At 29.6% G+C, this 72,089-nt stretch overlaps 2 protein-coding genes and 1 long non-coding RNA gene across 4 annotated transcripts; 2 read left to right on the forward strand and 1 right to left on the reverse strand.

Moving 5' to 3' along the window:
- The first annotated feature begins 24,775 nt into the window (after positions 1 to 24,775).
- Positions 24,776 to 25,665, forward strand: LOC119662072. 2 transcript variants are annotated; one of them, XR_005250691.1, is made up of 3 exons: positions 24,776 to 24,954; positions 25,031 to 25,465; positions 25,534 to 25,665. It is a non-coding gene; the product is annotated as an uncharacterized LOC119662072 (long non-coding RNA). The 2 variants fall into 2 exon arrangements; XR_005250692.1 differs by having other exon boundaries at positions 24,776 to 24,950.
- Positions 25,666 to 37,009: 11,344 nt separating this feature from the next.
- LOC119689691 (putative uncharacterized protein DDB_G0292292) lies at positions 37,010 to 37,881 on the forward strand. Its single transcript, XM_038104577.1, has 3 exons — positions 37,010 to 37,110; positions 37,164 to 37,546; positions 37,616 to 37,881. Exons 2-3 carry the CDS (start codon positions 37,271 to 37,273, stop codon positions 37,772 to 37,774), a joined length of 435 nt encoding a protein of 144 aa, XP_037960505.1. The 5' UTR covers positions 37,010 to 37,110; positions 37,164 to 37,270; the 3' UTR covers positions 37,775 to 37,881.
- Positions 37,882 to 40,391: 2,510 nt separating this feature from the next.
- LOC119662683 (dentin sialophosphoprotein-like) lies at positions 40,392 to 42,540 on the reverse strand. The gene is made up of 2 exons (XM_038072372.1): positions 42,439 to 42,540; positions 40,392 to 42,382 (listed from the first exon to the last, which is right to left on the reverse strand). The coding sequence occupies exon 2, from the start codon at positions 42,272 to 42,274 to the stop codon at positions 40,676 to 40,678; it is 1,599 nt and encodes a 532-aa protein (XP_037928300.1). The 5' UTR covers positions 42,275 to 42,382; positions 42,439 to 42,540; the 3' UTR covers positions 40,392 to 40,675.
- Between the last annotated feature and the right edge of the window lie 29,549 nt (positions 42,541 to 72,089).

The raw sequence follows: 72,089 nt of genomic DNA on the forward strand, positions 1-72,089 counted from the left end.
TACGGATTTCTTAATGCAGCCATTATAAACTGTGACAACACCATAGTTTCACTTTGAGGGTCTACCTAAGTGAGCCGATTTTTTTACAAGCTAGTCTGTCATTTCCTGTTATCTACTTAAACTCAGTAAAAGTATGAGTTTAGAAATTGTATTGGTTTCGATAGTAAAGTATTACCATCTGTTGGGAACCTCATGACTCTTACATACATCTGTGCTTTTTGAATTTAAATAAAAATTAAAATCCAGAAAATATCGTACAAACTAAGAAAATGACAACTTCCGGAAAAGATAAAGAAAAACTATATTTTCTCATCTTATTGTGGTTCCCATAAGAATCCGAAACATAGATAAATTATGGTTTCGAATTCTATATCTTTAATCGATTTAAATATCCACTCCAAGCTAGCAGTTGTGAGACATCACTTCATTTTCAATATATCCATAATATATATATATTAATCTATCTCATTTTAAAAGACTTTGTATTTTTGTCAATATATATTAAAATATTTTTCACAAATCGTTTACTAAATCCTACAATACACTTAACTATTATCGTAAATTAACACCGGAATTTTTACTTTTAATACGATACATTTTGGAGTGAAAATCCCGTCGGAACGTGCTATCAAGTAACCACCTACAAATAAACTAACTGATAAAAATTGTACAAATTCGAATCATTATATAAATGGTGTGATGACCTTTAGTGATATATATTAGTAACGGAATAACATAAAGTTTTATTACAGAGGTTTTCTCAAGGATCTCCAATATTCAAACTTTACGTACAAAATAATGTATATAATAACTTAATATGTTATAGTACCACGAATGTTTAAATATATAATTTCATTGAATTTAATATCTTCAATAATAATCTACTTCAATAATAATTTCACTTACATATACACTTTGTGTAAAAAGTATACGGAAATTATAATTAAAAAAATACTGCCATATTCAAATACTACCATTTATTCTGCATATCCATCAATTTACTATAAAGAAGTTTCGGGACCTACGAAAAATCTCGTACCATGCATGGGTAATGTCGCAGTGGCACATACATTTAATATCGAATATTTTAGGATGTATTCAACCTTTATTTAATAATATGTGACGCATACATCCGTTCATGAAGTGCATACCATACTCACTAATATTAAATATTTAAATTGAATTATTCTAAAAGCTTTTAGTATCACGACAAAAAAAATATCAGAGTAAGGTTTTTTATCCAAATATTGTACAAATTATTAAATAAACTAAAAATACTAAAAAAATAAAAATATATGTTCACAAAATTCATACCAAAGACTCAAAATATAAAAAAAGTTCCATTAGAAAGATTATTTCTATTATTAAAGCTTTTATTATTAATTATTAATAATGATTAAATTTTCTAATTTAAAATAATTACAATTTTTTATTGTTGTTTTATATTCTTATTCACAAAAATGTACTTATTAATTTTTTCATGAACTTAAATGCATACCAAATGTCTAAATTTAGTGTAAATTTAGTCGCTTTGAAATATACTAAATTAGGATTTTTATTGCAAACGAAATTTTTATGTATTTAAACTGTTTAGTTTTAGATGTTATATTATTATTAACATAACTTAAAATTATATTACGAAAAGGATAACTATTTTATAAATAATATATATAAATATATTTTATAAATAATATATATAAATATATTTTATAAATAATATATTAAAATATATTTTATAAATAATATATATAAATATATATTTATAAATAATATATATAAATATTTTTATAAATAATATATATAAATATATTTTATAATAATATATATAAATAATATTTTAATAATATATAATATATTTTATAAATATATTATAATATATTTATAAATATATATTAAATATATTTTATAAATAATATATATAAATATATTTTATAAATAATATATATAAATATATTTTATAAATAATATATATAAATATATTTTATAAAAAATATTCAAAAATATATTTAATAAATATTAATAGTTTTCTTATGATTGAAATATATTTACATATATTTGCTTTATAAATGTTACTGCGTATTAGATTATAATCATTAGCTCGATATTACTATATATATATATAGCTAAGCGCGACTCTCATTCTCTATCTAGAGAATGATTATACGCAACAAATTGCTTTAGTTGAAAATTGTATAAAAATTTTATAGTCTACAGTTTTAATAACAACTCCAAAGGTCAATTCAAACAAAAGGAAATGAAGTCTCGCCCAAATAGCGTTCGCCAACTTCAGATCCAAATTACAAGATATTATTACAAAACCACGAATATTGAACAGACACTCAACAAAACTCTTTTTACTTCATCATATTAAACTATTTCGATCTGGTGTCATATCAATTACTTTCATATATAAAAGAATACTTTCAAAGTTTGTGAGAATTATAGTTCAATTAAATACTATATATATGTATTTATGTATAACTATAAATAGTTTGAAAAAAAAGAAATATTATGAACATATATGAATAGAAATAATAATTATAATCTATATAAAAACATATAATATTATAATATTTTACTTTATACGTATATAACTTTATAAAAGAAAAGTAAGAAAGTAGGACTTTATGAACTGGCATTTCCATTAACAATATATTTACTAACACCCATGAAAAAACATATCTAGAAAAGTTTCATTAAGCGATTTTAATAGATGATGTGGAAACTAATTGTTTCTGTACAGTAAATACTGATTAAATTACTTATTACCAGTATTTCAAATAAGTGAATAGACATTTATTATTGAAACCACATCTGATTAATATTTTACAAGAATATTTTACCTTGGAGAGATTTAAATACCGTTCCAAAAATACATAGAATAGCATGAAAAAAAAAATAATAACCGTTGGTCTCAATAAAAAAAATTTCTAAGATATTACTATTTTTTAATTGTTTAATTGTGAACAAATGGAAATATGGTATATAATGGTATATAATATGGTATATTCGAACAATTAAAATATTTATTAGATATATCAAAATTTTAACTAACTTATTCCCGTAAGCCAAGTTAAAACTATATGGACATATAGCAATGTGAAAAAAATTGTTAAGAATATTTGATTCTACTTGAATCTGGTACCCGAGAAATTGAGTTGGTGTCTGAAATTCAAACTGAAATAATGAATTTATGAATGAAATATATTTTTAAATGCATAACATTTATTTCCGCCTAACATACAAAACATGTTTTTTAACTATCCATATATATTTAGTTATTGCCATAATTTGTTCTTAACTCAACGCTCTTTTAACAACTTCCTTAACCCATCCAAATCGTCACTTATATTAACTACTATGCACATTCTTTGTGACTTTACAGTTTTAACAACGCACAGAAGAAATTTCTATCACCAGAACAGATTAAGAGCTCTTCTTTAGATTTAGTTCTGGACTTTGTGCACAAAGCTTTACAGAGCTTTGTATAATCAGTATTGAAATTGGTACAATAGGACTCTTCTGAACGCAGTGGCGGCTGTTGGGCGATTTCACTTCAATAATTTTAATAATAATAATAATACATCAAGATCTTCAAAGTATCCAATTACAATGAACTGTATATGTTATTATTTAACCATGTTATTTATTAAATGATTATTATTTTATTAATATATTGTTTATTAACTATATATTATTTGACTAGGATTCTGCATTCCTACCCTTACTTCCAACTTACAAAGATCTACAAAAAACTCAATTAAAGGTTATACCAACTCTTTATTGGACCATATGTAGTATAGGTTGAACTGACATAGATTTAATCTATATATAAACAAAACCCGGAATTTTAATATAAAGCAAATATAGTTAATTCTTCAATAACCATTTGATTGTCATAATCCCCATTAGAATAATCACTAACAGAAGCGTTACACATATGAAAACGTTTTTTTCTGTCTCTAAGTCTGTCCCTTAGATGGATAAGTCTGTTGCTACTTAGTTTAATGCATGCACAGAATATGTATTCTGACTTTTTAAATTATATTTCACAAAAGCAGCAGAAACCAGTTTCTGAAAACTCTATTTAGTTTCAATCAGTTTAAGATGATATCATTATACCTCAATCTGAAGTAACCATTAGACATACGTAAAGAATTTATATATTCTCTGTACATAGAAAAAAAATTATTTTAAAGACTTTCATAAACGGGTTATGGAATCTCTTGACCCATCTCTATCTTTAACATTTTATTCAGTAGCTTTTGAGTTGGGTGTCTTCCAAGTATCTGAATTTATCCATTAACATATGTGTCATCTCGTCAGAGTATCAAACAGCTTAGGTTCACTTAATATATTCCTCGTTTGGTGAGGCAAATCAATTCTTTTATTACCTTTTTGTTTTTTATGGCTCATGACCCACGCTAAGGTAACGTGATCACTTTAGTCAAGCTCATAAAGAAGAGTTAAGCAGTTTTCTAGCATACCAAACCGTTTGTCTATAATCCAATATTTTTGATATGGTTTTGCTGTATAGAACATATTCATTAACTAAGAACTTAGTAGACAATATTTATATTCATTCATATAGTTATAGCATATGATGGTGCAGAAATCTAAAAACTTTCTTAATATTTACACTTATTATGTTTAAAATACTTATTTTGTTTAAAATTTATCCGCAAATAAAAATTTGCATGTTTATGTTGAAAATATTTGAGCCAGTGCACTTCAGCACTTTTACTCTTTCTTAACCCGAGGTATCTTCAAAACCCCGCTTTACGCCTTGACTGGATTATTGTTTATCACTTCATCAGACTAAGCAATAATTGACCTCAGATCTGCATACCTCCCCGAGGAGCCTGTAACCATTCTGAAACTCGATAACGCGGTGTTAGTAAGTCTGTCAGTTTTTGCAAATAATTTCAGAGCTCTATCCTTTATGTATTTTTTGATGGGATCAATCTTGAGGTCTCTGAAGATGTCATTCGTCCTAATGGACCATGGTACCTTGGAAAGTCCTCTCAGAGCCTGGCTTTGTGCATTTTCTAGGTAGCGAATAGTAGTGTTTGAAGCTTTGCTAAACGTAACACATCCATATAGAAGTGAAGGACGAATTATTTGGTTATATATCAGCTTCACGTTCTTAGCATTGAGATTTTCATTTCTGAATAACAATTGGAGGTGATGACGAATTTTGACACAGCTAATTCTCTTATACTATACTAACAAATATTTATTCACAGAGATATATTTGCCTGATATCATTTATGCACCAGACACTTAAGATCGGCCTATGAAATAAATATTAAGTGTTAATTTTTGTCGTAGAAAAGAGCTGATCTCTTTAGAATTGTGCATTAAAGCATTGTTCGAACTTTCTAAGAAGAAATTAAGCAATTACCGGACTAATAATTTTATAAAAATATATCAAATATTTTATATATGTATAATACGTATATTTTTTCTTAATACCGGTGGCGTATACGTATTTTTTTATTTTTTTTTTTTCAAAGTAATAATTACATTTTTTTTTTAAATATTGTTATATTGTTATAAGTTTTAAACTTTTACCACTTTCACTCTGTTCACACTACAGTAACTGCAACTTAAAAAATTTTCCTATTTTAATATTATTTTCTTTGTACCTACCACGCTACTAATTTTTTATACTTACTAAAAACTTTGTAAACTTTGCTTCTTTTAACACTAACAACACTAACAACACTTAAGTAGCCTAATATAAAAAAAGTAAATCTGGTAACTACTTTTTAACACTAAACAATTTGCAAAAACAAAAAACTTAAGAAGCAAAAAAAAAATCAAAAAAAAAGAAGCAACATAAAAACTTAATATTATTTAGAAGCAAAAACTATTAAAAACCTTTTGGAACTGTTGAACAAATTTTCTTTGCCACATTTTTGAATAAACATTTCAGCAGTGACACTGAAAGCGCCGACGTCAGAGCCGTTTCAATAGCGACCACTGCCACTACAGCTGCTGCCTCGGATGCACCTGCGAGTGATGCCACAGCAAAAAAACCAAAACGTCAACTACCAACTTTCGCTTCCATGTTTAAACGCACGAATGAAAAGGATTCAACTAAGAGGAAAGAACCAGAGGCCAATGCTGATGGCGATGTTGACGTTGCCACAATAGCTCCCACGTCAACTGCACAACAAGCACCTGAGGGTACCGATGGAAATGACAATGAACCGAAGGTATAAGAAATTTCCAAACAGAAAAATTAATAAAAAAAATGAAAGCAATAACATAAAAAACCAACTTTCAGTAACTTTTTTTTTTTTGGTATTTAAAGTTTATACAATTTAAGTCTAAAAGTATAAACATTCAAGGTTTACAATCCTCTATAGCTCAGAAGTGTACAATTTTTAATATACGAAATTTGAGCAAATGAAAACTAAAATTGATCAAAAATTTCAGGTTTTTCAGAAAAAAATCTTACCTTACTTCGTCTTACTTTAGCGATCATAAAACTAGTTTCTTGCCACCATAATTTAGAATATCTCTTGAGGTCTTGAGATACTAAACAATATCAAAGAAACTAGAAAATACTAAATATAGTAGATTTAAGTAGTGCTAGTTGTTTTTTCTACCCTAGTACCACATTAACGCTATTCTCCTCCTACACCTCGGAAGATAAGGTTCTATTAGAAATTGGTTTCTTATTTAAAATTATCTTAGGTACTAAATAACTGAGATTATTATTAAAAGACTTATGTATCAAATGTCCATTGTTAGGTCTTTCTCTTTATATTCTTCTTCCCTGCAGTTTCTTTCCACAGAACTAAATGATTGATAATAAAGTGCGAGGGTCTACACTGGATAGACTTAAGCAAGATTTTTATGTTTGAATGCATATACATATTATATTCAAAAATTTTGCCAGCGAACAGTTTGAGAGTGTAAAGCGAAAACTTGTCAATGTCTGGTCAGTGTAGACGCAGTGCAATTCTTTATTCTTCTCATATTATCATTTTTGCACTTATCGCACTTATTAAACATTCAAAAAGCATAAAAGATATATAGGAGGTAAATGTTTCATAATAAATCACTATAACTAATACTATCAAATTTCTGTAATACTCGTACTTCAAATCTATTTAAATAAACTGAATTAATTAAAGCAATATTAAATCGAATATATGATAAGTAAATACGGTGATTTCAAGAATCCATTTAAACCCATTTAAATATTTAACACTATTTAAGAATCCTAAGATATTCTTCATGAATAGTCTAACAACTGAGTTAACTTAAGTAAGTATATAAATGTTGAATCTCGTTTACATACGGGTTCTTCTTTTACAAACAAAGTGGATTTTGACTTTATCACATCTCATTTGGCAGTATTATTTTTGATGAGCTCTTTTTTCCAATTAATAATACCTAGGAGATACGGACTTATGAGGTTTTAAGAAATTGCATTTTAGATCAATTTTTAAATGGCCATATCTCAGACTCTGTAAACAATGGCTATAGAGCGTGTATACGTTCTACAATAAGAAAGCTTAAACACTTCCCTTCCTCTTTCTAAAGTATAGCCATAACTCAATCAACGAAATATTTAGTTCTCTAATATGATTTTCTAGTCAACAGTGAACTGCCAACAAGTCCACTATAAGATATACCAAATCCACTAACTCTACAATATATTTTATATATCTTATGATGATATATTATAATATAATCTTATATATATAATACATCACTACATTAAGACTGAAAAGTTTTCGGAAATTCTCATTTAAAATTCGCGCGCTGTATATTTTTCGATATTTTAAGTTTATGTAGTTTGGCAGCACTGTCCTTAATTACTATGCCAAAAATGAGCTCGATCTGTCAGACAGTTCGTTTACGGCAGCTGTTGAAACCAGTTCACCTCAGTAGTGCGTTGCGAAATGTCTTCGACGGTCGTACGACCGTCCTGGAAGGCTTTGTACCACTCATAAACTTGAGTTTTCGATAAAACTGATTCCCCATAAGCCTTTTGTAGCATTCGCAACGATTCTGCACACGAAATTTCGTTCGAAACACAAAATTTGATGCAAACTCTTTGTTCAATATTTTTTTCCATTGTTTTTTTCGCAACGCCCTACTGAGGTGAACTGGTTTCAACAGCTGCCGTAAACGAACTGTCTGACAGATCGCGCTCATTTTTGGCATAGTAATTAAGGACAGTGCTGCCAAACTACATAAACTTAAAATATCGGAAAATATACAGCGCGCGAATTTTAAATGAGAATTTCCGAAAACTTTTCGGTCTTAATGTAAGTTGTTTTTTTTTTTATTTTAGAATGAACCATTTACATACTGTCATTAACTTAAAGCTTCTCTATCCTGTATTTAACTGTTATATACAGAAACATTTAAAGAACTATTCGGATAATATTAAAGATATTCAGTTAGTATTCATATATTCTGTATGTGTTCCCAAGGCATTCTGTTTGTCTGGCTCATACATTTTACATCTATTCTGTATATAATTTTATCTACATTCAAGGACTGTAAAACGGTTTTGATATATATATTTCTATATAATATATTACTTACCTCAATTATTTCGATATAGTATTAAATTTGAAAAATTTTAACATTATATCAAACTATATAAAGTTATAACTCTTTGTAATAAGATATATCCCAAAATCCAGCTATATCCTGAAATTAAGCTTTCTCCGTTAACTGTGCATTAGAGTCACATAAGGAAGAACTGTATTCAGTTCTTCAGAACATTATATCAAACTATATAAAGTTATAACTCTTTGTAAGAAGATATATCCCAAAATCCAGCTATATCCTGAAATTAAGCTTTCTCCATTAACTGTGCATTAGAGTCACATAAGGAAGAACTGTATTCTTTTCTATGTTTTTTAGTGAAGATTATGAGTTCGGTTGGTTTTTTTATTATCTAATCTCAAGATCTAATTTTACTCTTTAAACATATTTTTCAAAAATTTTTAGCCCATTTTTCAAAACGTCCCTCAGAGTAGTGAGATATTTTCCGATAGCCATTGTCATACTTCTACAAAACACCAATTTAACCCGTTTTCTTTTCTTAAAACTTGAATACTTTAAAATTTTACTGAAGTCAAAATCTGTTGTCCAATCTTGGAGTTTAGAAAATTAGTATCTTACCATGAAATAGTATCTTACCCAATTTTTTAAACATTTAACAGTTTTAATAGTGTGGTTTTTGAATTGAAATGAATTATAACAAAAATGAATTTTTAATAATTATAATAATTTTTAATTATAATTACAATTAGTAATTATTAACGAATTATTATTTTTAATTATAATTAATAATTATTCAAATTTTTTGAATGAACCATACTAATTTACTACTGTGCAAAAAACCTGTCCATCAAAAAAATAATTCCTATTAGGAAAATCGTTTCTTTCTACTTAATTAAATTTAAAATTAAATTCGATTAATTTAATAATTTTGATCAATTGAAAATTGTTTCAAAATTTTTTCATTTCTACTCCATTGAAATGCGATTGTCAAATTGTGAGGTTCTGAAAATCGGAATCAGCCCCATAAATATTTAATCACATTTAGTTTCATAGTTAGTCACAATTAATTTCACAATTAGCCGAATATTTAATTGGTTTGCTCCATTGAAAATTGTTCTAAAGTTGTACTATTTTGGAAACCGCGGACTTCCTCCTAAACTTTTCATAGCTTAATAACTAATTAAAGATTAGATATTTCTACTCTATAGAAAATCGGTTGTCAAATTGTGGGTTTCAGAAAATCGGAATCTACTCTATAAACAATTACTTACAATCAATTTCACAATTAGCCGAATATTTAATTGGTTTGCTCCATTGAAACCGCTGACTTCCTCCTAAACTTTTCATAACTTAATAACTAATCAAGGATTAGATATTTCTACTCTATAGAAAATCGGCTGTCAAATTGTGGGTTTAAGAAAATCGCACCCTATAAACAATTCGTTACAATTAGTTTCACAATTAGACGAAATTTAATTGGTTTACTGCTTATCAGATTTTCTTATCAGTTTGGGGTGTTTGGAAAGCTTCTCTCCAAACCTTATAAAATTGATGGATGAATTAGATGAATTTGTTTAAAACTTCTAGATCTATTCAATTGTGAGGATGTGTAATTTTATATATAGTTTTGCATAAATAATTATTTTGTAGACTATTTAGATGTAAGTGAATACTTTAGTTTTTTCTTTTAAATATTATTACTATAAGCTAATTTGTAATTGTACTGTCTTTTGATTTTTTTTTATAAAATAGTTTTGATATAAGACTTTTACGCTTTTAAACAGTTGAGAAATGTTGTTTAATTTTGCAAAACACTTTCCTTTTCTTTTTCCTTTTTTCTCGTTGTGTTTTCTTTGAAATGCTTTTAAACTGCATGTTTTATGTACAATTTAAAGGCAATAATTTGGCACAGCACATCACCTGTGTGGACTTTTAAGTAAAGATACTTACATATAAGGTATATAAAATATCAGCAGTTACTATATCATTTAATTTTGATTTCTTTCACATAGCTAAATTTCATATTAATATACCATATCACAATACTATATATAATATTTCTTATATATTTCATCAATTTAGGAAGACAAACAACTCGTCTATGCTGAACTTGTATTAAAACCCGCTGAACACAACGATCCTCTGCCCCCAAAAAGTACTACCGAATATGCAGAAATCGTCTATGTGCAGAAACCAAATAAAGAACAGAAGAAGAAATAAAATTTTAACCCAAAAGATGCTTGAGCATTAAACTTAATATATATTTTAAGCAGCACTATATATATACATACATATATGTTATATATATACATGTGTGTGTGTATATATATAAATGAGAATCCTTTAATAAAACATTAAATTAAATATATTTCTAAACGTAAATGTGTTTTTTAAAAACTAAATGTAAACTATTTGAGTAAATTAAATAATAACAAAAACTTGCAAGCAAATCTTCATATACGAATATAAAAAATAATTCTTAATAATAAATTTAAATTGCATAAAATAATGAAAAATGGAAAAGATGAAAAATTGAGAAATATTAAATATAATAAACAGAGAAAATACATTTTTCATTAAAGAATCATATTTCAAAATTTTCAAAATGCAACGCACAAATATTAAAACTAAAACTTAATTAAATCAAAAATCAAAAAATATATATATATATATTTTTTTTTTTTTTTTGAAATAAATATCTTAAAATCTAAAATCAATTAAAATAACAGCAACAAGAAATGCATATGAAAATGGAGTACTAATGAAATTACAAAAATAAAATAAAAAAAAAAAAATCTACAAATTAAACTGAATACAATTTTCTACTAAATTAAATTTATTTTTCATCAAAAAAGAGAAAAGACAGAAAATTAAATAATAATCAAACAAAATATTGCCATATTTTTACAAAATTTACTAAATTAAACGCAAGACTGAAAGCATTGCGTTTGAAATAGATACTGAATATTTGTTATATATGATATATGCATAATAAATATGTATGTATAATTGTGTGTGTACATACACAATTATACACAGAATTGAATCAATATATATGTAAAAAAAATCGGTCAAAAATAGAGCCTAAAATGCATCAGTCTAAATATTATATTCACACAAAAAAAATTCAGACCCAAAACTCAAATGCCGATTATAATGTATTTTATTTTTAATACAGTGTTATTTTTATATATAACATAAGTCGTTTTTATATATTTGTTATGTAAAGTGCATTTATACTTATATACGATTAAGCTTTTATACTTACAAGAATCGGCCAAAATTGAATTCCAAGTTTCTTTTAGAATTCTTTTATATTCCTTGTGTTAATGAAAAATAAAATAAAAAAATAAAAAAAAATAAACAAAAGGTCTGAATTAATAAAATAATAAAATTTTTCAAATTTAACTAGTTTACTAAAAAAAAAACACCCTTTTCCCCTAATACTCCAAATGCTAAAATAGCTGGAACTTTAGTTGCTCCATTTCGAATATCTGTAAAAAAAAACCGCATAAAAGCATAAATAATTGAACATTAATATTAAATTCATAAAAGATAATGTCATAACTTAAGTCTTAAAACTGACTTAAGTCATGATTAAATCATTAACTGTGCTTAGTTAATTCGTACTTAAGTAACTTGAGTTGTAAAACTGACTTAGGTTTGAATAAAATCAACAAAGTTGTTGACTTAAAGAAGATTTAAATCAGTATTTAGATTCCGAAATCGGCCCTTAATAATTATAAAACATATACGATATTTCTACACGATTCCGACATTTCTACACGATTAAAAATGAATTTTAATTAATTCCAAAATGCTCAGCGATTTTTTTCACTAACTTTTTATATATCTACATAGTTTAGTTTATAAGATAATGAACTAGAACAAGTATACCCGCCATCTAGTTGAGGTATACGTTATTGTCTTACTGTGTTTTCTTGCTAAAGTCAGAGACATGATCCACATTTACTCTCTTAAGATAATGATTATTGTTTTAAGATGTCTCTTTGGGTAACTCACTAATAAGTATAGGTATTATTTTAAATATATTCACTGAAGTGATTCGTTTTTTTATGATAACATATCTTAAAGGTCACATAAATCTGCCACTGGTAACAAAACAATTGTTAACCTTAAATGAGTATAAATTTTCATTCTGTAAAGTATTTTCAATACCATAGAGCTTTAGGGCTGCATTTCTAATATAATAACTAATACTTTCAATTTTCATATGCCTGTGTATTTTCAAATTTCTTACTTACCATGAAAATAAATCGTGGTATGGAAGATAATAAAAATTTATCTTCTTCTTCTTAGCACTATATTTACCTCGCGAAAAAATTAGGATATGGAAGATGAAAGAAATTTGTCAATCTTCTTACAACTATATTTACCAAGAGAAAAAATAGTGTTGTGGTAGATGCAAAAGATTTATCTGTCTTCTTAGAACTATATTTATCACGAAAAGAAATCGTGGTGTGATAGATGCAAGAAATTTATCAGTCTTATTAGAACTATATTTACCACGAAAGGAAATTGTGGTATGGCAGGTTAAAAAATTTATTACTTTTCTTAGAACTATATTTACCACGAGAAGAAATCGTGGTATGGCAGGTTAAAAAATTTATTACTTTTCTTAGAACTATATTTACCACGAGAAGAAATCGTGGTATGACAGGTTGAAGAAATTTATCAGTCTTATTAGAACTATATTTACCACGAAAAGAAAATTGTCTTTAATATAGTCGGTTTCGCTTTGCCCAATGCTACCCAGCCATAAAGTAAGATTGACCTAATTAGCTAGTTATATATTAAAATTTTGTTTTTAAAATCTTTTTTGCGACCCATAGAATCGTAAGCTTCAAAGTTTTTAATTGTATGCCATTCTCTTTTTCCTTATATGCAAAAACTTTAATTTTTAGCAAGATTAGATTAATGACAGAATTTTAATTAACAACTATTAAAATTTAGCAAATAAAAAAAGTGAAATAATTGATTTCATATTTTTTTTACGATTATCTCAAGAATTATAATTCCTGGTGAAATTATATTATTGCCAGCATATACTTACAAGATATATATTATTTATTTAAATGATATGCTTTAAATTGTTCCATTTGTAATTTACATAAACTTTCTTAAAAAAAATTTTTCTTCAAGCAACTTTTGAAAAAATAATACCTTATATTCCAAAAAATAGTTATATTCCCACCTAAATCTTGCTGATCCAAAAGCCATAAACACAAAGAAATTTTTTAAATAAAAACACGAAATCCAAATTTTAATATTCAATCAAAAAAAAAATAAATTAAATCTTATACAAAGGATGAACTTAAATAATTAATTAAATTAGTTGAAGATTAACGAAAAAAATATTAAAATACCATTTACATTAAAATATTTAAATAAAATAAATGTCTTGTTGTATGTGAAGAAAAAAATTAAATTTATATGAAATAAAATAAAAAAAAAATGTTTTAATAAAAACAAAATCTGAAAATTAAAACTATAATTAAAAATTATAAAAAATTATTAAGAATAAATTCAATTGCTATAAAGTAAGGAATATGCATAGGAAACCGATTTGCCATTATCCTTTAAAAATAGAACTCCACAATCATATGCCGCACTTTTAATTGTTGTTGTATCTTGTCTATAAAAATAAATAATTAAAAAAAAAAATAAAATAAATATTAAATTAATATTAATTAAAAAAATTTATGTGTCACACTTTTATAATAAATATAAGCTAAAACAGATTTCCTTCACGTATATTTACATAAATACAATTATACAATTATACAATTTTTGTTAAAATTAAATTTTGAGTTTTTTATAAAATTTTTTAGGTACAAAAATCGAAAACGATTCTCCATAAAATTACTAGTAATATATGCATTTTATCAATTTTATTAAAATCAATTGTACTTTTTAATTGATCAATTATTTATATACAATATAATATGACAATTATTTTCTACATACGTATACATATATTTATATACATTTAATGATATTTATACACGTATTTAGTGAACTCGAATATTTCCATCCATTGGTTAATTTTTTTTTTTATATATTGTATTGACTAATTAATTCTTGGTTTTAAGCCAATCTTTTTATATTTATTATAATAATTTTGTATAAAAAAAAAAAACTAAAGAAAACTTAAGAATAAAAAAAAATCATTTTTTAGGTTAACTTAAATGAGAAAAAAAATTGTATTGTATTAAATTTTTAAAAGTATATACAAATAAAATTTAAATATATGTGTAATTGGTGTTTTTTTTAATAAATCGATTATAAGCGAAGTATTCTTAAAATATGGTATATGCAAAGACTGGCCCCTGTCTTTTACAAACCGAACGGATTTTTAGCAAAAAAATGACTACATGATCTTCGATTTGGCTGAATATTTTTTTATGAGCTCCTTTTATAAAATAAGAAGACGGTTAAAAATTTTGTAAGTTTTTCCCTAGAAGATATGGATCCATGGAATTTTGAGAATTGGCATTTCGACACATTTTCAAATGACTATATCTCAAGTTCTATAAATGCTAGGAACTTGAAATTTTTTGCGTTTTAAAGTTAATTGATTGAACTTTCATGAAGTTGTTTAAATAATTAAATTTGTTTATATTTAAGTACTAATATTAACTGTTAAGTGTCAAAAAAAATTTTTTTTCAAAACACGTCCTCCAAATTTTCATGTTTTATATTTTATTTAGATTCAGTTTCAAATTTTACAGCGAAATAATAATTTTTAAGTTGACATTATTTTTTAAAATTTTTTTAAATTATTTTTCTGCCCCAAAACACATCAAGCATATGCATACTATATTTCGATTGTATGCATTTTTAAAGAATATACTGCAAATATTCTTATATAACATTTTTAATTTCGATTTGTAATAAAATTCTACATAAAACCCAAAACTTTCTGGATGATATTGTCCTGAGAAGTAATTCTAAAAAATTAATTTTCCCTTCACATCACACTGAACACATACACACAATTTTTCAGTTCAAAAAAAAAAAAAATAAAACATGTCACAAAAATTTTAAGTTTTTAATTTTAATTCTGATTAAGCAATAAATTCTACACAAAAAAATAAATATTTTCATTTAATTTATCAGGCGTACTTTACGCTACTCATACGCACCATAGCACCATTAAATCAATTTTCCAAGAAAAACGACACAAAAATGTCTACTTTTCAGCCAAATCTGAGATTATGAAATCAAAAAGATGTCTGATTTGTAAAAGAATGAACTATATACAGTATAAGCACGCAATTTTTTTTTTTTAACCCATTTATATTATTACAATCTGTCAAGTATGAATGATAATAAATAATATTTAAATTAAAAATGTGTGACCTACATATATATATATATATATATATATACATATATCTAAGATATCTCTCCAAGATTTTCTTCTCATCTTTGCAAAAGTGTTGTAAGGGAACATCAGGTGCGTTACCAGTGGCTTTGGTGCATATATATGAGATAAGCCTAGTCCTTTGTAGTTCGAGATATTTCTTCATACTGTCAAGTATGAATGACAATAAATAATATTTACTACAACTATAGACTTTGCTCAGTGATATATCCATATATACTTAAAATAAAAATGTGGGACCTATATATACATATCTAAGACGTCACTCTAAGTTTTGCTACTCAGCTTTGTTAAAGTGTTGCAAGGGAATATCAGGCGTGTAACCAGTGGCTTTGGTGCATATATATGCGATAAGCCTAGCTCTTTATAATGCGAGATATTTCTTTTCTTTTCTTATCGTCGGAACACGAAAAAAAAGTTGAATTATTGTTATTTATCTAGCATTATCAGATAAAAGGAGATAAAAGATAAGTAATTACTGTAGCCCCTAAAAATGATTTCTCTAGTTATTTATGCAACTGTTCGTTCCTTATATACCAAGAGTTGTGTTTTAGATTGAAACCGCTGGATAATTGCCAGGTTTAAATTTACAAATTATGAATTACGTATTTGATATCCTATGAACGCAAACCTATTTCGTATAGTGAAGAATAATTATAGTGAAGAAGTTTTCAAATCCAAAAGCAATCAAATGAATTAAGTGAAAGTATATAATACAGACAATGAACCAACAGATTTTTGATAATCGGATATTTAACGATATCCGAAGCAGCTGTACGGTCAGGTGAGAAAAGTTTTTCACCGCTAAGCCACGGAAGCTTTACGCTGATGGAATTATAAAGCCACCCTAAAAACTTACAAAAGGTCATAATAAATAATAGCCAAAATAGACTTTATTAAAATTAATTTAAAAAAAATTTTTCTTCAAATATGTACTAAAAAATGACGAATACTTTTTATATCATTTAATATTTTGAAATGGTGATTATCTATTCTTTATCAAGTTTCATCTCTAATGGGGCTTAAATATATATTACATATATGTAATACTAGATAATTTAGGTTGGTGTGTTCTGATACTAAAAGCAACTTTTAATTCCCATACTTAATCATTTAAAATAATTTAAGTCTGCAGTATTAACACCTTTTAAACAAATATTAATGCAAATGCTCTTATCTACAAAAAAACATTACTAAAAATTCTTTTTTAATTATTAATCAAGTTTTTCCAATAACTGTCATCTGATATTGCCTGCATCTGGAAGTACTACCTGGCGAACTCAACTCGATGAATACCAGATGTTTTTATTAATTTTTATTTGGCTATGTTTAGTTAGAAAAATTTTAAACAAGTGTGTCATGATATTTGTTATATACGGGAAATATATGAAATCTCTATCTGGTATTAAACTTCATGAGCGGGTTATGAAAATATACTTTCCCCGTACCCATCTATCTGTAGGCTAATGGATATTTCAAAAGAAGTAATATTTTGTACTTTTCCAGCAGACAGATTCAACAATTATCTGATAGATCAGAAAGAGTTAACTATCAATTTGTAAACATATTTAATGGAAAATAATGAAGGAACTGTATTGACAGGTCACTGTCGGGTCGCATCACATACGCACAAACTAAAGCTAAATCACAGCGTTGCTTGTAGGAAATGCAACGAGCCGGATGCAAAAGAAAATCTGGAGCATCTGCTCGGCTCTCTCGAGAACTCGACAAAAGTACTTGGGGGCTGTCAGTTTTACCGGACTAGAGCACATACCTGAGATTTCTGTTGTAAACCTAATAAAATTCACTAATAACATGCGCATTCTAAGTGAAGCACACTATTACTATAAAAATCAAGACTCTGATCTAGTATCGCAATGGATACTAGATCAGAGTCTAGTATCTGATCTTAATCTAACCTAATGAAAAATAAAACTGCGCATTATTGTTAATATACATATATATTACATTTATAATCGACAAGTTAACATTGATATATAGTCATAAATTTTTAATAATAAGTTTCATTTTAGAATATTATTACAATTGAGTTTCCAAAATGCAATCATCTACATTTTTATCATTCTCTCCATTCATCACAATATCAAGTATTTCAATATCGTTCTTGCTAAAAGATGTTTCATGATCAAAAAAGCCAGTTGAGACATTTTCAATCCAATCTTGTGTACCATTATATGAACTGAATACGTTCTCTTCTGAGTCAGCGATAAAAACATCTCCCACTTCTCCTTCACCTCTATCAGTTACTTCAATGGAATTGCTATTCAATTGAACATCATTATCAGGAAAAATGAAAGATTTCATTAATTGATCTTCATATTCATCGGCAGATGTATCTATCTGTGACAAAGATGTTATACTTTCCATATCATCATTCGAATCGAAATCAAAAGAAATCGAATTTTGACTTAATGCATCATTATCGGAATTTAAGAATGATTTTATAAATTCATCTTTATTTTCATCAACAGATGAATCTGTCTCTGACAGAATCATTACATTATCCTTCTCATCACACGAATCAATGTCAATACAATCATCTTCTTTTTTAATCTTTTCGTTATTTTTGTCGGGTATCAATGTACTTTCGACATGCTTTAAATAATCTGAAAGCACATCTCTATAAACTGAAAAAAGTGGGATTTGCTCTTCACTTAAAACCAAATTCGGCAGCAAATTTATCATCGATATCACGGACACATCAAGAGTAGCGACCATAAGAGCATTTTCGGAACTCAATTTAATCATTTTTGGATTTTTTAATTGCATCACATTACCGTTGTTGAGGAAGATATTAACCTCTTCGGCATCAATAATATCATTCGAAGTTAAATCAGTTGCAGAATCTATACCCATGATTTAAGAGTCAACAGTTAAACTAATATAAAAAGATATATCAATAGTTATAGTGCGTTCACCACGAAATCGAAACTACGAATACTGAAGCTGAACAACCGATATTAAATATAACTTAACTGGAGTATATTTAACACTTTATTGAGGAGAAGATTTTCTGATGTTTTATTTATTTATTAATATTTATTTCAACACACGTAAAAATCTATTTACTACACTCATACTCTATTATACTAACGTACAAAAGTAGAGAATGAGAGAAGTAGAGCCTTAGATATTCGCATTTCCGAGCTTTATTGCTCGGTAGATATCTTCGTTATATTCAAGTAGTTCATTGTATAGAGAAATAGAACAAAATAAAATTTATATATATATATATATACTCCAATACATAAAACACTACACCGTTTGTGTCATTAAGTGTATGTGTAATTACATCAGTATACGTGTACTTACTTCTCGGAATCCTATAGATATGAAACTTGAACTTGGTGCTAGGTTGGTGCTAGGAGCTGTAAGTGAATTTAAAAAACATTTGTTTAATAACATGTTTTAACCACATATTAAATAATGTAATGATATCACTAAATGGCTCTCTGGATCTCTTTTTATTTTTTCAACATTAATTGCAAATAAATATATTATATTGGAGGTGGAGTTACTGAATAATAAGTAAGCATACCAGTACAATAGCAAAATATTTTCCTTCTCTGTTCGACTGTTGCGAATACACAAACAGGAGTCAATATTCGTATTGTCTTTACTTAACAACGAATCAAAAATAACACTGCTCTCAATTCACTACAATTAAATAATCGAAGTCACGACCCATTTTACTATTATGTATATTAATTCTAGGCAAAAATTTAAGACCTTAAGTTCAATACATTTTTTTATTTCCTAACTGGATAATATAAACCCAAAGTACTCACTACTTGACCATTACTGAAACATAAAAAAGAAAAATGAAATACCTAAATACCTAAAAAAAATTTCTTTATATATCAGGCAGAGAGAGAGAGAGAGAGAGAGAGAGAGAATATGAACATCTTGCAAATGCTGAGCAATAACATAAGAAGTGCTCTGTGTTGTCTACATCCTCGAGGCACAATTGTCATCACAACTGTGATGATAACTGAAGTGGTCATGTAGTGATCATCTCTGTTATTTCTAATAATAGATCGGTTTAATGTTTTGAAATCTTTTTTCTTTAAAATGTGTTTAGTAGAGTTCTTTTGAGATCCTCCCTCTTTAAAATACATTCAGTAGTGTCTTTAGGTTAGTTCAACTTTAAAGATCCACTAAATGTAGATCATCTTATAGATCATCGTGAAGTGTTATAAATTATAAAACGACTTTTGAAACCTGTATGTATACTGTTTCTACTATATTGTTTAAAAATTAATGGAGACAAAAAAAATATATAGTAGGATTTCCGAGAACATATACGAGTCTAGGCCACAGCATTTAAATCTTTGCTGTACCGAAAATAAAGCAGCCCCCTATTTGGACGTACTCATAAATCAATTAGTTAACGATTGAACAATACAATGAGGAGTGAACAATACAATGAGGTATGGATTTTAGCTATGTGCTAGTAATAGATTGATGTATGAGCTATAAGGCACCGATTTAAGTTTGACCCAAACAGCTTGTGCTATTTAATTCATTGCCTTTTCATATGATACTCAAAGGTCTTTTAAAAACATCTTACCTATGAGACATGGTTTCACAGTCTGTTATAAGGTACTGATTGAAGTTTGGTCCAAACAGCTTGTGCTGTTTAATCCACTACCTTTTCGGATCGGGCATACACTTCGAAAGGCTTCTACCGAAATTTGTCAACAGGCGTTGGTATACAACCTGTAGGGTAGCAGGGGAAGAGGTCGTCCAAAAACAAATGAAGAAGGTCAACGTTAAATAAAAGAAATATTTTTTAGCAGCCCCTAGGAAGTAGAATAAGCAATATTACTGATATAAAAGACTTAGCGTTGCGGCGCGAAAGATGGAAGCGACTTATAGACAGCCTGTGCCCAGTGTAAAGGGCTGCTCGAAATCATTGACGTCGAGCAAAGCTTATTATTATTATTGTTATCGTTAAAAGTAAGAAAAGAAAAAGAACTAGCGACTAAAGAAATCGACTCGTCGCCTTATTCTCCAGATGGCGTACAGTGTGAACCAGTGCTCGACTACTATATGTAAAAGCACTTTAACTCATTGGTTTATACAGACAAACAAGCATCAATTTAAGCCTTAATTAAACATCAAAACAAACATCAATTGTACTATACGTAAAATATGGATTTATATAATTGAATAGTAAGATCATAGAGATCTACTAAGATCCAATTTCTGATACTCTCGCATTACTTAACGAAATTTTTATATCTCTTAAATGTAGCTATTAAACCATTGCTGAAATAACAAAATTTGTGTCCTTAAAAGTACAGAATCTGACAAAAATAATTAAATTAAACATAGTTAAAAAATAGTTTCTAAATCTAGAAAATTAATCAAAAAATCAACATTTCACACCGTCAATTAAGTTGTCGTGCTAAAAGGTAGCATATTTTCAGGCGCCTTTCAACCGAGTTTTCATTTAAATTTTAATGACACATGTCAAATGTAATTATTCTGTTAGTCCTGTGATTGTTTTAGCAAACAAATCACATAATCACGCACTTTCTGAGCACAAATTATAATTTAAAAAGTTTCACAACTGCAGTTCAGTGCAGTAAATACGGTAGTTAAAAACATTTTCACCAAAATCCAATGAAACTTTTAACTTTTCACTAAACGGAATGTCACCGAGAATTTGCAAAAAATATATTATAATTTATGAAGTGAAACGGAGTAATGAAAAAGCAACGAAAGTGTACCAATGAATATATTTAATTAAAAGTTCGGCCACGATAAATAGAATCGGACACGGACTCGGACTCGGATTTAGATTTAGATTTGGACTCCGGCTCAAATCAAGTTTGGAGTTGGATCCACACTTGTACAAATCTGAAATAATCTCTCGTCAGAGGAACTTTCAGAGGACATTTCAACAAATAAATCTGTTAAAACAAATGACCCCGCCAGGCACAGATCAATTCATGTTAAAAAACAAATTGAAATGCGACATTTACACTGGCGTGCAACATGCAACATGCACCACACATCGCTCACACTCTGACTCAGACTCAGACTCAATCCACAGTACACAACCCAAAGTACCCATAGTAAGTACCGTTGAATATTTGCTCTTCTGCAAGCTTTAAGTGCAGAGAGATGTGCGACAGATGGAGAATGGGGAAAATTTTAGGAAAAATTCATACATTGTTTTTGAAAAGGAAACTAAAACACAATATAAATTTTTAGCATTTTGTATTTTGCATAATAAATTTAGCCAAAAGGGATCCAAGGCAAAGGATAAGTTTATGAGTTTTAAGTTTTATGAAAAATGCAAGAGAAATATTTTAAAAATTTAAATCTGCATTAGAAAAAATTGGTAGAAGAGAATACTGTTGTGTGTGCGACGAGTAAAGAAATTAAAAGTTTTCATAAAAACTTAAAAAATTTTATTAAAACATTTTTTTTTTTGCTTTGTAAACGCAATTAAGCAATAAAACTTATCCAGAGTTTTATAATTTAATGAATAAATGAATAGTATTTTTCAAAAAATTTAACAATTGCCTTGATATCCTGTCAGAAGGTCATTGGGCAAATTAGCTTCAGCTTGTTTGATCACATTTGTTTAAGTATTAAATTCGATTAAATTAAATTTTCAGTATAATCAATTATACAATTAAACTTCAGCACATATTCAGTAAGATTATAGTTAGGTTGCCACATAATGGAAAAATGTACTTTTTTAAGTGAACCAAGCCAACTGACGTTACAGAGTCCAGTTTTTTTTTTTACTGTGATTACCTCTCATTACGGCTTAACACCACCGTGCTCTTAACACACATATCCGATAAACGACCTACTGAAATTCCAAGGAATTCCGCCAGTGTACATTGTAACTACAAGTTTGGATAAAGTTTTCTCCTTGGGAGGGAGAGAGATTTAGCCAATACCTCTGCTGTTCTTTTTGGTACAACATCCACTTAAAAAATGCAACTCCACATGAAATTCAAGTAATGATTATAAACAGGTTTTTTTCGAAAAGTAATGAATTACAATAACACATATTCTTTTTTTTATATTATTTTAATTAATTGAATTTTTGTTTCGAGTATTACCAAATACCCATCATCAATGGTCTTGGAAATAATTCTTGTATTTAATTATTTGTAAATAATTTATTGAGATTGCAAGTACCAGAAATCGAACTCGTGCCACTATAATACACCTGAGTGTATTATAGCAGCCACTATAATACACCTGAGTGTATTATAGCAGCCACTATAATACACCTGAGTGTATTATAGCGGCTGATTCATTTCACTTATACGAAAAATTGTGTTAAAATTTTCTGGATTATTTAAATAATATTCAAAATTTTGTATAATGAGGTGAAAATATCACGCAGTACAAAAACAAAAAGCTTAATGCTAAACAATGGTGGATGATGAGTTTTGCTATTTTGCCCACCCAGTCCCTATTCACCACGATATTTGCTAACATAAGCAAATATCGGGTTTGTTGAGATTAAAAATCCGTTTCGAGAAAATGCACCAAAGTTGCAATTAGGTGCATAGATATTATATTACTAAAAAAAAGGCGGAATTGAATTTAAATTATATTGCTTAAATAGAATTTACATTTATTTATAAAAATAGTGGCTGGCACAATTGCTGTATGTAGACTTTTATAGTACATCTTTTTAATAGCGCATGCGCCATCTACTCGCAGCTAGAAATTAATTTAAATGTAATCGAATTTTTAAAAACAAATAAATGACATAATACAACTTAATATAATTAATTATTAATTACCTTATAGTTTTCCAAAATATATTTTATTAGTTTTTTAATTTTTTTTTTTTTTAAAAAACGCCACACATAATAATATTGCACGTAAAGACATTCACAACTTCTTAATTGAGCGCATGCGCCATCTGTTAAATATTAGCTATTAAATAAAACGAGATGCACATTGCCATATTACACAAAATACTTATACGATATTATTTAGAAAAAGTAAAACAAATTAATACAAATGATTATAATAACAAATTAGTATTTCATGATGGATTATAGACTATTTACATATAGCAAACAATTGCTATTTTGGTTGTAATTTTTTTCATTGGATTTGCTTGACTAAAACTTTGTTCAAGCAATAAATTTAAATTTTTCCATAATATTTTTTTCATATATATTTATGTAATAGCATTCGTTTAAAGTGATTTTCATTTAAAGTGATTATTTCCACTTTTACTACACAATTATTCTATTTTAAATTTCGAATGTAATTTTAAATTGATTTTTTACGAAATACAATTCTATCGACGATTTGGTTGTTGAATTATTGTACGTAATTGGATTGTATTTTTGACTTGATTTTGTAAAGATGTCGTTTGGGATTACAACTTAATTTTGTAATGAAATGCATTAATGTGTCGAAATAGTCCAATGAATAATATTACAATCAAAATTCAATTATATGTTATGGACCACATATAAGCAGATGACCAAACGTTTTTATTTTTTTTTTGTCATAATATTAGTTAAAATCTGAAGTATTAAAAATAATATGAAATGTTGTTGATCGACAATAAGATTCAAATAAATATATTAATTTATTTTTTTAATTGCGTTCTCATTTACAAATTGCTAGTTTTGAGTAGATGGCGCATGCGTCCATCTGGCAGGAACAAAACTTTACATTAGCAAAAGTCTACAATTTTTGCAACTGTCACTTTGACGTATTAAAAGGTAAACAAACCGGCACAATTTCATTCGATTTTTGATTTTCATATCTAACACAAAATTTTTTGCAATATTAAATTTTATTGTTAAAGCAAATTTTAAGTTTTTAATTAAAGCATTTTAATGCAATTGCTTGTAATGATTAGTTAAATGATATTCACTTTTGCTTAATTGAATGCTTATTTACCAAAAGTGGTGGAGGTTCTCTTTAGTCAACAGAGGATAAGGATGATGATGTCAGAAATATTTAGTTTTGTCACGTATGTATGTAATAAATATATGCAAAATTAATTAAAATAAAATGTATTCTTGTGCTCAAAAAATAATTCCATAATTTCAGTTGTAAAATACGACAGCGGGAACAATTTCTGCATTTAACATAAAAAAATGGATTTTGAAAAAGTAGCACACAACCTGAACTATATAATGCATTTCATCAGAGTCCTAAATTTAAGCTGTTGCTAACAACAGCAGAGCCGCCCTAAAAGTTTCCTAGTGCAGCGCATATTATGGACATTTCTTGAAGATCTTAAAGTGGCTTGGTAGTTGCTGAATTTATATTTATAATTTATTTTTATTATATCACAACAAACAATATGAATCCAAACAATATAATGTAAACGATATTGTGCTTTTGTTACATACATAAATGCTAGTAAAAAATAAACAAAAGTCATCAGATTGAATTGATAAACATGTATGAAATGGAAATACTATTATGTAGTCTTGAATGTTATTATTTACCGCATAGGTGAAGTGGCAGTATATAATTTTGGTATGCAATAATAATATTTAAATAAAAAGTATAATTTTATAATATCTTTAGCTTGTCTGTAGTTTCAGATCAATCAGTGGATATATTCACTTGTGGTCACCAGTAAAGATTTAAGGTTAAAATTTGGTATTATGAAGCATACTAACACCTTAACCTCACAGATTCATATCAAATGGAAATCTGCAAAGTATTTAGGATAAAATAAAGTAAGCAAAAAATTTTATATATAGTTTAAGACAATATTATAATATATATATACAAATATAAATCGATATATACTATACGTGTTAACAATTGAGACATAAAACAGTTTATATATTACTCTATGTATATTTTAAGAATCGAAACAATTCTATTAGAGTATATGATATATATATTATATATATATTATATATATATTATATATATATTATATATATATATTATATATATTATATATATATTATATATATATTATATATATATGTTAAAGAAAAAAGCACATTTATGTTAAACTTTTTAACATAAAGCAATGTGATTTCAATTTGTTAAATCAGATTTTCATTAAATTAACATCTATTATAATTGGAAAATCTATTATTATATATATATATATTATTCCTTATATATATATTGTATAGTATAAAATGATTGTCTTCTTCTTTAATATATTTATGTATATAAAGCAAAACCATGTAAGTTATTGTAAATTACTATTTTTTTGAGATACATACTCCTTCCTAAACCTGAAATTAATATCTCTATTTTGATTTACTTCTATTTTTTAGTAGAAACGAACGTTTTTACGTTTAATTTGAAATAAGAAACTCAAAATACAAATTTTTCAGTAATGTAAACTGTGACTAAAAAGCTACTAATTAATTTTAATTAATGACTTGTCTGTTTGTCTTTTCTTGCTTTTCTTTTATTTAGGAAGCAGTGTTTCATAAATTTATTATAGAAAGCATATTTCATTTCGTTTAATTTGATAGAGAAAATGATTCTATTTATTTTTTTTTCACAACATTTAAAAATGTGCTTTAATAAATAAATGTGAAAAACCGTAACGTGCAAACTTATATTAAAATAAATATTGGTAACAGTAATAGCATAGTAATAGTAATGTAAGAGTAATAATATTGTAATAGTAATAATATTGTAATAGTAATAATATTGTAATAGTAATAGTAACATTACTTTTATAAATAGTATTAAAGAGATAGTAGAGATAGTATAGTTCGTCTACCTACTGATTAATTTTTTATTTCATCAAAGCATATATATTCTTATTAATAGTACCCATGTATATATTTAAATATATGTATATATCCTCCATCAATTCGTGTCAGTGGCCGTCTTTGGCGAACTATATATAACAGACATGCAATTTTACAAATGTTTTTTCCTATATAATAATAATGAAATACATATTTCAGTTTTTTTTTTTATTGAAATTTATTTTTTTAAAAAATTAAAGCTTGTGTGCGACTTGATGCTGTCTTTTTTTTTAGTAAGTCACCTCCTCTAGGTACTACAAAATGTCGTTGTAAATTACATTCAACCATTTCAGATGTTATTTCAATGAGAGATTTCCCCAAAGTTTATTAAGAAGATTAAGAAAATTAATCGGTTTAAGTAATGCAGTTAGTGCTAATATTTTGGCATCTTATAATAGGGCTTCTCTTCAGGCATATTAACTTGAAGTCTTAAAAATGACTTAAATATGTATCAGTTTAGTAAAGCATGACGTTGACTTAAATTTGAATTCCACCACCCATCCCAAATTCATTCTTACTCCTAAATAATTGCCTTACTTCTCTCACTACCATCAACATTTCCATTACCATTCTCATTACCATTTCGATAGATCAATGTGGGAAGGCATGACTTAACAACAGCAACTTAAGTATGACGTAAAACAGTATTGGGACCCATAAATAATATACAGTCAAACTTCGATAACTCGAACTTCTATAACTCGAATTTTCTATAAATCGAACCGAAAACAGAGCACCAAGGTTTTAGAGAGCAAATTACATATAATTCTGCTTCCGTAACTCGAACTTCTATAACTGAATTTCTCTATATCTCGAACAAAAATTTTGTTCCGTGCCGATAAGAATATAGGGAAAGTGCATTCTATAAGTCGAATTTTTGTTTTAAGTGTGAATACATTTTAGTGTTAGGGAAAGTTGCTTTTTCAAGGCAAAATGTTTAATTTTTTTTCTTATGTTGCTTCTTTGTAGAAATTGCAGTCGCTGGCAGCGTGATTTTCAATGCTACTCTTAACGATTATATTAAACTTGACAATAAAATTTCTACATCAAGCTTTCCTACAAATAACGATAATATTGAGCACTATAGCTCTAAATTACTGGATCCAATTCTTAACGCAACGGAAAGTGATGATGAGGGTTCGGTGGATGTAATTGCTCATCAGCCTTCCAAGAATAAAGTAGAGGACTTATTTAAAATTATGAATTTATTTTTGCAAACGAATGATATTACAACTGATAGTGTTAAGAGTATAAATAAATTGGAATCTCTTTTTACTGAAAATAAGAAAAAAATTCCAAAGTCCCAAACCCTAATTTCTGAATATTTTACTTCACTATAACTTCTGTGCTTTATTTGACTACAAATAAATAAATATCTTAAAATGTATTTCTAGTTTCTTTTAAAAATAAAAAAAATACTCTAAATCGAAGTCTCCATAAGTCGAACCTTTTCTTTGTAAAATTGGACTTTGAGTTATGAAAGTTTGACTGTATATGAAATTTGACACAAATACTCACACTAAAACTTAAGCTATCCTACTTTAGCTAAGCAGATTTCTCTAAGTATTGAGACCCATAAATGATATATATGAAATTTGACTCAAATACTCACACTAAAACTTAAGCTATCCTACTTTAGCTAAGCAGATTTCTCTAAGTATTGAGACCCATAAATGATATATATGAAATTTGACACAAATACTCACACTAAAATTTAAGCTATCCTACTTTAGCTAAGCAGATTTCTCTTTAATCACTCTTCATCCTCTCAATCACGGATATTTGTATTAAATCCTTAGCTTTTTTAGTTAGAAAAACAAATCTTTATGTTTATATATTTTACATATAAGATTTTAATTTAATTTGGGAAAAACTCAATTGTTATCCACAGGAAAAATTTAACTTCTGAAATCACATATGCAAATTTCTATTTATCATCAATTGTGAAGCTCACTAATTAAGTTATAAAAGTTTAAAATTTTATGTTACCAATGTGCAAACTGTTCTACACAACGAGCCTTCTAATCCTTATACATATATATATATATACATACATATATTAGGTAAATAAGCAATAATAGAATCTTATAAAAGTACATGTGCCCATATGCGAGCCTATTTTTTTATCACTGCTCTAGTCACGTATTTTAATCAAACGTAGTTTGAATTTTAATTTAGAAACAAAATTTTGGCTTATTTTAAAAATGTAACCTTTTCCACTTAAATTGTAGATGCCTTAAACAGTTCGCAAGGCTTAGATGCGCCGTTGTGACAATCAATAGAAAGGAAGAGCGGAAGGCAATTGTTTTAGTTTTCCATGTGGAATTATTCTATAAGTAAAAGCACAAGAACACCTATGCAGAGCCATACGAACAGTACAACAGAACAGCAGAACAGCTTAGACATATCTGTTGGTACAGAAAAAGAAGAATGGAAAGTACCAAACGCGACGGAAACTTACTTAATATAGGATGGGCCACTGCAAAAAACTTATCTACATTAGCAAAGGAAATGAAGTATTAAAGCTCGAAGCGAACATTTTTGGTAAGACCCCAAACAATAACGACAATAAAGCACTTGATAAAAGAAACCTTTCTGGTAATTTCACTCGCGTACTAAATCGATTTCAGCATTGAACTCGTATCTGTTCCGTTCGCTTTGTACTTCTGCATATACAAATAAATTTTATTATTACGTTAAGGATATTGAATTAAGCTATTCATACTCGTGTACCAGAAAGTATTATCCTTTTCGTATTTATTTGCTATCAATAGCATTGCTCATGAATGTGCTTGGCCTTGAGGCAGCAGTTTTCTTTGCTTGCTTATTTTATGCGATTTTTATTATACTTTTTGCATTCTCTTTCACACTTTAACTCACACCTTTCCAAAGTTCCACAATTCCACCATTCCACCACGTACCATACTTCCTTATACAAATAATTTTTTTGTTTTCATTAGGATATGATTTATCCTGGAAGAATGTATAAAATATCGCCTGCGTAACTTGTTTATCACTACAATTGACTTCATACATGCCGGGGCACATAGATCTTTTATGAGCCTTTTTAATACTTCGCTTCAATAAATGGAAGATGGAAGATGGAGGATGGAAGATGGAGTATATGAAATTGAATTTAAAGTGCAAAATGCATTTGTGTTGAATTTAAGGAAAATTCGCACAATATTTGATAGTCAGAACATTGATATTACCAAATAGAAAGGTATTGATTTGCTTTGTAAATCTCCATAAACTGACATAACATCACAAAGCGTTTAGAAAAGCTTGACGTCATTTTAAGCCATTAATGTTGTTACTTTATTCGAAAAATAATTTAAAACTATATCTATAGTGTAAGATAATGTGTTCCTACTAGTGCATTACTTTCGTCAAAGTACCATGGTACATTAGCGCACATGACTTCATTAGTGACCTCAAGATTGATCCCATCAAAAAATACATAAAAAATAGAACCCTGAAATTATTTACGAAAACTGACAGAATTATCAACACTGCGTTAACAAATCTCAGAGTGGTTACAGGCTCCTCGAGGAGGTATGCAGATCTGCGATCAATTATTGCTTAGTCTGATGAAGTGATAAACAATAATCCAGTCAAGGCGTAAAGACCAGACCTCGAGTTAAGAAAGGGTAAAAGTGCTCAAGTGTACTGGCTCAAATAGCTTCAACATAATAATTATTTCTAGTATTGATATATAATGATTAACATTACGAGAACAAAACAAAATATATGACGGTTGAAAGAAGTACGCATAGCCGAATTTTAGAGTCGAATTTAAAATTGGTGGACTCCCTTTAAAATCACAAATATCTGGATGTCCTCATTAATAGCAACAATGATATCAATGTTTGTATACAAAAGATTATTGTGGCAGAATACATAAGTTCTTACGGACACGTGAAAATCTTCAAATCTAAAATAGTGGCCAGAAGCAGTAAACTACACGCTTATAAAGCAATCGTTCGCCCGGTATTATGTTATGGGGCCAAAACTTGAACTTTACCGACAGTAGTTGACAACCAAATCAGAGCTTTTGAAAGGAGGGTGCTGAGAAAGACTTATGGCTCCATCCGTCTGAACCACAAAGAACAAGGAGGTACTACAACTTTGCAGCGGTGAAGATGCTCCAAAGTGTGTAAAGTCGCAACGCTTGAGATAGATAGATTACATGTGTACTATATAAATTATATCCTATGTATACGTCAGATAGACTATTTTTCAGCCAGATTAATCTCACGACGGGTACAGCTATGTTATATGTTAAACAGTTACTTGTCACACATAAATTCGTCTATTATCACTGTGTCTCCTAACTGTAGTTCTACACTGCAAGACTTCGCCTATCTTTACTAATGCTCTAATGCGTACATTTATTTAAGACCTATTGATCTTTGACTTTGATCCAGTGTCATTAACTCATTTGATGTTAAATTTGTTACGTACTATATCTCTAGTGATTGAGTTTTATTACCGAAAATCTTCAATCTTTAAAAATGATGATGGTATCGTAATTACTTGAGTGTTTTGAGAAAACCAATTACTTAATCAACCTTAACGAATAAATGTTCTTTAACTAATCCTTTAAGAAATCCCGTGTAATCTGTGCTAACCCCTTGAGATTTTGTATTAATAAAATGGTAATAATCTTAAAAGTAATTGATTTCTCTTCTTAATTAGTATCGTAAGTGATAATTTTGTTTTAAGGACTTTAAAGAGGTAACTTTTAACTTTATTAAATGTTAAACTTTTAATATAAAAATACTTTTTTATCACCTTTCTTTATTATTTCATTTGAAAAGCTCCATCTAAAAGGCTTAACAGTTATCCTTTCGTTATTCACTCATTTTTAAATAATATTAATATCATTTTTTAATTAGTTTTTTTTACCAACTCCATTAAGATTATGGCTTTTCTTTTGTCCTAAATCTTTTTATGGACAATTTTAAATATTCTTTTTATTATAATTTTCTTCAAAATAATAAAAATCAATGGCTCGTACGGCACATTAAGTGCACACTTAGCTTCATTCATAATACAGAAAAAAAGGGAAAAAGGACAGTATTTCGAAAATTAAATAAAGAATACAATACCCACACAAACAAATGTGCTGTCCTGAACTGCCATTACCTAAAATAGAATGAAAAATATTGAGTTAGAACCATTATAATCCTAATAACAACTATATTCCTTAAAGTCACTGTCAATGAAGTCAACGAACTAATACGAACCGAAGCATTAAATGGCGAGTCTCTCAAATACCATGCATACACACATGTACCTCTATGCACGGTCATTTAGCTACAGATACATGTCTTTATCTATCTGTGTTCCATGTACTTTGTCGTATATATTTCATACTATTAGCTTGTCACGCTCACCATTAATGTTAGTGTCAATCGATGGCATTTTTAATGTCAATTACCGTCGTTATGATTGGGTCATAAGTGCAGCGGAGTCCTTGTTGCTTCGTTGCCTAGAAATTGGTTGCTTTGCTTGAGTGGCGTTCTTACGGCCGAATGTGTGCATACACTGGATTGTGGGATCATACAATGTAATATTAGTGGTGGATAGTGTCTTTGATTGCTGTATTAAACAAAAATTATTTAAACTAAGCAGAATTTTATAGCAGTTCATTTTATTTATACGAGTATCTTAATAAAAACATTTTTAAATAATTCTGGTTAGTCAATACAACCGAAAAGGTCCCTATAAAGTTGATATTGATATGCAGATGTCTGAGTTGGTGATTCATCACCTGAACTCTATTATATCTGTGGACAGTTTTAAGTCACACTAAGAATATCTGAATACGGGGCTTTATAATATGATGGATCTGATATCTTTGTGTCTGACTGTGTTTATCAGATTTCGCTGAGTGTTGGAATATTGTGATTGGCAATTATATTGACCAGTTTCAGTGCACGATCTCTAATGTATTTTTCGACTGAATCGAGATCTCTGTGTATGTGTAATTAGTATAAAAAAATATAATGAATGAATTATTATTATGTAAATACTTTTAGGTTAGGCTAAGTTATACTGGCAATTTATAAAGGAGATCCACAAAGGCCTATTCGCCCATTGCATTACCGTATAATAAATTAAAAAAATCCAAGTTTTAAAACCAACTGGAACTTTTGGCGAAGCTTAAAATGTTTTTTTAGTGTGAGTTCTTAAAGTTGATCAAGATCCTCAAAGAAGGGCGTCACCAAAGTATTGATTTGCGGGCAAAAACATTAGTCACGGTCTGTGGTTTGGACAGCCCTGCACTACTTATTCAAATTAATTACAGAGTTTTTTTTTTTTTAAATCTAAATAGTAATATCTTTTTATTTTTAATTGGGTACTTCAAAAAAAAAAGAAAAAAAGAATGACAAATTTTTATAGTTCACAAAAATGTGATAAAGAACTTAAAAAACTATGAATTTTTAAACAGAATTATTAAGGCAAAAAATGTGTTAAGTATAAAATGATATGACTTGGCTAACAGCCCAACCAGTACATAAATCCACCTATAAACTTTATATATATTGTTTTATAGGCACATGTACTTGTAGACACATCTACATACAAACGAGCAGCATTTAAGACTATTCGCCCGACACTAATGGTGTAAACTTGTTTCTGGCATCTTGCGCGCAGCCCTTTAACATTTAAGCCAGACACTTTAAACGTCTGTCATAACAGAAGCAATGAAGGGTCTTTACCAGCCCATAAAGCAGCAGCGCTACGACAATGATAGTAGCAGTGACAGTGACAGTGACAGTGAAAGCGGCAGTGGAAGTGGAAGTGGAAGTGGACGTGGAAATGGAAATGGAAGTGGCAGAGCACATAAAGTAGGACGTTATTTTAATGACGTGTATAACTTTAAAATTAAATTTCATCATCCTGCCAACTGACAACATCTTTTGATGGCCTCGTCGTACATAAGCTGCAAAATTGTGGTCCTTCTTGCGCATAAAATAATTTTCCCCCTCCACTTCGTTATTCGAACGACACAATATGGAATCAGTCAATAAAATATAACAATGAAATCAATAAATTAAAGGGTCAATTTTTGAGGCTTTTATTTGGTAGGTTTTATGTCTTAAATTTGAATAAAATTAAAATTCATGACGCAATGACAATTATGTTGTCGCCCTTGTCGCCCTTGTCGCCCTTGCGAGCTCAATTTTATTACCACTTCTCAAAGAATACAAAAACATGGAGTGTTGTTGTTACTGTTGCTGTTGCTGTTGCTGTCGCTGTTGGTGTTGTTATTGGTGTTGTTGTGATGTTAAATATGCTTAGACTTTTTGGTTTATTTTTGTTGTTGCTGACGCCTTTGCTTTATTAACCATCTGCACTAATTTTACGATCTTAATTGCTGTTTTTGTTTCTTTCCTATGTTTTGTCTTGCTTTTTACTTTCCCTAATCTTTTGATGAGACAGATTAAAGCGTAGATTAAAAACAGCCTCTGAACCCAAAAGAGAAAACGTAATTAAAAACATTTCTGATTTTGGGCACAAAACCCCACAGCGAATTTGTTGCGGCAAAAACGGAAAAACAATTGCCTCTTCGGTTTTTCTGAAACCTAAAATTCTTCTTTGAAAATATTTTTTTATAATGAAATTATATACAGGGTGATATAATAATATTGCAACTTTTCAGAACACTTGCAGTAAAAAAATGATTAAATTTCTTGAATTTATTCCGGGTTTTCGACATAAAGTATAGTTCTAAGTCGATCGACAAATAAGACGTACACTGAACAAATCTATATCTATGGAAACTTCATCCATTTATGAAGAAAGATCTTGAACAGAGACCTTTGTCTCTGAAACGCTCTGCTTAATATGAAAAATTCAAGCGAGTTTGTATCTGATGACCGTGAAAGCTATTGTGTGATCGCTTAGCCATTAACGCTTACTATGCAGAATATTGTTCAAAGGTCTGTGGTTTTCAACAACAAGTGGGAGAGAGAGAGAGTAGTCTCCACGTTTTTGAGCATCTGTAAATACCGGTAGAGACTTGCACTATCCTTAAAATCACGATACCTAAATATCAATGAAGAGCGACCATCAATGACCGCACAAAACCATCACTAATTTCGCATAATAAACTATCACACATGGTTCGTATTGTCTTCTGGTAGTTATTCGAAATTTCATATTTCCTATAGCCTCTCTCTAAAATAAATTCAATTAATTTTTTTTACGAATTGTCTAGGCACACTAAACAGTCAGAAATAGTTGTGCTTACCTATTGGTAGTCAATCAAATGTTCACATTTTGCATTATCCTTTTTGTTGAATAAACTCGAATATATTTCTCAGAAATTGCTCAACTAGGAAGTTCATCTCATCAATCGCAACAGTTCTTACGTTCTGACTGGTTGCAGTGTCTGTTCCAGAAAGACAAATAAAATTCCCATTCTAATACTACATTCTAGATCAGGGCTGTCCAAAACAGATGCGATCGCGAGCCAATATAAATCACTGTATAGATTGGGGGGGCCGCAGAAACAAATACATACGTTCATAGTTGTTTTAGTCAATAAAAATACGGATATAATGTTTAATTTAGTTTTATTAATTTATCAATTTAAATTTATTTACTTGGTATATCATGAAAATAAAATAATGTAGTTTTACGAGTACACCAAAAGGAAATTGGCGTAATTGTAGTAGATTAAAAACATATCGCGGGTCGAGCTTTGGACAACACTGTTCTAGATAAACTAGAAGTCTCCAGTTGAGTTTATGTAGATTAACTGAACTTTTATTTTTTCCGATCAGCAATCTGATAGACTGTCAAGAAAGAACTCCCTTAAAAAATTCGTTTCTTCTGTCAGTTAAAGTTGAGCATTCATAGCAAAACTATGACTTTAAATATGTGATTGTCTCTATTTTTTCAAGTTTCTCTAACTTCTACAATAAATGTTGAACGGATGGCGTAGATTCTTTGAATGAGTTTCTATACACCAATGACCTAAAGGAACTGCAACTAAACTAACAGTGTCGGCTAAACCTCTGTTAATAAGTATCCTGGATATGGTCTTTATTGTTTTAAAGTCTCAATATAACTATATTTAAAAAAATATTAAATTGTCAAATCAGGATTGGAATACAGCTCTCATTAACATTATGTGAGGATTTATATTACAGATCCCGATGACGTCTGGACAATAAAATCTTGCATGTGTAAGCAATTTAATCTATACTTCTATACTGTAAGATGCCAATACTAAGTGATATTTCACACGATTTGTTATAGAAAAAAAGTGGTCGTACCAGGCTAGTTGATAAAAGCGGTACAGTATGCCCGCAACTAAAGCAAACATCTAATGCTTTAAATGGTAAGCTGCCCTATTTAGCACTATCTAATCTCAGAATGATCTCTAGCCGCACAGAGTGGTACACAGATCTTAGATCAGTCATTGAATAATCACGAAGCTTATGAGGAATACATAAATTAGTCAGTGAGAAGGGTGGGACTCTGCAGAAACCTCCCAGCTATCAAAGAGTAAAAGTGTCCAAATGCAATAACTTGGAAAAGACTCAACATCGACTATAAAACATATAACTTGCTTAAGCTGTGAACGCCCCCCGATTGAGACATATTACATATTACAAAAAAATTTCATCGAGACAATGCGATAGGTCAGATTTCCATAAATGATATCTACAAATATTTTTTTTATGGCTTGATAAATGCATATTAAAAGAGTCCTAATGCAGTGGATGGATTAAAAAAACTGAAGTAGCCATGGGTGCTAGTGTCTATGAAATTAAATAAATTTAAATGTTTTATGATTGCTAAACATGGAATGTTGGTTCTCGACTGGTAAATATAATTAAACATATAAAATTTTTTTTTGGTTCGAAACGATTTATGTTTTTAAATATAATCAAATTTATTTTATTGCATAAATAGTGAAAAAAAAATAATTAAAAAAAATTTAAAACATTGGATTTGAAACATAACTTAATTGTACATAACACAAAGTTTGTTTTCTTCCTATTTGAAGAGGAGTATGGGTGGGTATAGACTATATTCGCTTTTGAGAGTTGCTCTTTTTATTGCACGCACATATAAAAAGGCCATTGATCTATGGGTACGCCCACGGTTCTTATTGTGCAATTTGATATATATAATATAAATTTTTTTTTTAACTCAAAACATATTTTAAGGTATTTAAGTATTGAAATAAAAATAGTTCACATTTTCTTGAACAGAAATATAAATTTCATTTCCTTATTTAATATTTATTTTCTTGTGATGTATTATTAAAATTTGCAGTTAAATGAATGATGCATCATAAACAGGAATAGCCTCTTTAGTTACTTATATATATATATTGCACAGGAAGGAATAAATAATTTAAAGGTATGAATTATCATTCTTTATTTTTTTTTTTTAAATAAAAATTTTCATATTAGAGAAACAATTAACATGATGTTAGTTGACACTTTTAAAATAGCCGTTTGAAGCACAATTTTGTATCTTCGTGCCATAGTTTGACATACGTATCTCACTGAAGCTAGGAATGCCTAAGCATGGATATAAACCCAAGACAATTCATAATAAAACCACTCGAAACTTAACACGTACTCCAAATATCTCAAATACAAGCTACGCTGCTAGTACCCCTAGAGCTGCGATGAGAACAGTTGTTACTAAAGTACCAAAGAAACCTAGACCTCAAAATAATGAGAGTACGACAAACACTCAAACAGTTTCTACTGGAAATGGTAATGCTAATAGAATCAATGATAATAATGGTAATAATAACGTGAATAGTAATGGTAATGGTAATAATAATGTGAGTAGAAATAGTTACACTAACTAAAGTTATAATGTTAATAAAATTTGAATTATTTATTTTGTACAGGTATCCACTGCACCTAGTCAGCCAGAACGGAATGTGGGCGATACTACAAAAACCCGGAGGCCAAAGTCTATACTTAAAAAGGAAAACTCTCCTCGAACTAATAAACATGTAACATTTTCGGTCTCCGTTAGAACACACAACAGTCATGGCACAGAATAATAATGGTAATGACAACACATAAAAAAGTATGAGTTTCTTGCTAGAAAGTAAATTGAAGAATTTGAAAAAAAAAAAGAATTTCAACTTCAGCAATAAAAAAAAAAAAACGAAACAAACTGTACAATTCTTGTACTCGAACCAGAGAGGTTTAATGTCCATTCATGTATCCAACTGATGCTACCTACTACTACTACTGTAAGATAATTGGTACAATAAGTATGCGTCTTATCGTAATAAATGAACAGTCACTCTCAAACTTATGTTCTGCACAAGGTTGTAATATATCGAGACGAACAAGGAATAATCTGATTATAAGAATAAATTATAAACTGTAAGAGTGACACCTATTATAGAGGCTATCCTGTTATGAGCATAACTTTACAAATCATTAGCGAAATAAGGCATTTCTTAAAATTATGAAGCGAATAAAACTTTTTTTAAACTGTCGGTCATATAAATGGACTAAATCCGAAGTAGCCATAGCCATAGCCATTTATTTAAATTATTAAAACCAAGTTTCCAGATTAATAATGTATGTTTTACAAAGACTATTAATATGCAATAAACTAGACTGTCCGTAAACCTGGATTTTAATTGATAATATTTCATTGATTGCAACCAAGATGCTTAGGCAGATATGTAGCCTAAATCTTCCATAATCTAAAGATACTGCTCATAAGTGTTTGTCAACAATTATTTCTAAATACTTTTAAACGAGTTATAACGATTTTCGGGCACACCAATGACATAATGGTTGTTGGAAGTGTCAGCTATTGTAAGCAATTTTTTTCTCTACGCTATATGCCAATAAACCTTACTACAGAAGATGTCGAGATTTAAGGTTATAAGCTTTTTACATTGATTATACTAACAAAAACAACTAAGCTCGCCTTTTAGCGTCCACTATTATATGTGTTGAAAACAAAAATGACGAGTAGTAACATTTCTCAGATGTTTATGAACGTTTATAAAAGTCTTTAGAACAACATCAATACATTAGAAGCGATATAATATTCTTCTAATTTTTATAATATAGACCTTGATATCTTTAAACATAACTGGAACGTTACTCTATATTTCTTGAACTACATGGTACAAACCCTGACGAGATTGATTCTCAATTAATAACTGAACATTACGTCAAGTGGTCTTGGAAATGATGAGCTTTCATCGAATATAATATCACATACCTTTTATTAATTAGTGTCATATGGCATCATATATTTCAAACGCATGGAACAGGACTAAAATAATCCTAATTAAATAGTAATAGAAAGGAATCCACTTGTGCAGACTATCATCATACCAGCTTTTTTTTCCATTGCCTTATTTTAGCTGTATTACTATATAATCTTTAAATATATGTCTTTATGCTTACATACTAGAGATTCTAGATTTGACTAAGTATAGGACTCCTATCATTCTTTATTAATACTTATGTGGTTTTTACTAAAGTGCGAAGGTGTTGATATATTTTTCTAAACAAGTTGGTTATTTTAGATGAACTTGTATGTAAAATTAATTTTTATTTATCTTACGAGCGCTTCAAAATAAATTTACGTTTAGTTGATGATGAAGTGGTCACTTAACTCATGTGATTTATTCCATTTAACCCCATTTTATAGTAGGGTAAAGCTAATGGTTGTATATATGCAAACAATCGTCAAACTCTATTATTTATGTTGAAGCTATTTGAGCCAGTGCACTTGAGCACTTTTACTCTTTCTTAACTCTTTCTTAACTATTTTCAAAATCCCTCTTTACACCTTGATTGAACTATTGTTTATCACTTCATCAGACTAAGCAATAATTGACGTCAGATCTGCATACCACCCCGAGGAATCTGTAACCATTCTGAGATTTGTCCTCGATATATTTTTTTTTATTTGTGTGGCTTTGCACTGTTTCTTTGGTACTCGGAGATCATAAATACATATATTGAAACAAAAAATTTTAATAATCTTAATTTTAGTCGTAATTTACTGTCATAACCTCAAAATTGAGTACAATCTTCTGGAATGCCATTAAAATTTTAGCCTTAATTATAATAGAAAATCCTTGGCATTATAGCGAAAAAACTGATTTCTTTAAAACCTGATACAAATTTTTATTTGATGAAAATCGTTAAATGTCTATATAGTCGTATTATGATAATAGATTCTAAAGCTGTTGTAGAACTGTAAAGCTGGAGGTTCCACAGAACTGATTAATTTTGTTAGGCTCTTTAATCTACTGCTAAGTTGTTTCAATCAATATCATTTAATTTAATTGAAAATTATTTTATCTCCTCTTCTAACTTTTAAGCGCACCATATAATATACGTACTATGACAGACGGTAGAAAAGTTTTGACAGCACCCACTTTTCATAATCTAGCAATTTAATTACTTATAGTATGAAATATAAACTATATGTGGACCTATTTCTAGTGAAGAGTCTTTACGCCGATGTCATATTTCTTACAGTATTCTTCAGACATATATGAACTTAGTGGGTTTCTGAGATAATGAAAGTTTATTGCTTGTTTTTGATACTTATAAAATAATCTGTAGCTTATGAAGTGAAAATATCAGTTGGATGTCGTATTGATAGATAGTTTTGTTTATTGTAGAATTTTGAAGGTCTTTGTTATATTTTGTAAATGTGGAAAATTATTTTCATGAGGAGGTTATATATAAAATTAAAGCGTTGTTCATTTCCTTGACTTTGTGTGAATTTTGTTAAACTGTGGTTATTTCAGTTTGTATTCCATGTACCTGAGATTGTATATTGCCAATTGTTTAAAAGTACGGTTTGTCTGAAACTAAGTTTAGTCCTTTTGAGATTTAGGTAGGAAAATGAACTTACTGCCTGAAAGTCATAACCTTTACAACATTGATTATTTATTGGTCTTATCATGAAATTATGAAAATCTGACATGTTTGTTATTCTTCTGTTTTGAGTTTTCAGTTTTAAGTATTGATCTAATTTCATTTCGTCTTTCAGATCTTGTCATCGTGTTTTGTGTTGGTCTACTAGAACTTGTGTTTTGAATATTCGAACTGGATGCAGGACGTTGTCTTTCTAAATTAGCAGTTGTCCTTCTACCGCTACTTGAATTTGTAGCTGCCCTTCTCCTTGTATTATAATTTCGGTATACTAATGACGGTACTGGTTTAGGTGCTGTAAACTCATCTCTTCGTGGTAGCGGTGCTTTGGAAGCTGGATAAACAAATGATCTTGAGCTTTTAAGATTTTTCTGGGTTTTTGAGTCATTTGAGTTATGTGATCTATTTTGTGCGCTATTGTTAGCAGTTGTATTTTGTCGGTAACTATCAGCTGCAATTTCTCTGGAAGTATTATCTGAGTCAATATTATTAAGTCTCCAAGAATCAACACTATTTTGACTAGAAGAATTAGCTATAGTTTGTGTCGAAGAATCAATATGATATAGTCTTGACCCACCAACACTATTTTGTCTCGAAGAATTAAATGTAGTTTGTGTCGAAGAATCAATATAATTTTGTCCTGAACTACCAACACTATTTTGACTAGAAGAATTAGCTATAGTTTGTGTCGAAGAATCAATATTATTTTGTCTGGAATAATTAACTCTATTTTGTGTCGATAAATTAACATTATTTTGACGCAAAGAATCAACATTGTTTGGTCTGGATGAAATGACTCTATTTTGTCTCGAAGAATTCATATGATTTTGTCGCGAAGAATCAACATTGTTTGGTCTGGAGGAAATGACTCTATTTTGTCTCGAAGAATCCATATTATTTTGTCTCGAGAAATGAACATTATTTGGTCTTGAAAAATTACCTCTATCTTGTGTTGAAAAATTAACATTACTTTGTCGCGAAGAATCAACACTATTTGGTCTGGAAGAAATGACTCTATTTTGTCTCGAAGAATCCATATTATTTTGTCTCGAAAAATGAACATTATTTGGTCTGGAAAAATTTACTCTATCTTGCGTTGAAAAATTAACATTACTTTGTCGCGAAGAATCAACACTATTTGGTCTGGAAGACATAACTCTATTTTGTCTCGAAGAATCACTATTATTTTGTCTGGAAAAATGAACATTATTTGGTCTGGAAAAATTAACTCTATCTTGTGTTGAAAAATTAACATTACTTTGTCGCGAAGAATCAACACTATTTGGTCTGGAAGAATTAACTCTATTTTGTCTCGAAGAATCCACATTATTTTGTCTCGAAAAATGAACATTATTTGGTCTGGAAAAATTAACTCTATTTTCTCTTGACGAATTAACATTATTTTGTCGCGAAGAATCAACATTATATGGTCTGGCAGAATCAACTCTATTTTGTCTCGAAAAATGAGCATTATTTGGTCTGGAAGAATCAACTCTATCATGTGTTGAAAAAATAATATTATGTCGTCGCAAAGGATTTTGTCTCGAAGGATCAACATTATTTCGTCTAGAAGAATCAGCTATTGTATAGTGTCTAGAAGTACCACTTGCAGGTTTTGGCCTAGAGTTATCCATATTAAACCACCGTAACGGTGTGTAGTTTAGTCGTATTATTACATTTAGATTGATACTTCTAGTTTATACTCTTTAAAGACTTTGAAACATTTTAGGGGTTCAACGGACCTATGAATATAACTACATATGCTTTTGTAATTAAATAAGTAAAAATTAACTCATACCTTTTTGCCTCTATTGTTTCTTCGAAACACCAAAGATTATATATTCATAGACTCGAGTATTATATATACCTCAGATGTAATTTCAATAAGAATTTAGTAATGTAAGAGCATCGTTAGTAAATAAAAATCTTTAAAACTTTAAAATGTCAAATATAAAATAAAAGAAAAATTTTAATTTTATAAAAAAAGGATAATTTGATTAAAATTCTAGGTAAACATTTGTATAAAGAAGTTTTCGATATGTTCAATATATTATACCTTTATGCAGTTATCTTCTAACTTACATATGTCGTAATTTTAAAAAATTTAACTGATTTATACTAAAAGTTAATCTATTATTCTATTATAGTAGTACTTAGTTACTTCTATACTCGTATATAACGAAATATGTCACTATTCTTACTCTTTATAAATAAAAGAAAACAGTTAAACTTTCTCAGAATTGTTTCTCAAAGCACAATTTAGAAAATAAATATTTACATACATATATATATATATATATATATATATATATATATATATATATATATAATATATATATATATATATATATATATATATATATTAAATAAATATTCACACATATCCTGTCATTATATATAAGTTTCGACGATATACATAATATTGAAAAATCATCTACATTGTAAATTCGTGAATGGTTCTAGAAATCATACAGGTTACTAAATTGTAGCAGATCACATTCAAGAAGTCAACTACATTAGCAGTGGGGAGTCTGTAGTGCAAGTGATTTTGAATCTTTTAAATAATTTTCTGACTTTATTGATATATTATATTTATTAGTCAAGCTTCGAATTATATACTTAATAAAACAATACTTAACTCCTTAAAAGGAGAGTGAGAGAGCTATTATGAACTAAACTTAAGATCCACTTTTGGAACCGGAATCTGTAATTGTAATTGTTCATCTTTATACCTATTATTGTTTAGGGTCTTAAAACAAAGGATATTATAAGATTTGCTAATGTGTGAGTTCCAATTAACTAGGAGAAGATTCACAAAGAATGGGACAATGGATATTATACGTGATGAAATGTTGTTTATCTGATAGGTTCAGAGTATTAACACAAAGAATAAGGCTAACCAAGTTTTTGGATCCAGGTTTGATAAAAAAATATTCTACAGGGATAGGACAATATAATAAAATCAAGACTTTTGGTCCTTCTAAAATTAATAAAATCTCACAAAAAAAAAATCCTACACAAAAAAGAGTAAAAGGGTAACTGTAGTTTTTTTAAGATTTTAAACGAATGATAAAAGAATGATATTGGAAAAATATTTAGCACAATTTGTTCTTAAGTTTATATGATAGAATATATACAATATTAATTATATTAGTTCAGGCTTATATATAACTGTCATGTCAACTGCATGTCAAGGTATAGGTCTTCTTTTTGTTTTGGTATGTATTTAAAATATGGAACTTAAGCGTAATTTGAGAATGTGATCTATGATTTATTCAGATATATTATTTATATATCACTCAAAAATAGTCCAGCGTATTGGGAACATGCTTTTATTAGAAATTTTTTTTTATTTTTCAATGTATTCGATTATAGTTTAAGACTCAAATATCTACTAAAGATTGGAAGTTTTGCGGTAAAAGGAATATTGTCTGGTTTAAATTTGGATATAGCTCTTTTACATACTGATTGTTTCGACTTTTATTATATTATATTGTACTTACTGTCATCCACACCAAAAGCTTTCCCAGCCTTTAAAGTTGACGATATATAAGCGGAAATAAAAAAGTTATTGCAGCTCATATAAGCATTATAATATATTATATGATATGTAGGTATGTGATTATATATTGTATTATATATATATGTTATTGTATATTATATTATATGTATGTTAAAATATATTATATAATGTATATTTTATAATATATTATATTGTACATATTTTATAATGTTTTATAATATAACATAATATAATTTGTTATAATACATTAAGTTATAGAAATGTGGTAATATATTATATTATATATATGCATATTTTAGCATATATATGTACATATATATATATCTATATTAAGTATAGATACAATTATCGGTGTAAAGTGTGGCGAGGTTTTAACAATGTCAAAGCCTTCAGCTTTACTTGTTATTAAACGAATTGAAAGTGAAATCATATTGGGTGTAGTAAAAAGTATTCGCCGTTTTTGTCACATTTTCAAAACAAAAAAAATTCCTTTATTAAATATTAATTTTAATAAAATTTATATAGGTTATTATTGATTAGAACCTATTTTTCGTTCTATTTTTCGGACAACTTTGTAATTCCATCGGTGTAGGGCTTCTATGGTTTATATTTAGATTCTTATCAGCTTACAGACCCGAAGCTGATAAGAATCTAAATATAAACAAAAATTTAAACAGACGATAAACTACATCATATCTTCTATGGTTTATCGGCGAAAAACTTTTATATAGTACAAATTGGGATATGTGATTTCTATAATTATTAAAGATTAAACTATTAGAGATAACCTGACCAATCATACATTATTAAACAAAGGAAGAAAGATATTATTGAATATTTCAAAACTAATTTATTCATATATATGTCCAGGGTATATCCTTAAATATAAATGTCTGATACATATAAGGAATACGTGCAAATTCATTGTTGAATTTGTATTAAATTTTCTATATACGTATATATACAATGTAAGCATTTGTTTCATTATAAGTTATTTTTTGCCATTTGATTTATATTTATAACAGCGAAAGACTGCCTTTAATAAATTACCATTATTAAGGCAATTTTGGTAAAAACATATTTAAACGCTTTGTCACCATCATACTGGTTAGAGTTACCAAAAACGAATATGAAAACAAACCAAAAACAAAACAAAAACAAACAAAAAAAGAAAAAAACTAATAAAATAAAAAACCAAAATATGAAAGAGACCAGACCAGCATATCCTTAAGGATTTGTTTATATTGCGTAACGCAATGTCATTTCTCATGCGCCATTGACAATAGCTCCCAAAGGACAATTTATGTTACTGCCATAAATGAGCTTAGTATCCAACTGTATATGTATCTGTATCTTTATAAGTGTTACATTCCCTATAAATGTGGTACCGGCCCACAGACCGTCGTGTGCTCACGTGGCAACCAAAAAACCATAACCATCGTCTTACTGCAAAAGATAAAATAAAGCAAATTTAATGACACTTGGCTAAACTAAATTTGACAAAGGTGATAAATACCGATAAATGTGCTCAAGTATGTACACTCACCAATATATACATACCTTATCTACATTTGTAGTTTGATACTACGAGTATATATACACGTACTCCTATATAAGTTTTTATATGTATATGTACCAAATATGTACAGAGCCAAATGTGACTCTATTTGAATTGATTTCGTCTTTGTACCGGTGCCCGTACTCGTACCCGTACCCATTCCCGTACCCATACCCGTACCCATCATACAGCTTAACTGTTTTTAAAATCCTTTTATTTGTTGACTTGTAACTATATTTTCCTTCAATTTATTAATTGTTTTCGAAAAAAGGAGAAATCAATTTATCAAGGAAGGTAGCCGACATCAATAGAAATTTGCATTTAAGCACGCCTTTGTACGTATTCCCCGTTGAGTTATGACAACTGCTGGTTCATTTGTTTATGGTAGTATTTCATCACCCGGTGACAAACCATAAAACAGCAACAGCCAAAGGAATGACATACCTACACCAATATCAGGAGCAAAAAGCTAAGTGACAAAAATATTGACAAAAAACTTGATAGAACACACAAAAGAATTATGAACAAAAAAATATGCCGAACAAAGGACGTATATCGCACGTTTAAGTTAGGGTTCTTCGGAGGATACATCATCTAATTCAAAGAAATGCTGTGTGAATTAGTATTTTATGAGCAGGTGACTTTAGATACTAATTTCTTTTAACTATAACTATAGGGACTTTTGAACTAACATCCTTAACAATTAAACTGCAGATTGTAATGAAATTAATTAATTATTTAAAATCTAAATAAATTATTAAATTAATATCTACCAATAATTTACTGATTAGCGGTCATACTTTGGTTGGTTGGTTGCAGTGGCAGGCCATTAGATAACTTCAATGGCGATTTTTCACCGTTTTGCTACCACATTCCTCACAAGAACCCTAGTATAGAAGAGTAGAGACTAAATCCATTCCGCCGAATTTAGGTAATTTAATAGGTCTTTCATCTTCATCGTTGAGTAGTTTGATAAACTATCACAGTAGTATTTTCCCAAGAACCTATGTCTTCTGGACGCTAAAACTGGGTATTCACAGAGAAAATGTATTATTGTTTCTTTCACCTGCGGGCTTCCACAACTTCTGCATTGAGGGTTATGGAGAATACGCAGTTTCTCTGCGTGAATTCCTACACACCAATGACCAGTAAGAATTACAGTAAACCTTGCAGTGTTCACGCGATCTCTTTTAATAAGTTTCGAGGATTTATTTTTGTTACAGGTAGGCCATGTTAACCTGTAAGTTGCACATGACCTAAGTGCTTTCCATCTGTTATTGGCAAGTTGCAGAAAGTAGAGGAAGGTACTTCTTTTAATGGTCTCCAGGGTAATATAAACTAGTACTGCCAGTGACGCATCTAGGGAGGCACCAGAGCGGGCTTAACAGTCATCTTTCTCGTTCCCCACGATGTTCCTATGTCCAGAAACTCAGATGAAGCTGATATCGGCCATCCGATTTATATCTTATGTTACACTTCAATTGCAGAAAAAAGTATTATTGTTCAATAAAATCGACAAAGTCAGATTAAATATCAAATGGCAATCTTCTATCAGAGTAGTGGAAATGTTAACGATTAGAATATCTAAATAGCAATTTAGTTAGAATAACTTCATTTCAGCAGTCTTCGGTTCTTCTCTAAATAGGCACATTTCCCGGCTAACACATTAATGCATTTCGAAACTTTTACCGGTCCGTGTTGAGAGTTTTATTTTGGATACTTGGGTTGATAATATTTAAATACAACTCATTGATAATATGAGAATGACGGATACCATTTCATATATGTGTAAAAAAATCAATAATCAATTTAACGAGTTTTTGACCAAATATATTATAGTGTAATAGGTTGGTTGGTTGAAAATTTTTTAAAGCAAATATAAAAAAGTGTAAATTTTTTAATTTAATTAATATTTTTATTCAAATAAGTCTTCTACAACCTCAATACATTTATTCCAACGGTCCTTAAAATATTTTATACCATCTCTATAATGATTTTCCGGAATCTCAGAAAAATACTGTTCCACGGCTGGTATATTCTTACAGAAGAGATAATAAAACTATGTAAAGTAGGTTCTATACTACTTTTTATTGACGCAACAGGGCTTAAAGACCTATTCTAAGCCCAGAAGGAGGCACAATAGACCCGACGGTCGCAGTGCCTCATCCCCTAACAATAATAATAACAATAGATAGCCAGAAGCATAAACCGTCTTACCAATTATGTAAATCGTGACTTTTGTTCATTACATCGAGTATAATACCTAAATAAGAATGAATAAGAGATTATCTGTCTTAAACTAATTTAACTATAAATGGTTGTTCTGCAGTTCTTATAAAAGACGAAATATATGACAGAATGGTGAACATTTATTTATGAAATAATATAAATTTCATCTTAATATCTGTGAGTATCACACAGAGAGCTGAGTGCCATGTTTATTTGGTCCCCTGTAAGGTTAGCACCACTATTCCCCTAAATTTTTATAAGGAAATTTATATATTATGTTATGATTTCATATTATTTTATATATAATAATACAAATAATATATAGCAATGTATTTACTTAGGCCACGTCTATGGGTTATTATATCCATCGACTATTGAGCGCCGTTGAACATTTGAGAAATATACCCTATTCATACATATTGTTTTCATGACCTCCTCTTACCTGCCAACAAACACATTTAGAAAACTTAGAAGATAATTCTACCATTGATGTCCGATTCGATTAACTTACCGGTTAACTGACCGTTGATCAATGGCGGTATGGCCATCATTGCCGCTATTCATAAAAATTTCAGAAAAGTTCTTCAAAAGTATTGGTTGATCGTTCAATACCATGCTTGTAGCTTGCTGACACTGTGAAGATTCTTTTCTACCACATTAAGAAAATATTACTTCAAGATTTAGTTGAGTTAATACTTTTTTAATGTTGCGTTGTGAAGGTTAAATGACATTATATACAATTTAATCTTAAGTGGATAAATGTTTTTTTTCTGTAGTATGACTAATCCCGATATTTTCTCTTTTAAGTCTGATTTATTATCTCCCATTTATTCATTATCTTCATTTATGTATATTTTTATTTACATTATCTTGTGCTTCCATTTATTTATTGAGTGCATTTGAGTGAGTGTTCTTAACCAAAAATTATTAATTGTACCAAGAACTTTTCATGCTCGTAGTGCTTAGGGCTTTCTAGGGATATGAGACCCATGTACCATACGTTGCGTTTTGTCATTCATTCTTTTTCAATTTATAACGGTGCCGACTTACTTTTTTTTGGCACTTTTCGCTTAGCACATCAATTCACCGTTCACTATTTGCCATTCAGCAGCATTCACAGTCAAATTGTTACCGCTCCGCAATTTCACCGTTGTGCGGGTATGTGAAAATTTTTCATTTTCATTAATTACGGTCAACTCACAGCAAAGTGACTAGCCCGAGACACATTGAGATTACGACCGGTGACAAACGCCGTTTCCCGCAGCGCTGTTAACAAGAATAAGCGCACTACTGGCTGACTGCCCAGTAGGGACGAAGTACATCAACGGTTGCTCAACCGTTGGGTATGAGCAACCCATATTGGAGTCTATTGGGCCGTTGGGCCGTTGGGCTGTTGGGCTGTTGGGTTGGTTTGTGAGCTGTTGAGCTCTTTTTGATTGTATGACTGCTTGGCTTATTAAACGCGCTTGACTGTGCTCTTCGGTCCAAGGTAATATTCGTAAATTGTAAATTGAGTCTATTTCGTTGATTACGATTGTTTATTATTTCGGTTTTATTGTGTATTTCATTTTTTTATATCACACTGTGCCATCCACGCTGCGTTCCTCTCATCCATCTCGTTCGTCCCGTTCATGTTGTTCATTCTGTTCGTCTTTAGGAAATGAGCTTCTTTTTATTGTTTTGATTTATTTAAGTCACTTTGGTATAATTTTCTAAGGACATTTACTCTTATTTAGTATTCATTTATCGGAAATTGTTGCTCTTTTATTGAAACACATCAATTGAAATGCCGTAAAAAATGTATAAACAATATAAATAGAGGAAAGTTTATTTAGTACGACTGCCCATGTTTTATTGTCTGTTATCTGTTTTTTTATATAATTTTATTTACATTTGTAATTTTGCTAACATTACTCCATAACACCCTACAAAGCCCCCTATATTCTGGGAGCTGGTGCTCCTTTAATCATAAGCAATAAACCTTAATCGTTGAGGTGTTTGTAAGGTCGATTTTATTGAAGTATTGCAGTTGATTAAATTGTGTAATTTTTTATTGCTGGATATAGCAAAGCAATAAAGTTTTACACAGGAAAATAAATAAAAATAATTTACAACAGCTCACAGCTCACCCAACAGCTCCAGGATGAATAGTTTCTATAGAAATTGCGGACACTTATAGTTGTTTGGCAGTACGTCTTTGGCTGCAGTGATTTCCTTGAACTCCGATTCGAACGGAAAGTAATAAAATAGAATTTATTAGCGCTTATATTTTTTTATTAAAGGTCAGTAATCAGTGAAGATATAATAAGGCTGTAAAATTCGATAATGATTATTGTTTTAAGTGCTTAAAGAACATTCGGTCCGTTTAGTATAAAAGTAGTATTAAGAGTATTTATTAAGGATGATACTTTATGCTGTGCTTAAATTTTGGTACTAATTGTATAATCTCTTCAACTATTAGCTTATCTTCAGTAGAAAATTCGTATTTATTTCAAATTAGAAAGTAAAAATTATTTTTATTACTTGTTATTAAGTAAACATTTTCACTATCAATAAGAAACTGTTTAAAATTATATGCTATTCTATTCTTGAATTTTGGTTTACATCGATAGATATTACTATTGAGATAGTAGTAGTCAGCTGAAATAATCACGAGAGAGGAGTCTTAATGTCTTACAGGTAAATAAATTATTATCAATAAATGTTAAATGACTAAAGTTAACATAATTCCATCAAATTAACTAAAGACCTGGGCATACGTCTTAATAGAAATTTTAAATTTTTTATTTTTTTTTTTTTGCAGAAAGTGAAAAGCATCAATAGTCCGTAGCTGTGAGACTTTAAGTTACCAAAACCGCCTCTTTGGTATGAATACAGCAGCAACTTATTCTTGGAATGACTTCAACCGAAAAGCAACCAATAAAGTTTGATACAATAGTATAGTGAAAGCCCTACGCTCCACTGGGAGAAGAAGATAATAGAAGAAGAAGTGCAGTATTGGATATTATTTCGATGGTAAAAAAATGTTAAGTTATTACAATACGAAATAGATTTTTAGGAAAATTCTTCTTTCACAGTTTATCAGACTGTACATCGGTGAAAACAGGAGACCTACCAAATAAATGGATTTAGTCTCTACTCTGGATTTAGTCTCTACTGTGGATTTAGTCTCTACTCTGGATTTAGTCTCTACTCTGGACTTACTCTCTACTCTGGACTTACTCTCTACTCTGGATTTAGTCTCTACTCTTCTATACTAGAGGTTCTTGCGAGGTATGGGGTACCAAAATGGCAAAAAATTGCTAATTGAGATACATGGGAGTTATCTAATGGCCTGCAAACAACCAACCAAACACAATGCGAGTATATATTGTAACGGACAAATAGTTAAATATTTCTCGAATAGATTTAATGCAATACATTTAAAAATTTAAAAAATTTTTTAAATCATTATGATTTATAACAATAAATAAATAACAATCGAATAGAATAGGAATTGTACAATTCAAAATAAAATATAATTAATTAATTCAATTATTCTACAACTGGTTTGTGATTTCATACTAATATAACATAGCAAGTAGATTTGTTAATAAAAACTTACACAGCAAATTAACTAAACTCAACTCCAGAATAATGTGCGAACATAAAAGTCAAGTACAGCTTTGTGTCAATTTTTTAAGGAGCGCTGACTCTGTGCTTCAAATTTGGCAGGGTACGAATTTGATTCTTGGTACTTGCAGTTTCAAAAAAAAAATTATTTAAGAATAATTAAATACAATAATTATTTCCAAGACCTCTGATGATGGGTATTTGGCAATATTCGAAACAACTGTATGGTCAGGCAAAAATTCAATTTATTAAAATATTATATGAAAAAAGAATTTTAGTTATTTTTGTTTTGTTTATAAATAAATAATTATATATAAATAATAAATAAATATAAATAATAAATAATGTTATTATAATAATAATAGAATTTAAAAAAATTGTGTTAAACCAATTTCTATAATAAGTGAAACCCCATACAGTTTAATAGTATAAATCCAATTTGTGTTCTGTGCTCTTTGTTTCAACCACCAAAACCCAAAACCTCCTCAAAATTCATTTAATTCTATAGGAAATTACAATTTAAACTCACTGAGCTCAGAACGTAAAGAAATAACTTTCACTTTATGTCAGAATTGCATGTGGTGTATGTTTGCAACTTGTTCGCATGACCTTAAAAACTAAATTCAATTTTGTAAACCACAAAGCAATAAGCAATAGTTCACTTATAATGTCAACAGAACTTTTATTTTCAAAATTAAGTAGTAAATAGTAAATGGTAAATAGTAAATGGTAAATGGTAAATAGTAAACAAAAACTTTCATCGTTTTCTGTTGGTTCCGTTCGGTACAGCATGGCGTATGAGTAACGTGAATGTAAGTACAATGCTTTAATAGTTTAATATGTGTGCAATTTCAAGATGCAACAACACATGCAAAATGAATTCAATCAATAAACTTAATAACTTCAGAATATTTCATTTATTGTCAACATATCATGCTGTATCCTAAATGCATGTTACGAACCAACTCAAGCTCACCGAAGTCTGTTACTGGAGCATTCAAGCAGGAATACAACGAAATAGTTTCGATATTTTTCTTTAATTTTATTTTGACAACCTCATTTGCAACCTGGCGGAAGCTTCAAGCTCCATTGAAACAAATTTATACTTGCTCAGAGTGACAGTTGCATTTCCTTTGCAAGCTGCCATTTCGCTGTGTTTGCTATTGCAACGGTGTGTTCTATGTGTTCCCGTGTGTCGGTGTGTGTGTTTGCAAGGATTTTACTTATTTTGTTATTTCATAACCAAAAATTCAATTTAGTTTCCCAGCATTTTCACTTATAAAAAATAAAAGAAGTTAAAAAAATATTCCAACAATGGGCTGAATCAGTGCTAATGCCACTACCGGTATGAACAGCAAAGTGCTGCCAACCACACAAGTCAAGACTTGTCATTCGATTTCATCTTACACATAAATTTTTCCAAAACTTCTCTCCTTTCTCTTTCCCTTTTTAAATTTATAAAATTTTATACTTCACTCTGTACACTCTGTACACTTGGATTCTATATATGGTATGTAACTGGTATTCATCTAAGCTGTTGTAAATACTCAGATACGAGTGTGAGCACAGGAATGTTGTTTTGCATCGCTACAGTACCTAATCCTATGTTCATATTTGTCGGGAAGTAAAAAAATACAGCAGGATTTCATTTTTTACTTGATTCTTTGCTATTTTATTTTATTCAATTCTATTTTCAACTAAGTTTAAAAATGTGTGTCAATCTTAAGATTAGTATATATTATTTAGTTTTTTTTTTTTCTTGAAATATTTCGTATCTTTTTCTATATTCCTATTTAATTTTGGCATTTTATTTCATGGTGAAGTTAAATAAATACTTGGTTTTAAGCAAAAAAATAGAAATATTCATTTACCCACACTCACATGCAGCACACATTGATTTTCGCAGGGATTTCAGTAATTTTCAGGAAAATGTTCCAATAAAAGTTCACATATATTTTTCTTTCATTTCTTGAAATTGAACTAAAAATTTCATAGTGAGACAACATTTTATTTTAAATAAGTTCTATTGTCTGCATATCCCCTATAAGGTGCAGGGAAACAATATAACTTAGAAACTTAAAAACAAAAACAAAGGGGGACGAAGCTTCAGTAACATCTCTCAAAGATTATAGATCAATATTCTGTGTGTATTACTATAGTAAATAAGCTATTAACCCGATAAGAATAAGAATATATAGTACACAAAAGTCATGGTTGAGTTAGAGTAGCGTCCTTACATATCAAAACCCACTTGAGCATCCGTAATGGCCCGTTGTGTTACTAAGAGGGTCAGTATTTTAAGCTAAATAATGAAATAGGCTAATTATTATTATTAAGTAATAAGCTATTAAAGCACCCCAACTAGGGCAATTTTAGACTATTTATAAATCTTGTAATTGCTGTGAGTTTAATTTTACCTATTTGATATGGGACTAAGATCCCGCTTCCAAGTTAATCGAGTCTACGTCTTACCACCGCTGGGCAGTTCAATAGAACATTATCTGATGTTTCCTTCTCCTCATAACAGAGTCGACAGGAATCAATTTCTACCGCACCTATAATCTTCATGTGGCAATTAAGTCTACAGTGTCCTGTAAGAAGTTCAGTGTAGATTTTAATATCGTTTCTGCTAAGGCCAAGAATAGCATCAACTTTGATGTGATCAGGATCAATTAGTCTTTTTGACTGTCGCATGCCTGTTTGGGTTCTCCAGTGTTTAAGTAGATGTTGTTTCTCCCGTTCACATAATAGGCTAATAGGCTAAGGCCTTTCTGCACTGCGACCAGCTTGATCTATTGTGCATCATAATGAAAAAATACTAACTTATCGTTGAAAATTGATTTATTGTTTTTCATAGTATTCCTCTTTATGATTAATACACTTTTACGTGCCATTTGTTCAACGCAGTTTTTCCAATTTTCTTCAGATACCTCCAAAACATCGTTTTCAAATGCAACAATGGCTTCGACTGCTTCCGTCGATAAAAATCGTTGTCAACCGAAATTATTCTTGACGTTCGGGAACAAGAAGAAGTCATTGGGTGCCAAATGACAAATAAACAACTGTACGAGAGATGACCCGATTTTTTGAATGCTCAAACAGTCGGTTATTATACGAGATCTGTGAGCACTCATAATGTCTTGTTGGAGATGGAGAATGATCTGACGGCGCTTATTTGTTATTTGTTCAGGAAACAAATGGTTGTATACCATTCGGAATTGACCGTTGTATGTTCCTGTAGTCGTACTTGTATAGTTGCCATATTACCAGTTTTCCCGAAAAAACAAGCAACACATTTGTTTTGAAATGCTTCGAGCGCGATTAACTATTGTTAGATTTGGTTCATCTTGAAACACCCATACAGTCGACTGCAGTTCGAGTTCCGGCTCATACGCATATATCCATGATGCGCCACCTATTATAATCTTTGGAAGCACCGGCATAGTACTTCTTGAGCATTTGTATGCACCAATCGACAGGAGCATTTTTTTGAGATTTGACAGCGCATAAATTGCGAAACGAACTCTTTCGCCTTACTCTTACAAGCCGTCAATGCTTAATTTAACTGATATAAAGCAGTTAAAGTGGACTGTACTGTTGCTATCACAATGGCAATAGTACGTACGTATAATTTTCAAATAAAACAAATCATTTTTTAAAAGTCTTATGTGCGGCTTACGTCAAAAAATTAGAAATTAAATAATATTTCAAAATAATATTATATACATATTGGCATATAGTATAAATAAGATATTATTACCATATTTTTGTTATCAAGAATTTTTAATTAAAGCTTACAAGCGAGAAAATCTCAAATAACTGACCAGTCTTCCAATGAATTTCTATCAACTTTATGCAAAATTAAAATCAACTAGCAAACTCAAATACTCGTTACAATAGCAACGTGTAATATAAATGGATTTGTTTACGTAAATAAACAAAAGCTACACACAAAAAACAAAACATAACAAAACAAGACAAAAGCAACTAGCAATTGTAAATAGTAAATAGTGAATGTTGTGGCAATACAGAATCTGCGATTCTATAAAAACTCACCGACAGAACAAACTGTTGTTAACATAATTTGTTGTTTTTGGTACTTTGTTGTTGATGTATCAGTTGCTATTGCAAATTTTGTTATTCTTTCGAGATAAATTGTCATTGCTTTTTTGTTCTTGTAGCAATAACTTTCTTTGCCGAACTCCATACACCATCCATATAGATCCAAAGCTGTTGTAAGCTGTTGTACCTGCTTTCCGGTACTTATGCAACTAGTCACTCGCTATTGCATCCCATGTACGAGTGACTGTGGGCAGACATGCAGAGAGGCACACTATGAATATGCATGAATGTCAGTAAATTGCAATCGTCCATTTTGTTCAAATTTATTTTACTTAATTTTCTTATACACTGCCTTCGCAATTGTGCATTTATTGCCTATTGTTTGCTTACTTTTGTTGTGTACTTTTGTTACTCAGATACTCTACATACTCGTATCTACAAAAATATATGCATGTTTACACATGCATATATAAGAATACTTCATATTCAAATATGGTCAGTCATATACCATATGAATGGACAGAGATGTTATGGGTTTTGGTTGTAAAATTTAAAGTTTTACAAATTTTTTATAACTAGTTGAAATCACTCGTTATTGTAATGTTTTGATTCAAATAAAAGTTATATTAAGACTGACAAACTATTATTGAATAGTAAAGTTGCGAAATATTTATAAGATGTATTTAGTAATATTAACAAAATGTTTATTAAAGTGATAATAATAGTAAAGTATGCCACAGGCACTATAAACTTCCCGACTTCGTCTTTCAACTTCTTTACTACGTCTGATAGTCTTACATTGTTTGTGTTGCCAACTAACCTTCAACAACAAGCAGTATGGCCACCTCCGCTCTTTACATATATACTCTCATAAATTCAGTGTGAACCTGAGCTTAAACAATGTTTTACCAGAAAAAACTGATCTATATAAGTCTCAAAAGTTAGCTCAATTGATATGGTTTCATTCTCAAACACATGCTAGTCTATTTATGTCACACTCCAAAAAAGTTGATAGTTTGGGCTAACCTATACAAAACTTAGTACTTACGGTATCTGTTATAACTATAACTGCTATCTATATGATATCTATTCGATAATTGATTGAGAAAACATTTTCATTGTCAACTCGTTTCTGCCAATAAGTATATCTTTAAATCACTCTCATTTCTCAATATGGGAAAATAACAAACCAACCATTAATCTAGTTTGACTAAGTTTTGGTCTTATCTTTGAAAAAGTGGGAATAAAACTTAATTTTTAAGAGACGAGAAATGTGAAAATTAGTAGAATTTAATTTCTGCCACTCGTTCTTTCTAAAGTAGTTGGTTTTTTCTTCAATCGAGCATTTGAAAAATATATGTATATGAAATCAATAAAATCTATGTCAATTCCATTGAAAGTATTACTTTGAGTAATCTAAATTCTCAACTAACTGATTTTTCTTAAAATAAAATAAATATAAAATCAATAAAATCTATATCAATTCCATCAAAATAGGCCGTATTACTTTAAGATATTCTTAAATAAAAATAGAATCAATATAATCGATATCAATTCCATCAGCGCAGACGGTACTGATATCTTAAATTTAAGAAATCGGCACTCATTTGGGACAATTTCTTGTTGCAGTCACTGGTGTACGTGATGAACAATAAGAGTCTACAAATTGCGAGGTGATATTAGAATAGCCTACACTATTATCAAAGCATAAGTGGGACAGCCTTCAGGGTTCACAAACTGAGCGGTGATAGTAGGATAGGATACTCTTTTAACAAAAGCAGTTTATCATATACAAAACCAAGTTCTTCGACTCTTAAGATCTTTTTAACAAAAATATTTGGATGAAAAACGAAGAAATTAGATCTAGGAAGGAGAACTAGAAACTAGAACAAAAAAATATAATAAATAGAGTGAACACCAAGAAAATGTGGTGAAAAGTGGTGGTCTGGATGCAGAACGAAAATCAAGAGAGCGTGACTTGAAATGGCAACATAAAAGAGACCCTCCTCGAAGTAATGCGAAAGCTGGGGGAATAAGTCTCACTAAAGAGGGGGTGTTTTAGTCCGTATACTACATATTAATGTTAGGGAGTGGGCACACCATTCCGACGACGGTCATAAAGCATTCCACTTCCTTACCACAAAAAACAAAAAAAAAAAATATTTGGATGAATAAAGAGATTTTATTTAAATTATTTATTTTATTTTTAAATATATTTTATTTATAAATTTTATTTATTTATAAATTATTTATTTACCAAATAAACAAGTGTGAAATTTAAATTTTTTTTTAATTTTTTTTTAAAGAAATTAAAGAAGGCTAATATAACGTTCATTATTATTTTACAATTGGTATTTTATTCTAACATTCCACATTTTCGAGTAATTTATATTCCAGTGATAAATTGTTTCATGTAAAACATTATGTCAATTGGCTTATCCTTTTATGTCTTTGACATTTCAGAGTCATTCGATAGAACGATGTCTTAGAATGAATGTAAAATAGTATTTCAAGTAAAAAGAAAGTAATAAATAACTAGTTGAGATTGTTTATACAAACTTTTATAAGAATTCAAAAATAATAATAGAACTTTACTATTTTATTACCAATAACATAAATATATGTACTTATCCTACATGCTATTCCGAAATCTATTCGAAAACTGTGGCAACAATCTTGAAGTAAGTACTTCCGCAAATGCATACGTGAAACTCAAGGATTTGAAAATAAGAAAATGCAATAAAATTTGCTTTAAAATAAAAACAAACATTGTCGAATATTGGATGACAATGTAGGATTAAACATTTTGACGATACCATTTTAAACAATTTCATAATAGTAGTAATAAAAATATTTAAATTTTAAGTACGACTATTTATTGCATTTATTTATTTTTTTTTTGTTTTAATATGTTAAAAAAAATCAAAGTATTTTTTCTTACTGGAAAAATAATGCCAAATCCATTATATACTTTGTTTCAATAAGATGTATTTTTTTTATAAATATATAAAACATATGTATATTTTAGATCTATAAATACTTATTTCTAGATATAATCACTGGACAAAGCCAAATAGGTCGACATGCCTTAGGAATGGGTATAGCATCCAATGACTACTGTAACAGCTGCTGTGATAAAGAGGAAACGGAGACCACTTAACATTTTCTTTGTCCCTCTCCAACTTATACTAAGAAAAAGAATGAAAACAATTGTCTGTTATCAAGTGGTGGACACCTTATGTACTGCTTACGTTTCTTTACCGAAGCTACTGTGGTTTTTAAATTAATGAAATAATTCAACGATATTTAAAAGATTAAGGGGTACTACTGGGATCATATTGTATCATAACATATCAATTTGGCCTATGTGTGCTGACTGTCAGTTTACAAAATGGACGGCCATGGTTTTCTACCAACTTACTATATATATATATACACGTTTATTTATAAAATATCTATACATTTAAATATAAAATAACTGTGATTATTATAGTTATTATATATAACTATAATTCAATAATATATATTCTGTATAATATATATAATATTATAATAATTATGTCCTATTATTATACAAGTACTTAAATGCCACACAAATGCTACTCAAATTTAGACTCAAAAGTAAGTATAGTTTTCTCAGTTATATTATCTTAGATAATAGTTCAACCTGCAATGTTCTGTTAGAACTAATTATTTATTATTGTAATTATTTTGTCAAAAAAAAACACGATTAGTCGTCGTACGATTTCTAAGCCTGATATTTGCAGTCTAAACAAATTATATACGGACTATAAACTAATTAGAAAGAAATTCGAATATTTCCTAAGACCACTGATGATGAGTAATTGGCAATACTCTAAACAGCCAAAACTAGTTGTATGGTCAGCCAAATTTCCATAAGTAAACTTAAAATTTTTGTCTTTATCTTTTCTTTGCTATTCGAAACCTCCTATTTATATTAAATTTGAAATTTCAAGCGATTTGAAATGTCATAACTCCTGTTAATTTTCTTTTCCTTATAGGAGCCAAAATATTATGCTGCTTAGATCTCAGAAAGATTTTAGATTTTTTTTATAAGATTATCTGCTGTTTCATTACTTCAACCACAAAAATTTTCGAAATCTATGTAATCTGTATTTATTTATTCTGGCTAAGTATGTTCTTAACACTCCATCCAAGCCAGTTTTCATCTTCTTTTAAGCTTTAAAGTAAGAATATTTATATTATATTATATTTATTTATTTCAGCTTATTTTGTTGCTTCACTGAATTTCAAAGAATTTGGTAAAGCTGAGCTTTGGATTCATCATGTCTCATGGCATTGAAAGCTCCGGACACTGTTTAGTAAGATTTTCGAACCTCTTGCGATTGAGCCAGTTGTACGTTAGCTTTCCTTTCTCCATTCTTAGAAGTGCTCTATCCGCTTGGGACCTGATGTATATCGGGAAGGGTGTGGGTTCTAGAAGTACTCATACATTTTGTAATATAATTATTTTATTTTACTTAAGCTTTCCTGTCATTCTTTACTCATCATAAAAATCATATATTGTATATGATAGAATATAACTCAAATTTATTTACAAATCCAATCAAATGCGTTTAACAAAACTAAATGCTGGCTTTGTACAAATTTATTATAAACAAATTGAAAATTGATTTGAGTTCCAGAAATAACGAAAATAGGAAGCTTTCTATTCCTTGATAGAGTAAATATTTTTTTTACGCATAAGTACCAATATTTGTACAATATTTTTCTCTTATGATTTGTTGCCTTATCCAATTAAATATTTTTCCTCGAATCACTTTCAGGTGCATCTTCAATTACTTTGCCAAGTTATGACATACAAATACAAATTCGGAAAGTACGAGTTTCTTGGAATAAAATATTTATCTAAAAAAACTTTTTAAATGAACATTTTGTATATTTTATTGATTTTGAATAAAAAGGACTACAAGTGGCTATGGTAGATTTATATAAAATTTACACAAATCTCCGCAAAGGTCGTTTTGCCCCGAAAAACTTTGCGCCTTCTCACAAACACCGAAATTTTAATATTATTTTAAAATGGTATTTCGGTTTTTATTCTTGTTATTGCCTTTTATATCTTCAGCATAAGAAGTTGTTTTTTGTGCAGTTTGCATTTTGCTGTTAGTGTTGTCCTTAAATTGATTCGTATTCGGGGAATAATTTTGGGATGAGTAGCACTCTTCTCTGTGTTTCTGTTCCCAGATATACGCAAGGAGACAGTGTATGTGGCTGTGTGCTCCGAGCATCCTTTTAACAAGTTTACAATTCACAGATGAATACACAATTCGCAAGTTCTTTAAAGCAAATCCCTGAAACGAACAAGTTTTAACAGGATTATATCGGGCAGGTTTTGTGTAGTATGTAAGCTGTGTAGTAGAACTAGAGTTACCGAAACAAAATGCTTTGACAGGTAAATACTTCTGAAAATTGTATTAAGAGCAATTTCAATTTGATTTGTATTGTGGATTTTTGTAAAATCGAAGATAAACGTACATGCGATCTAAATACATACAAAAATACACGTCTAATCAGCGCACCTAAATTTGGAAATCTCTGTTTGATTTTGGGGCAATAATAAAAGTTGGGCACAATGCTTTTCTGCTAATGCAATTGTGTTACCTTTTTTTTTTCTTTCTTAAAACATTTCAAATATATTTAATAATCCTTATATTAAATATTCATGCTGTGGAAAATTGGTGACCATCAACGAGCACATCAATTTGAGTGCTGTGGTATGGGAGTAAATGCCATCTCCAGTGCTCCTATAATCATCACGCGATGGCAACTTGAAATTTGTTCGAAAAACTTGGACTGTAGAGTGGTAATAAATATGTTATTACGGTAAAATAACATTAAGAATTCTATATAAGTTAACACCCACGTTTACTCAAATCCGGTCCTGCGCTTGGTTTCATTAACGAAGTAATCATGCGATATTATTCGAACGCATGATTACTGCCAAGCGGGACATCATATTGTTTGTCTGGAAAAGTCGCGTTTGGCTTCGGTTCCTCTCAACTCCACAGAAGCATGCTCGTGCACTTTTACTTGGGCTACTAAGTGAACTGCACAAGGAACATAAACCTCGTTTTTATTTAAAGTAATATAATTAACTATAAAATAAAATTTAATATAGTAATAACTTATATCAAGGGTTGTAAGGATTTGAATTTGTTTAATTAATTAATTATATATAGTCCCTGCCAAATAAACACAGATATCTACTTAATTCAGCCAGCTCAATATTGGTTCATTATACATCCTATTAATCAGCACTTAGTATACTAGCTACTATAAAGTTTTTAATTACACGAGTAATTAAAATTAAATTTAATTTAATTATTTTTAATTATACGAGCTTTTCAAAAAAAGATTTTAAAGATTCTGTATTTGATTATTGCGCTGCATATTTGCGACCACTCTTCAAATTATATAGCGATTAGATATCAACTTCTTGAGTTAATATTGAAGTTTATGATATGACTGTTTGCTTAGAGATTAAACATTTGAGTCATCTTGCCTGCACTCCTCTGGCCTTAATAATATTTCTAAAAAAGATTTTAAACGTTCTGTCATTGTAAATTTCGCCACCTACTTTTCAGAACTCCTTAGTTCAGAACTCCTGATCATTTGAAGCAGGCCAAATTTGGTGTGAAACAACGCTTTTAAATGTTCTTTGATACTCTATAAGGTAACGCAGCTGTGATGACAGCATTTTACACCTTAGTCTCTATAGATTTCATAATTACGTGCCAAGCAGGACACCGAACCGACTTAAGCGAGGGAGGTCTATAAGCGATTAGAAATGCGATATGATAGTAACGTCGATTTCATGAGATTGATGTGGGCAAAATATGCCCTTTTAGCTGTTTGAATACGATGTGGCTGTCTTAGATAAATCTTATCATGTATTTAAACTTATGGTAGGACGTTGGGACACCACACCGTCCAACAAGTAGCCCCACTGAAGTGAAGGATTAGCCGAAGTATACCCCAAAACTAATTGGGCTCTTTTTCGTCCTTCTATTCTCGGATTTCGATATTGACTTTAAGCTGGAGTGGCTTCCGTTCGCATAACTACATCTCTTGTTAATGCAAGCAGCTCATATAGCTAAAGATTGCCTGTCAAGTCATCATCAAATCAATAGTGTCCCAAGACAGTCTTCCTCCTACTTTCCAGTGCTGGACATTGGCACAATATGTGCACCGCTGTCTCCTTTTCTTCTAGACATACTCTGCAAGTGTCTTCCTCAGCAAGAGTTATCTTTTTAAGGTGATACTTGAACTTGCCATGTAGTGAGGTCAGCCAGCTTAGGGTGCTCCGCGGATAGCTAAACACTTTTATCGCTTCCCTGACCCACGGTTTCGGCATTGTCATGTATTTACTTTTTTCTTCGTTTATACTAAGGCCTGCTTGCTTTGTAGTTTGTTCGAGTTGTATGAATACGCTTTGAAGATACTCCTTGTGTCTTGTAATAATGCTGATATCGTCAGCATATGTAGAATTCTATGTAGAGTTAGATTGAAGCGGAGCGTTGACAGAGAATCGCCTTAAATACACAAAATTATTTTACCGTTTGCATGTATCGGAGTCTTATTAATTAAGTTAATGTATTTTTGCGGTATTCCAAGTTTTTTTAGATAATAATCGTTTTTTTTCTATTGAGCTGATCGAAGGCTTGTTTAAAGTTTATAAATAATCAAATATATGTTAATGTTTAACTTATAACACTTCTTAAAAATTTTGGACATAACGAAGTATTGGTCTGTCGTTGAGCGATCGATTCTGAAGCCACATTGGTAATCTCCCAGTATTTCTTTTGCGTACATGTTTAGTTTTTCATACAATATTTTCGAAAATATTTTATAGTAAATGTTAAGAAGAGATATGACTCTGTAGTTTTTCAGAATATTCAATTTATTACAAAGTTAGATTCTAAGTTATAAGTTCTAACTTACGAGCGTTCACTGTATAACATCTGAAACTGTATGAATATTCTTACATCATTTCAGGTTTGAAAATATTTTTGGATTCTTAAAACGCTTGATACTTTTATTTCATATTCAAAATAAATTCTCTGAAGAATTAATATTTGACTGACTTATATCTGAATATATGAATATATATAGTATATGTGTTTTATAAATAAAATAGCCCCATATGGCTGATATGGCTGATATGTATAGTACACAAGCCGTACAACTACAAATAACCGTAGCAGAATGGAAAATACAGAAACCCATGTCACACCAATGATAATAATTCAATAAATTGTTTTTCTCTTCACTTTGTTTGATTTGAATTGATTTGATTTGATTTGATATTGGTTATATTGTTCGGCACTGAAAATTGCTGCTCTATTCAATCCATGGACGTGATTCGTACACACACCGAGAACGAACTTTGTTTGCCGTGCATATGTAGGCCGGCTTAAAATGTAAAATTGTTTTTATCGCTTTTTTTGTGGAATTTTTAGGTTTCGTAAACTGAAGTCCGTACTGCATATTTTGGCATAAGGCAGCTTAACAATATTTTGCTCCTCTATAAATAAAATCAATCAGATTTTAAAATTCCTGTTATTTTTACATATGCAATTTTATTATTACAAATACCAGAACAACACCGCAGCTGCAATTTTTACGAAATGAAATAAAATTTGGAAGTCATTTCTGAATGTCAGCAAAATGCAAAATGTGTGTACCGAAATAAACACGAAATTCACAATAAAATTCAAAAAATGCCATCCATGTCTGCAGAAAAATTTTATGTATGGTTAAAGTGCCTTGGACCCTATCCAAGTGAAAAAGCATTTTAAGTTAAAACGTTTTAAATTTTTAAGAAAAATAGATTAGGAACACTCATAATTGCTCACGAAAAATCTTTTCTCAACACTAAATTTTAATTTTTTGACGGTCTCAAATAGCAAAGATAAGACAACAACAAAAATTGAGTTAATTTATTAAAATTTGGCTGACCATATAACGAGTATTGGTTGTTTCGAGTATTGCCAAGTACTCATCAGCATTAGAAAATATTCGAATTTCTTTTGAACTAGTTTTTAATCCATATATAATTTGTTTGGACTGCAAGTGCCAGGCTTAGAACTCGTGAAAGCGATGACTATATTTTGTTTTTCCACCAGTAACCAAGGCTGCACAAACTTTCAATGCTCAAGTTATAGGTTTCTCAAGTTCTAGGTCATTTTTATTTAGTTAGTGATAGTAACCAAAGCACTTGCCTTACTTTTTGATAAGAACGAGCTCATAAACTTTCTTTGCTATTCGAATCCGTCAAACTTTTAAATAGTTTCTTTTCGTCATAAAAATACGTCACTCTTAGCAAAAAAAAATTAATATTTTAATTATTAAAATATTAAATAGTGTCATGTATTTTCTTATTAACATATAATTTATCTTTATATACATATTCATTTACTAATTTACTTATGTGTAGTTATAGTCATATATGTACTCTATTTAATCTTGGTAAACGCACTGTTATATCTGAATATAACACCCTTTAAAGAAGATCTAGATCATATTTTTTTCACCAATAAAAAAAACTGGTATAAACTTATGCGTAAACCTAGTATTTTTACCTGGTATTTGTGTAATCAGTGTGAAATGTTTATATAGTTACGAGTACCCTTTTTATTATTACTTTAAATAAAATATTTAAATTTTAGATTTTTAATTTAAAAATAAAAATTAAAATATAAAATTAAAAAAAAACTAAAAATTAAAAATTTAAAAAAAAAGTAAATAAAAATATATAAATTATAAAATTTAAGAATACAGTCAAACTTGCATAACTCGAACTACCATTTTGCAAAGAAAGGGTTTGACTTATGTAGACTTCGAGTTAAAGAATTTTTTTATTTTTTTTTTATTTTTGAAAGAAAATAGAATCACATTTTAAGATATCTATTACAGCACAGAAGTTATACTGATTCCATGGTATATTAGATCAACAGACATACATAGAGATCTTAGGATTGACTCAGTGAAAAAATATATCAGAGACAGAGCTCTAAAATTATTCACTAAAGTTAATACGCTAATTAACCCCGCCCTAACAATCCTCAAGTCCACTTCTGGACTCTCAGGAAGATATGCTGATTTAAGGTCCATCATCAACTAAAGACAAATAAATGATATGTTTTTTTTTTAGCCTAGTGTTAAAGCCTAGTGTGGAGTAGAGATAAGCCCCCCAGCCATTATAGAGTAAAAGTGCGTAATAGCACTAACTCAAGAAGAAGAAGAATCAAGAAGTTATACTAATGTAAAATACTCAGAAATATTTTAAAATTTTTTTTTCTTATTTTGAATAAAAAGAGATTCCAAGCCATATAGTGAACATCAGTTGTAGTATCATTTATTTGTAAACAAAAGTTCAGAATTTTCAATGCGTCTTCTATTTTATTCTTGGAAGGCTGATGAACAATTTCATTCACCGAACCCACGTCATCACTTTCCGTTGCGCTTAGAAACGTAGAAGTACGAGTTATTGAAGCTTGACTGTATTTATATTAAAAATTTAATATTAAATATAAAATTAATATTAATATTAAACTTAATTAAACAAAGTCTTTAAATAAAAAACTTATGTTAGTTTTTATTTTTAATACTTTTTTATATAGTTACGAGGGCGGTTTGATAAGTCAGTGACCTTTTAAATAAAACAAATTTTTTTCGGCAAATAAACATTTTTTTTTCTTCATAATGACCTTTTAGCTCGATACATTTAGTCCACCATTTTTCTAATTTTCTTATTCCCTCCAAATAATAGGTTTTCTCAAAGCTTTCCAAATACGCGTTTATTTCAGTAATGACTTCTTCATTCGACTCAAATCCCTTACCGCCCAGCCATTTCTTTAGGTTTGGAAACAGAAAATAGTCGCAGGGGGCTAAATCTGGAGAATATGCTGGATGGGGTAGTAGTTCGTATACCAATGTGTGGATTTTGGCCACGAATGCTTTTTGCCATTTTCGTAAAAATTCACGAGATTGTCTGCTTTTAACGGCTATCAAATACCAACTGAACGACGTAGCTTGCTCAAAATTAAAAAATTACCCACTGGTAGATTACAGCTGACGGCAGCACTGTTGCATTTGAAGTAACTGCGCGGGAAATTCAAAAAGTCACTGACTTATCAAACCGCTCTCGTATCTTTAACTTCTTCATCAATGCAAAGTATCATAACAACTAAGAGTTCTTGATAACTTTAATATCCGACATATCGGGAATCAAAACATATCGACAAATATTATAGTAGAAAAAACAGTAGAATTAAATGATTAACTTTACAAATATCCTTCGTCAAGTTGCGGTTCTTCAGAGATTTTAATCGCACCATTATTACCAAACAATTTATTTCTAAAAACTATTTCTTACATATAATAAATTTCAAATAAAGTAGTTATAAAAGTAATCTTCCAATGAATTAAATAAATTTAAATAAAGTTGTTAAACTTGAGCCAACACACTAACAGACATACAATTGTTGATATTATGTCTCGGAATTAATCCCCATTCCCAATCATTTTTCCAACTAATGTGTTCGTATATATTGAACTCGTACATGGATCCTTGCAATACAAGACTAAACCAGAGTAAAGCAGAATTTAACATCGTTTTAATGTGCTCATTAATTTTTGCTTAAAGTTACAATTAATTAAACGTTTTGCAAAATATCCCCTCACCGCAAATATTAACTTTAAAGTATGTCAACATGTCATAAAATATTTTAATGACTTGTGACAAGATGGACACATTATAACCAAAATGGAAGGGAAGTAAATGAGCATAAAATGTATATACAAAAAAAAAACAACAAAAACAACAAAGAAATATGGAAAAACAAAAATAAAAAGAAAGACGCAGATGAAGATGAATCACAATGCAGTGATGGCCTTAATTTTTGGCATAATGGCAAATACATGCAAATAAAGACAAAAACAAAAAATATTTAAAAACCAAAACAATAAAAAAAAATTAAAATGAAGCCAAAGTGAGGAAACACACACAATCTAAAAAGAACTATTAATGTAGCAAACGGGCACATGAATAGGAAGAGTAACATTTACATTCACCCAAAAACCAAGTTTTTTCCAGTTGGAAGCACATTTAGCTTCTTCTTCTTCTACTTCTACTTTTTCCTCATATGAAATACAGTAAAAAAGAGCAAACAAAAGCTTTTACATGCCACTACTGTTGTCATTTGCCACAATTAAGAGCAACAAAACGCAGCGCAACGCAGCGCAACGCAACACAACGCAACGCAAGGCTACCGTATACGGCAGCAAACAGTTAAATATACGATAAAACCAAACAGAATCGCAGTGTACGACGCAGTGTAGTTTAGTTGAACTTCGTCGACTCTCAGTCCAATTGTGCTAAAATTAAAGTTACACTGAACGAACTCACCGCACTCCACTAGTCGAGTATCGTTGAAATATTTGTTGCTTGGTGTTGGTGCTGTGTGAACTTCTTGTTGCTGACCATACTCATATTTTATATATTGTGGGTTAATCGACCTAATTGCCAGATTACCCTGAAACCCTTTTGTGTCATGTATTTTTTAAAGAACGTAACAGTAGCACACAAAAACAAAAAAAATGAAACCAAAAAAAGAGAAAAAAAACAACAAAATAATGAAAACAAAAACTTAAAGAATAGGCAAAGTATGTTTGTTGTTCCTTTGCCTTATTTGAGTGGTTGTTTACTCTTGGTGCTCTTCCGTAGTGCTTCTTGGCCTACTCTTCACTTTAGCCCGGTCGACTTGTTAGTTGGGACGAAACTTACTGTCTAAGTTGTTGCTATTTCGATGGAACAATTTGAAAATTTAAAATGTTAGCTAAAGTTTGTGGCCACTAAAGATAATAAGCATAGCTACGAAAAGGGTTCATATACCACAACAGCAACAATAACGACAACAACAACAACAACAACAACAACAACAACAGCAATAACAACTGAAGCAATAAAAACACTATCAATAAAAAACTAACTTCAACAATATGGCAACGTATAAGTTGATATCATATATGTATATAAAATAAACCTATTAAGCCCCTTTCATATTAATTTACCAATGCAATTGAATACCCTGTAAGAAATTGGCATCAAATAATTTAGAATAAAGTATTTAAGTAGGAAAAAAAGCACAAGAAGTATTATATCTCCAACATGAAGAAAAGATTAAAGAAATGAACAATGTTTAACTTTAAAAAAAAAATTATTTTTAAAGTCAATTATGACGAAAGAAAACTATTTTACTTTTAGAAGAGGTTTTTTCAAAAATAGAGAATTATTATTATTATTGTTAGAGGATGTAGCACTGCGGCTGTCGGGTCTATTGTGCCTTCTTCTGAGTTTAGAGTAGGTCTTTAAGCCCTGTTGAGTCAATAAATATAGTATAGAACCTACTTTACAGAGTTTCATTGCCTCTTCCATAAGAATATACATTCCCATGAGCCTATTCCGTATCTGCATTAGTGCAAGACATTCTAATAGCACATGTGTGGCCGACTCTTTATTCTCTTCACAGTACCTTTTTTTGACAGTAGGAGGAAGCATCGAATGCCACTGTGTGAGATGACTTGAACCCACTAAACCACCTCTTAGGAATAAATGGAGAAGATTTCCACAGAATTGTGACTTCAGTAATCAGCGGAGAGAGAAAAAAAAAATAGACTTAGTACCTAGCAGCGAGCTAGATTCATCTATGCCAGAAAACAAGGGCGTACATTAGGGAAACTGGGTTATAGAGAAGGGAGTGGGTTCTAGGTGGAACAGATGCACGGAGGTGAAGTTAGCGGTAAACTTTGTGACTGGGGTCACGAAAGCCGTGGTTATATAGAAGGATGGAGTGGAGGTTACGGTCTCACTCCTTGAAGTAATAACCACAGGTATTGAGGGGTTTTAAGCGCAAGGCTAGAACAATGTCTTCAGTGAGGGTAATAGAAATGGAGACGTTAGGGGAGAGGTCATGGAGCCGAGTGAGGTACCCACGGGCGAGTGTCAAAACATGCTCGTCAATGCGAGTGATCTTATCATTATCTTAACGGACAGAGATGGAAAAGTGCTTGCCATCAGGGTTGCGCTTATAGTTGGTACAATCCCAAACCAAATGGGAAATGCGGAAGTAAGTAGGGGGCGAATAAGTTGCTTATAGCGCTTCACAGAATCTACAGTTACCATCCGTATATATACCCAGTTTCATAAGATGGTATTTTAATTTACAGTACCCTGTTAGGATTTCTGCGATGATTCTAAGTTTTTCTTCTAATTGGTACATAACATCCTGGTATCTCTTATTGTTATAGGCATTAATAAGACAAGCTCCAGCAGTGTACTAGAAAATGTTATAACTAATTATATCAGAAATGAATATATTTTTAGGGCCACTCTAAGGTACCTGTATGTTGTTAAGCAATTTTTTTTCTACTTAAATTTTTGGAGGCTTCCAATATTAGAAACTGATAATGGTCAAGGGTTTACAGAAAAGTGTTTTGTATGCAAGTATGAATTCCGGTACAACTACTTCTCATGGAAATGAAGTTAGTTCTTTTTTGGAATATTAAGAACTGTAACAATTTGATGTGCAATCGGGTAAAAGAATTTCTTGCTGGGTATAGAGGGAAACATCGGAATAAGAATGTTTACATTTGCATTGGTAAAGAATTTATACAGTTGTTTGTACACGTGCGTGTGTCTGTATGTATAGGCCCTGCGTCTGTTTGCTGCTATGTGCATGAAATATACCATTTATTTAAATGGCGGTCGTCTAAATGGGCTTTTGGTTGTCGGATGCTATCTTGCCTATTAACTGCAAAAATGGGTCGCCTTGAGTAATGTATCCATTGGTGAAAGTACCAAACTAAATAACTAACAAACGAAGGCACTGAAATCTACTTTTCGTATACATAAAATAGTTTTTTACTACTTTTTTATATCTCTTTTCTCTTTACCGCTCATGTTGTTTGTATTTGATTCTTCATTTTTTCGACTTCTCGGTTCTAGGTTCTAGGTTCTGTAAACAATTTCTAAATATGGTGAAGCATATTTTTTATTATATTTCGTATTATTTGATCGTTTTTCGAAATTTATGAATTTTGGATGTTTAAAAGAGTTTCGTCGGCGCTGGAAACTCTATAGGCACCATACCAACCATACCAACCACAGCAACAACTAATAGTAAATAAGCAAATATTATGTGAATAGACGTGTACGTGTTAAGCATAACGGTAAGAGTATCCTTGACATAAAAGTTGAACTTAAGTAACAGTTTTATTGTATTGTGTTCATTAGGAATATTGTTTGCAGCAGATGTTTGTGCTTTGGCATCAGTAGTTTTTAACGACAATTCATTTATCACTTGATGCATAACAGCAATAACAAAAACAACTATGCCAAACAAACAAACAAACAGACAAACAATCTGTACCACAACAACAACAACACTATTAATACTTTAGTCTCAGCTGTAGAGAGATATTGAAAGGAACCTTTTCTTTATTCTCCACTTCTTTTCAGTTTAGTTTTCAGTTTGCTAAGGAGTTAAATTCATCCTTCAACTGGAACGCACGTATGAAGCTTCATATTTGCGTAGTTAATAAAAGCCAAAATGCTCCTCAATGTGCGAACTGAGATAGATGTTTTATGATAAATTTCGGAAAATTGTTAAAGTTTCAATTTAAATTTTATTAAGCGTAAAAGTAAATAGCTTTAGTGAGGACCTTGTACGCAAACCAATCGTTTTGTTATGCTGAAAATATCGATTAAAATATTTTAGCTGGAAAATGGAACTTACATTTCATTGAGTGAAATGAGTGGGTGAAAGTCCTTCGTTAAGTAATATATTATTTATGTGTGTAACAAGTAAAATGGTTTGAAAAAAGGAGATATATTTTGAGAAAACTAGAGAACTCTACACAGAATGACCCTATTAATTTTTTTTTTTGCAAAATTTTTTATTACAAACAAAAGCGAAGACTATATATTTATAACAATAACCACCGATTTCTTATATCCAACTGACAGTATATAACTACAGCAAAAATAAGTCTATTCTATTAAATATTTAAATCATATAAAAAAATGCAATTTTAATATATAAATAAGGGGGAATATGATCTTTTAATATTAATGGAAATAAAAAATAGGCAAACTCAAAAGTTAACTTTCAATTCGTTGAACCTATGTTTCCAAATAAAGCTGTAGTTTATAAGCTCGTTCTAATTTAAAAGCACGGCAAGTCCCCTAATGTCACTAATTAAATTAAAAAAAAAAAACCTAGAACTTGAGCACGGAAAGTATGTGCAGCTTTGGCTATTAATGGATAAACACGATTGGTCAACGCGTCTAATTTGACAGGTACGAGTTCTAAGCCTGACATTTACAGTCCAAACAAATTATATATGGACTATAAACTAA

The sequence above is a fragment of the Teleopsis dalmanni genome, chromosome X (assembly GCF_002237135.1).
Source record: "Teleopsis dalmanni isolate 2A chromosome X, ASM223713v2, whole genome shotgun sequence".
NCBI classification, from domain to species: domain Eukaryota; kingdom Metazoa; phylum Arthropoda; class Insecta; order Diptera; family Diopsidae; genus Teleopsis; species Teleopsis dalmanni.

Excerpts from the sequence above, each read along its gene's own strand:
- LOC119689691 (XM_038104577.1), top strand. The coding sequence starts at position 37,271 with ATGCCTAAGCATGGATATAAACCCAAGACAATTCATAATAAAACCACT. Across the intron at positions 37,547-37,615 it reads ATGGTAATGGTAATAATAAT|GTATCCACTGCACCTAGTCA; the intron begins GTGAGTAGAAAT and ends TATTTTGTACAG.
- LOC119662683 (XM_038072372.1), bottom strand. The coding sequence starts at position 42,274 with ATGGATAACTCTAGGCCAAAACCTGCAAGTGGTACTTCTAGACACTAT.